This window comes from Antedon mediterranea, chromosome 5, assembly GCF_964355755.1.
Source record: "Antedon mediterranea chromosome 5, ecAntMedi1.1, whole genome shotgun sequence".
In the NCBI taxonomy this organism is placed as follows: Eukaryota; Metazoa; Echinodermata; class Crinoidea; order Comatulida; family Antedonidae; genus Antedon; species Antedon mediterranea.
The window spans coordinates 13011155-13083243 of record NC_092674.1 but is presented as its reverse complement, the minus strand read 5'-3'; the positions used below and the strand labels follow the sequence as shown (position 1 = coordinate 13083243).

At 32.6% G+C, this 72089-nt stretch overlaps 2 protein-coding genes and 2 long non-coding RNA genes across 4 annotated transcripts; 3 read left to right on the top strand and 1 right to left on the bottom strand.

Annotated features, from left to right (window-relative positions):
- The first annotated feature begins 14167 nt into the window (after positions 1–14167).
- Positions 14168–71465, top strand: LOC140049709 (uncharacterized). Its single transcript, XM_072094658.1, has 25 exons — positions 14168–14284; positions 21063–21161; positions 49871–49966; positions 54367–54483; positions 55999–56089; positions 57223–57258; positions 57594–57845; positions 58473–58638; positions 59010–59113; positions 59409–59528; positions 59862–59975; positions 60470–60648; positions 60958–61047; positions 61427–61585; positions 62725–62973; positions 63506–63691; positions 64054–64209; positions 64296–64577; positions 65003–65083; positions 65391–65607; positions 67600–67746; positions 68159–68335; positions 68427–68726; positions 69210–69533; positions 70374–71465. Exons 1-25 carry the CDS (start codon positions 14168–14170, stop codon positions 70643–70645), a joined length of 4131 nt encoding a protein of 1376 aa, XP_071950759.1. The 3' UTR covers positions 70646–71465.
- LOC140049131 (uncharacterized) lies at positions 44982–46247 on the top strand. The gene is made up of 2 exons (XR_011845189.1): positions 44982–45681; positions 45945–46247. It is a non-coding gene; the product is annotated as an uncharacterized lncRNA (long non-coding RNA).
- Positions 46035–47434, bottom strand: LOC140049129 (uncharacterized). The gene is made up of 3 exons (XR_011845187.1): positions 47119–47434; positions 46677–46781; positions 46035–46557 (listed from the first exon to the last, which is right to left on the bottom strand). It is a non-coding gene; the product is annotated as an uncharacterized lncRNA (long non-coding RNA).
- Positions 51726–53748, top strand: LOC140049118 (uncharacterized). The gene is made up of 2 exons (XM_072093947.1): positions 51726–51983; positions 52070–53748. The coding sequence occupies exon 2, from the start codon at positions 52210–52212 to the stop codon at positions 53626–53628; it is 1419 nt and encodes a 472-aa protein (XP_071950048.1). The 5' UTR covers positions 51726–51983; positions 52070–52209; the 3' UTR covers positions 53629–53748.
- Positions 71466–72089: the final 624 nt, after the last annotated feature.

Sequence of the window (72089 nt, the reverse complement as noted above, 5' to 3'; positions counted from 1 at the left end):
AGTCTCGACCTATACTCCGGAAAATACGGTAGTGGTAGTGTGTGTGTGAAGAGTGCGCCAAGGCAATCACGTGAATGCTAGGCCTAGGAAGAATCGTATCGCAGTTGTAATATCACTTGTTGCTATACGCTTGGATGCACACGGAACAACAAATTTAACTGATGAATTATTCATGTGTATTTTGTGACGTTTCATGAGGGGTCCCCAACTTATGTACGAAAAAAAAAATCGCGTCTCGCTAAGCCTGGCTAATGTAGATGGGACAAGACGAACAACCCAGAAAAGTGTCCTCTAATGGAAATTCTCATCGAAAAAAGTTCAACAGATGTTATGGATCCTGGTCGAGAACTGCCAGCAAAGGCTACTGTCATTGCCTATGTTGTTGACTTGATGGCATTAATCAGAACATTTACATCTTACCCTGATACGTACGAGGATCTTGCAGTAAAGGTTTTCAACAGCATCCCTAAAGGATACACGCGTGTTGATATTGTTGCCGATGCATACCGGTACTTGCCAAAAAGCATTAAGTCTGTTGGAGAGAAATAGAGACGGTATTGCACCAAAGGTAATTGTAAGCTCAACAATATCAAAGTTGCCCCGCGAATTCAACAATTTTCTTGCCAACGGCAAAAACAAGACCAGATTGATTGAGCTTATTCGCTGTGTACTAGTGTCAAACAAAAGCGCATAAATCATCCCTTATTGGATTCCATGCTTTCACAGGTAACGATTATAACTCCGCTTTCTTTCGGAAAGGAAAACGCTTCTGGAATCAAAAGCAAAAGTATTGTCAAAGTAGATTTATACGTACAGGACGCGTAATTTTTTTTTCCAGGACAAACGTGTGCAGAAATCATGAATAATTCATGATTAATTACTGTATGACATAATAGGAAACATTATACGTACAGGATGTACTACTCTAAATGAAATATGACAATTGCTGGGTTAATTGCACTTTAATTTACAAATAACAATCTGAAAATGGAATGGCATCCTCGACAATACTAGTCCTACTACTAATAGGAAGTACCATTGTTTCTGTAAAACACTCATAAGATTCATTTTAAACAAATTAATACTGCAATTACAGACAAATGTTAATACAATAAACATGCAATTCAAATTAAATTGCATTCAAGACAAACTATTCATAATAATATTCATTCAAATCAATTTAATTCAACAACATTTATTTCATAAATGGCTCAGTATGACAAACAAATAGTAAAAAGATAAAAATAGAATTGATATAAAGAAACCATAATAGGATCAATACTAGAAGATAAAAAAACTTGTCACGTAAGACCCTTTCAGAGTAATAATAATTACATTGTTGATTTACAGACTAAACAAATCAAACACAAGAATGAAATATATTGAATATACTGTAAGTCGAAAATGCATATTAAAATGACATTTATTTTAATACCTATGAAAGGTGACGTAAAGTATTACGAAAATCTAATAAATGCTTTATTAAAAACTTTTAACACAGATTCAATCACCACCTGACATCGGACAAGAGAAAAGCTTCTCTGTCACTTGCAGATCTAAAGTTGACTCGACTAAACCCTTTTTTCCAATAGGATAATAATTGGCATTACTAATAGTAAAAATGAGGAAAACATCGAATTACAATAATATAAAACAATAATGTACTGAATTCCTGTGAATTGAATATTTGCTTTATGGCGACACGTTGTCATTGTTGTGTAACACTATTTTTGGAAAGTTTTTGAAGTGAAATATTTATTATCCTAACAGCAACAAATATACGAAAAGAGCTACCGTCCTATTTAAGTATACATAAACAGTGCAATTTGTGGGAATATCATTAAATGAAGAATGTTAACTAGAATATTAGCATTTTATCACTAACATGTTTTATCTAACCAAGTAAAAAGAAAAAAAATAGAACAACACATATAAATAAATGAATAATTTAACTATACTGAATAAGCTTTAAATAATGTTTTTAATAACGAAATTTTCATTGCCCGTTTTTGTGAGTTTGAAATAAAAGACAATTTCGAACATAAGCAACAAAATCCAACTACTCCGAACTGTTATTTGAAATAGGCATAATTAGCATCTTAATAGTATATATTACATGCAGAAGCTCACAGTAAGTTTACGTCTTCGTACCATTGTTTATGTAAATATTAACACATTTAAGCTTTCTGATAATCGGAAAGTAATCAGTTTTAATTATTTTGTCAAATCTGAAATGATTATAATGTATATAACTGATGAGCTCCCATTGATTTAAAATCAGTTAAGTTCAATCAGAAAACATAACTGATTACACAATAGATAAACATTAATTATACAAATTATGTACGTAAATAATATCATAGTGACAACAGCAGTTACATAATGAAATAGGTCCATCTTCGTAATAAGCGACTTACATTGTTTATTCCTGACATGACTCTCTGTATGCATACCATTATTTTTGGTCGATTAGGTGACTAGCGGAAGAGCTAGAGATCATGTAGAAAGGACACCAATATTAGTATTCATTTGACATTTGAATTTGAAGGCCTACTGTATAACTTCATTCAAAACGAAGTCAGACAATAAAGGACTTGAAATTTATAGACGTTTATAGACAATAGATGTCACAGTTGTGCTTACCTGGACTCATAACAGTGATATAAACCAAACAATTGAATATTATACTATCAAGAAAAATATCAAATTAAATGAATTGTTTTCTTTACGAAAAAAAAAACACTACTTTATTGGTTATTCGCACTTAGTACTGTATGACACATAGACATAATTCAGCACTATAAAAACACTTTAAAAACATCATGTGTTTAAAAACATCATGATTACAAATTATTTACGTAAATAACATGATAGTGACAACAGCAGTTACATAATGAAATAGGTCCATCTTCGTAATAAGCGACTTACATTGTTTATTCCTGACATGACTCCCTGTATGCATACCATTATTTTTGGTCGATTAGGTGACTAGCGGAAGAGCTTGAGATCATGTAGAAAGGACACCAATATTAGTATTCATTTGACATTTGAATTTGAAGGCCTATAACTTCATTCAAAACGAAGTCAGACAATAAAGGACTTGAAATTTATAGACGTTTATAGACAATAGATGTCACAGTTGTGCTTACCTGGACTCATAACAGTGATATAAACCAAACAATTGAATATTATACTATCAAGAAAAATATCAAATTAAATGAATTGAAAAAAAACACTACTTTATTGGTTATTCGCACTTAGTACTGTATGACACATGAGACATAATTCAGCACTATACATTTTTTCAGGTCATAGAGTATGAGTGTATTTCAAGATGTTTGTTACACTATGTGCGTTAACGTGGATATCCCGATATCATCACGGTGATGGTTGAGTTCAAATTTTAGTTTAATTCAACAATTATTCGGGAAACTAGTAATCATTGTTTGTTGTTATGTTTGCTTTCATACTTATTTTTTTTTTGTTTTAAATTAGAAAGTACATTACACATATCACACAAAACTGTCCAATGATTTAATATTAAAAGTTTATAATTTAAATAATATTGTTTTGGATAAATTAGACACAAAAGTACATACCAGTATCATTTAACAACCTGTTTATGACAATTAATTTTAAGTTACCAAAAAGTAACTTGCATACACTTATATTGATAAGTAGTTATTTGTATTGCAGTAGTTAACTACCAATGTAAACATCAAAGGCGCTTAGTAGCACTGATTACACTTTAAAAACATCATGATTAATGTTTTCTTTAAACAATGACAAATTATTTAATATGGTGATAGAACGTGGATAGGTAATAATTATTATAATGTAATAATACTTGAAGTGGGGTATAGTCTATGTAAACAATTAGGTGTCAACAAGTCTTAAGAGTGATCAGAATGGATTAATACGATATAATTTTAAAGGAAGATCGTTGATAAATAAATTAAACAAAAGCGGGCCCAGGATCGAGCCCTGCGGAACGCCCGATAACACAGGGAGCCAATCAGATGTCTCTCCCCCAATGACAACACGCTGTTGTCTATTAGTTAGTTAGTTAGTTAGTTTAAACTAACTTAAAAGTGAACCGGATAAATCAAATTTTGAAAGTTTAAAAATAAGCAAATCATGGGAAACGGAATCAAAAGCCTTAGAGAAATAAGTGTAAATCACATCGCACTGCTTCTTGCTGTTAATTGCATCGTATGATGTAGCAAGAAGCAGTGCGAGGTTGGTTTGACATGATCTCTCAGAGACAAATCCATGCTACCTAGGACGACTTAAAGCATATAATAAAATAAATATTAAACATTATGAGCCATTTCTTCATTAAGTTATAAACAGTCTGAGTCACAATAATATTAAATAGCCAAACCATAGTATTATACAGTATAATTAATATAAATTAGTTCATTTTGACGTTTAAAGAGAGAAACATGGATTATCTTGACTCAAATGTATATCAAATGTACATGCCACGTTCAAATGTACATGTTCACGCGTTTTGTACAGGTGTTTTATTGTAACTAAAGCGAAGTTGTAGTTGCAACAAGGAAATCGCAAAGTGATAACGAACTCAGAAGTAACTTTACCGCCGAATGTTAAAAGTCTACCGATGACATCAGAAAATAAAAGCCCTTAATACTATCTTTTCTAAGACACATGGCTTGTTTTGCTAACATTTCAGCAAATGTTAACTTTTTCAATTTTCTTCGTTTGTGCCGGTAAAATGTTCGATTGCAAATGTAGAGGCTTCGTGTGTTAAAATCCATAAGTACTGAGTTCATGTTCTATTCAATTGTTCAAATGACATAATATAAAGAAAAGGTTACTTCAAATATTAAAATAGACACATTAGTCATAAATATAATTTCTAAGATCACGATATGTAATTCCCGAATGTTTCTTCTTATGATTTCATATTTTTATTTGTGTATCTAAATTAATACAACAAATAGTTTAATGTACCTTGGCATTTTGTGACTAACATACAAGCTTTTTATCATGTTGTTTCAATTCGGTTTCAATAGTAATAGGACGGGATGCGATTAAATGATACGTGGAAAAGCGCCGCGATACAACCATGAGAACATTCTAGTCATTTACATGACGTAGTATTCCTAAATGGAATATGACAATTGCTGAATTAATTACGCTTTAATTGCACTAATGTCCAAAACAAATTAAAATAGTATTATTGTTCCTATAAAACTAACCCTCATAAGATTTATTTTAAACAAATTAATACGAAAACTAGAGAAAATTGTTAATACAATAAACACACAATTCAAATTCAATTTAACTTTCATTTAAGACAAACTGTTAACATTCATGAAAGAAATAAATACATTGAGTGTTTCATAATACAGTATTTATGTTCTGATTCCCTGTGTTTATTTAAGGATGCTTTAGACTAGGTCCGCCTAATATTATTAGCCAATCAAAATCGTATAACTTTGGAGGGAAAATGTTATCCTCCTCTGAAGCCTAAAATTTGCATGTCCAGTATAAGATTAGAATGTAATAATAGAGATTAAGGAGAGGAGAAAATAAGATCAAAGTAGATAAACGGATAGATGTTAAAGAAAAAAAGGCTTGACTGGTAGAAAGATGTATTAATCGATTGACAAGAAATAAATGTTCTAGTTGAGTAAAATATACTTTTTTTGTATGAGATATCATTCAGTGACAGTGTACGTCGCGTGGAGTTATATACGCCTGAGAAAGCTCGGAACCAACTTAATATTCACTACAATAAGTATTAGGAGAAATCAACAACAAAGATTCAATAACCATCTGACAACGGACAAAAGAAATGCTTCTCTGTTACTTGCAAATCTAAAGTCGATTCGATCAAATCCTTATTTCCAATTGTAGTGAATTTATTTTAGTTGGTTCCGAGCTTTCTCAGGCGTATATATATAACTCCACGCGACGTACACAGTCACTGAATGATAACTCATACAAAAAGTATATTTAACTCAACTAGAACTTTTATTCCTTGTAATTCGATTAATACATCTTTCTACCACTACCAGTCAAGCCTTAATATTTTCTTTATCATCTTTCCGTTTATCTACTCTGATCTTATTCTCTCTTCTCCCCTAATATCTATTACATTCCACTTTTATACTGGATATGCAAATTTTTGGCTTCAGAGGAGGATAACATTTTCCCTCCAAAACTTATGCGATTTTGATTGGCTAATTAAGGCGGACCTGGTCTAAAGCATCCTTCTCTAAACACAGAGAATCACAACATCAATAATATGACATTCCCCTTTTTGGGAAAAAGATTGTGTCAATCTTTCCAAAAATTTAACATTTAAAACCATTTTACTTTAAACTATCTACTAATAACACCTCTATAATATTATTTATGCACGGCTTAGTCCATCTGCATTTCCATTTAATGATCCTTTCTTGTAAATAACTTTAAATTTATATCCTTGTAAAAACAGAGCCCATCTCATAAGTCTAACATTGGCACCCTTCATTGAGTCCATCCATCTCAATGCCTGGTGGTCAGTATGAACTTGAAATTCACAACCATACAGATAATACTTAAGTTTATTGATAGCCCAAACAATAGAGAGGCACTCTTTTTCTGGCACAGAATATCTCTGCTCATGTACGGATAACTTTCTACTTAAGTACACAATGGGATAATCATTACCCTCACCATCTATTTGGCTCAGCACTGCACATATGCCATAATTTGAGGCATCGGTTTGCACTATAAACATCTTATCAAAATTTGGGGCTTTTAATACATTATCATCAGTAAGTCGTTTCTTTAAAGTTACAAAGGCATTTTCACATTGTTCATTCCACTTAATGGTATTACTTTTACTCTTTAAAGTTAAATCAATCAATGGCTTAGCCATATCGGCATAGTTCTGTACAAATTTTCTGTAATAGCCAGTTAATCCGAGAAATGATCGGACTTGTTTCTTAGACAAAGGTCTGGGGAACTTTTCCACAGCCTCAACCTTATCAATCATGGGTCTAATTTCTCCATTACCAATCTTATGCCCCAGAAATTCTACCTGTGCATAGGCAATTTTACATTTCAAAGGCTTTGCTGTCAATCCAGCACTACTTAATCTTTCTAATACATCATTCAAATAAAAAATATGATCTTTCCAAGTTTGACTATAAATACATATGTCATCTATATATGCCTTAGCATATCCCTCAGTACCTTGTAATACCTTATCCATTAATCTTTGGAAAGTACTAGAGCTATTTTGCATACCAAATGGAAGTACATTGTAACAATACTGTCCAAATTGTGTAATAAATGCTGATTTGTCTTTGGTCTTAGGATCCAGAGGCACCTGGTGAAATCCTTTAGTTAGATCTAACGTAGTTATGTATATTGCGGATGATACCTCATCCAACATTTCGTCTATGCGAGGCATAACATAAGGGTCAAATTGTGTAGTCTTATTTAGTGATCTAAAATCTGTCACCATTCTAATTTGATTCTGGCCTTTCTTCAGGGCAATAATAGGTGCAGCATAGGCACTAACTGTAGGTTCTATTATACCCATAGCCAACATACTATCTAATTCCTCTTTCAATTTACCCTTTAATGCTTGGGGCGTTCTATATGCCCTATGCCTTATAGGCATTTCACCATTAGTCTTAATTTCATGTGTCACTAAAAGTGAGTTCTACCTTGTACATCCGAGAATACATTCTGTTGGTACTTTAACAATTCTGTTAATTGTTTAGTTTGTGTATCATTTAAATTACTACTAACGTTAACATCTCTCCATGTTTTTGATTGATGATAAGACAATCCTATGTCTATTTCACTATCTAACTCATTGTCATGGACTGTTTCATTTAAGTCTACTTCTTCTATCGACTGAACATTTGTTACTACATAATAACCATCTTTACTTATTTCTACTTTATCATACCATCTCTTTAACATATTAACATGTAGAATGTGTTTTTCTTTTCTTCTACCTCCTATGTATATTTCATAATTTACATCATTGACCTTTTTTGTAACAGTGAAGGGGGCTTGCCATTTACTGTCTAACTTACTATTTCCTACTGGAAGGAATATCAACACTTTGTCCCCTTCTACAAATTCTCTATCAATAGCATTCTTGTTATAATTGTGGGACATAATTTCTTGTTGTTCAAGTTTGTTTACATTAGCATCTTTCATTAATACCTCCATTTTTTCTCTTATGTCTAACATGTATTTGATAACATCAGTAGATGTTTCTTCATCTTCTACCCAATTACTTTTGAGTAAACTCAAGGGTCCCCTCACCTCTCTACCATAAAGCAATTTAAAAGGTGAATGGCCCGTCGCTTTACTAGGAACTTCTCTGTATGCAAACAGAAAGGGGGGTATGTAGTTATCCCAATTTTTTCTTTGCTTAACTGTAAGTGTCCTTATCATATTTTTCAATGTACCGTGAAATCTTTCAACAAGCCCATTGCTTTGGGGGTGGTACACTGTAGTCTTTAATTGATTAATCCCCAACATACTACATATAGATTGCATAATTGAAGACATGAAATTAGTTCCTTGATCATGTACAATCTCTTCGGGTAATCCTACTCTAGTAAAGACTTCTATTAGAGCCCTGGCTACTGTTTCAGCTCTAACATTGGGTAACGGGATAGCATCCGGATATCTCGTAGCATAGTCAATTATAGTAAGCATATATTTGTTATTACGGCTTGTTCTAGATAAGAGTCCAACAATGTCTATCGCTATACGTTTAAATGGTGTACTTATAATTGGTAATGGTATCAAAGTATGTTTCCTTTTACTTTTACCCTTATCTACATTTTGCCATTCCTTACAGACTTTACAATAGACTACCACATCTTTAAATATACCTGGCCAATAGAATTGGTTCAGGACCCTACTTTTAGTTTTCTCAACACCCATGTGACCTGCAAATGGCACATTATGACCTAAGTGTAATACACCCTGTCTACACTGAGTGGGTAATACAATCTGTTCCACTTGGTTATTCTTATCTTTAATACTACTCCAATTTCTCATCAATATACCTTGTCTCATAAAGAAACATACCCTATGCTGACCTATTTCTTCTATAGGGACTACCCTGTCAAACACTCCTTTGAGTGAGTCATCCTTAGTTTGCAATTTGATCAGTTCTTGTTTAGTTAGGTTCAGCTTGTGCTGTTGTTCATAAGTTTTATGTTTGACTGTTTTATCTTTAGCTTTATCCTCATTTTCGTCAAACAAATTATTCATTTCTGTTCCATTCATATCATCTAAACACTTAGTTTTATTTACTTTGTTGTCATTCATTTCATTTGTTGTTTTCAACAATTGTACATTAGTTTCTTTAGGCGGCTCTTCTATCGGCTTAAAGTTACTATCTTTCCCTAACAATATCATTTCGTCTTGTATTCTAACATCATTTTCTATTCTGGCTTGCTCCCTAGTTAGGACGAACATTTCTTTAGCCATTGTTTCCCCACAATTCTGGTCCAAATCATGACCCAATAACATGTCCCTCTGTAATCCTTCGATTACGGCTACAATCACTTTTCCTGTCACTATCTTACTTTCTATAGCTACCTCAGCTAAGGGGACGGTAATATCGCCTCCGTAACCCATTTTCCTGGCAAGTAACATTTGTTAGGCACTAGACTTTCCTTATAAGCTGACTGGGTACATCCCGAGTCTCTTAGCATAGTTATATCCTGTCCTTCTAATTTTCCTGGTATTGTACATTTCTCCATTTTATTTTCTACACTATCTATAACTACTTGGGGTCTATCTGATTTTAGTCCTTCACATCTTAAGCCATCTTTCACATTCGGGCCCTTCTTAGTGTCACTAGTCTTTCCTTTTGCTACCATCTTAGGACAATCCCCTATTTTATGTCCCTTCTCCTTACAATTAAAGCATAGGCCATTAATCCATTCCATTCATAGTTATGGAATTTGCCTCCCCTTCCGCGATACCTATTGTATCCTTGCTGCCTAGCTCCAGGGTTATTCTGAGTCGTACTATTCTTAGGTTTACTATTTTCTTGGCCCTTATAATACGTAGGCTTATTTTCAGAATTTACGGCATTCCAGTAGCCACGGCCACCTCTATTAGCTATATAATCATCGGCTATCATAGCCATATCATCGCTCTTATTTACTTGTTTATCTCTAAGATAAACCTCAGATCTTCAGGCATTTTATCAAGTGCCTGTTCCATTATAATCATTTCAATAATGCCTGCAGCATCATCTTCTTTTACATTAGCCCATTTCATCCAACATTTTAAATAATGGGAGAGCTCATTCAGCCATTCCCTGATGGACATATCTTTAACTCTGTTTGAATTTCTAAATTTAAATCTGTAGGTCTCTGCGGACACATCATACTTTTCTAAGATTGCCTTCTTTAAGGTATCATAATCTACACATTCTTTTACGGTTAAGGATGCATATGCTGTCCTAGCTTTACCAGACAGTTCAGGTGCTAAACCTAGCGGACCACGTATTCTTATCCCAACCTGTGGCTTCTGCCAAGTGTTCAAATGTTCTAAAATATATATCAATATCATCTGATTCCTTCAAAGTAGGAACCTTTACCTTCATTTCATCTACTATATTCCTAGCATTACTGTAGCTAGACCTATTTTCTAATTCCATCATTTTCACTCTTTCTTGTGATTCTATTTTCTTTTGCTCTATATCTGCTTCTAATCTCAATTGCAATACAATCTAAGACATTAATTTACTTCAAAGTCACAAACAACGTTCCAAGTTCGCTCCGTACAAAAATTTACTTTCGAAATAAAAAATAGTTTACAAAGTCAGCTTTGCAAATCTTCTCCAAATTTACTGGGCTTCCTTCTGTTACTTCAGTCTTCTTCTTTCAGACCTCGGTGAATATATACAGTATCTCCGATGAATATCCAGCAGTCTTGAGCTCAACAGTACTTCTTCTTCGTTGTAATATCCAAACAACGCACGGTATAAAAACTGTCAGGAATCCAGATCTTCGTAACCATTTAACTTTTTGGTTACTGATTTAACAGGCCCGTAGAGTAGGCACTGTCACTTCTTCTTCTTCGTGATACTTAAATCATGTATCTTAAACAAAAATTTTCACCGCTGTCACCATGTAGTGAATTTATTTTAGTTGGTTCCGAGCTTTCTCAGGCGTATATATATAACTCCACGCGACGTACACAGTCACTGAATGATAACTCATACAAAAAGTATATTTAACTCAACTAGAACTTTTATTCCTTGTAATTCGATTAATACATCTTTCTATCACTACCAGTCAAGCCTTAATATTTTCTTTATCATCTTTCCGTTTATCTACTCTGATCTTATTCTCTCTTCTCCCCTATTACATTCCACTTTTATACTGGATATGCAAATTTTTGGCTTCAGAGGAGGATAACATTTTCCCTCCAAAATTTATGCGATTTTGATTGGCTAATTAAGGCGGACCTGGTCTAAAGCATCCTTCTCTAAACACAGAGAATCACAACATCAATAATATGACACCAATATATAATTGGCCTGGCATCATACAGTAGTAGTACAAACAAAGAAAACAAAGATCTACAATAATATAAAACAAAACAAAAATTAAGTAAGAAAAAAAAAATCACCTGAAAATAAGTGTATTTTTTTTTGTTAATCTGAATGACTGTGAATTGACTATTTGCTCGATGGCGGCTAGTTTGATGGATGAGTATGCAGTGACAATTGCTAATTTATTCTTTTTAACTTGTTTTTACATCTGACCGGCATTTTCGAGGTTCAACTCAGTCGCAAGAATCGTTCAAGTGACAAGAACGTAACACACATTTTTTTTTTCATTGTTGTGTACCATTTTTTTGGGAAATGTTTGAAGTGAAATATTTTCTATTCTCAACACAGTACAAAAAGAGAACCTATTTAAGTATATAGTAAATAGTGCAATCTGTGGGTATACTTAACATAAAGAATTTAAACTAGAATGTTTGCCGTTTCTCAGTAACATGATTTATCTAACAACCAAGTAAAAAGAGAAAACAATATATAAATATTAGTAAGTAGATAATTAAAATATTCTGTAGTGTATAAGCTTAAAATAGTACTGTTTTTTTTCAATAACGAGGATTTTATTGCCCGTTTATGTGAGTTTAAAATCGCCCATTATGACACCAACCAAATATATTGGGATATATATATAGATAAAGTAAGTCGCTTAGTATACGAAGATAGACTCATTTCTTCACGTTTTTTGTCAGATGCTATACTATGATATTTACGTACATATACAGCAATACCATCAACGCGATCATGTTGACAATAATGTGTATAATTAATGTTTAGCTATAATTTGCGTCATCAGTGATATTTTCTGATTAAACTTGAACTCATCAGTCATACATTATAGTGATTTCTGATTTGACAAATTTAATTTGTCAAACTGATAACATTCCAATTATCTGGAAACTTAAAAAATGTTTTAATATAATTTACATAAACAGTGATACAAAGACGTGAACTTACTGTGAACTTCTGCATTTAAATTATACTATTACAAATAACAGTTCCAATTAGTTGGATTGTGTTGCTTATGCTCGAATTGTCTTTTTTTGCCCTACTAAAAAGGTACTATCAGCAGGGAGTTGTAAAATAATTTTACAAGTATAATTTTTATTTTACAACTCCCTGCTATAAGCTACTGAACTAATTACGTAATTCGTATAATCAATAACAATAATTGCTTTGGAGGAAGCCTAAATAAAGCGGCGGAAATTGAGGCAGGGAGGGAGGATTTTTGCATGCGGTATAAAAATACGATAAACCTGCTCTATTATTCTGCTTTCAGGACTAATCCCAGCGGTGATCCAAACCAATCCAGTCAATACAATTGATACAAATATTTACATGTTTAGGCCTAATGGCCTTTTTTCATGAAATCATATCATTTTTACAGGAAAATTGAATCTAGTAGCTAGGAAGTTTCTTTTCTATCGAATTTGACCCAGCTCATAAAAATACATCGCAGCGAGAGAAAACCAGGTAGACCTCCTCCATTTAATAAACATTGTACAACCAGACCAAAACACAATGATATTATTACATTTTGTGACTATAAATAAACAAATGAAAAATGTTTTAACCTGAAACAGGTTAACAAGGTGTTTGTAAATTTTACTTAGATAATTTATTCTCGCTTCATCAGTTAGTTGACAAGGTAATACGTTAGAAATTTGATTATTGGCTCCCATTTTTAAGGTTAATGCTGATCATTTTGGTCAAACGATAATAAGTTTAAGCTGGTGCAAGTCAAAGGATATCTGGTTTCTGCTTAATAAACCAGCCTACTCCCAATGAGTATGAATGACATTTATCTAGAATATCTAGAATGCTGTTGAGCTCCATAGAATTCTAATTACATCTTATTTAAAACAAGATGATAAATTATCCAGGGCATCTTTCGTGATGAATATGGGGTTACCCCAGTGTCCTGGTTCAAGTTTAGCCCCTCTTGATTTTACAGCAGTTATTGAAGGATGCCGTTTGTCAGATTCTATTGCACCCAATACCAGTATAGCTTCTTTTAAGTTGCAATAAGGATTGTCATATCAATTAAGAACCACGTTTGATATTGCAGTATGTAAGGATATGTTGGAACTGAAATGTATTGTTAATTATGCTTCACGTATACAGTTGATATTTGATTTAAAAGATGAGAAAGCATATAAACTTTTAAAATTTGTCAAACAATCATAAATAATGCCAAACCACATAAACAATAAAATACAATTATCTGGAACGCCAAAAAAATATTGTGCATAGCCATAATACGTGATTTTGGCCCCCTATCGGCAGAACGTCCTCTCGTCAACACATTTACACTGAGACTAGTTAGCACTACCGGATAAAGTGTTTACATTTCAGGCAAAGAAACACTTGTTTTACATTTATAAAGTACTATAAAAGTTATACAAGCAAGACAGATGTATACGTATACAATACATTATCTTAAAGAAAACATGAGAGGTTAATAATCTTTATTTAATTTAACAATGTAGCATTATTTAAATCCAGAACGTTATTTTTAATTGATCACATTGCATTGATTTCAGGACAATATTATAATACTTTGTTTAGAATGAAAAAAACTATAACATAATGTTTGTAATATTTCAGGATGGTTGGACACCTTTACATTTGGCTGCACAAAACGGCCACACAGATGTTTGCACTGTATTGCTCAAGGCAGGTGCTACATTGGATCTTCAGGCCAAAGTAAGTGTTACACAAATTAATAATTATAATATGTGCTATATAATTCAGTGTGATTTAAAAAGTATTTTACAATTTAAAGGGCGTACCAGTAATAACATATCTAAATGAAGCAACCACATATTTTCAACAACCGTCCGCGGTATAAAAATGATTTTCGGGTTGATATAGTTTTTCCTCTCCTCCAATATTTGCGACACATATATTTTGCTTTTTTTTTCACGGGCCACGCCTGTAGTTTAAACAAAATGACATTGTACTGCAAAAAAAAAATAAATAAATAAAAAATTTAAAAAATCCATTTTATTAAAAAATCATCGAAGTATTGTGCAGGGAAAATTATAAAATTAGCGTATAAAATTATATCAGAAATTGATATAGCCGAATGGTACCCGAGTTGTTGAGTTGCTGTTAGGTTTGAAAAGGTTGCGCGCTATCTGTATGTACTGCATTGCCATTGAGACCCAGGGTGCTTTGACCCATGTTGCAAGCCATTTAAAACGTGTTTTTTATTAATGACCCATTGATGATTGTCATTATTTGATGTTTGATTTAAAGTAAATACCGTAAATCTTCTAATAGTAACCCACCTATAATTCAATCTATAATAAGAACCCACTACTCCAATAATAACCCCCTAGTCACAACAACTATTGACAAAATGACACTAAAATCAAATTTATTTTGGTTTTAACACAATTTATTCCTTAAAAACGCCATTTTTTACAATGTGATTATGTCGATGATCCTTATTTGTATGTACTTCAGCTTAGTCTCAATTATTGTTCCATTTTTAGTTCAAAATAAGGATATTTTAATACATCCCCTTGACAGTTCATCAATCAATATTTGTTTTCGATTTGTTTTCGGCCACAAGTAGCGACATAGGACATAGCGACCAAGAGACCGTGTTCGCTGACTATCTTCCCCATTACTTCTACGTTAATATGACTATCATTCAATTTTAAAAATCCAGCAAGAATTCTTGATAATTCATTTTGGACATGTCCAACCAACAGTGCCTCTTCATGAATTCCTTTGTAGACACCTCTATCATCTTTATGACATTGTATCCATTCCCCTGTGATTGGTTTCCAGACTTGTTTATGCACATGGTGGCCCCTGATGTTACTCAAAAATGTAATTTTATACACAATTACACTACTACTAGCTTTCGCTGTAATTTTTTTTAACGTCGAAAATGTGTTTATGCCTAGGATACGCGTGCATGGAAATTCTAGGCTAGTTTATTCGTACTGTTTTATTATTTTGCTGACAGGAAATGTTGGGGGTGGGTTACTATTTTCAGGTACCTAATTTAAGATTAGTAATCGTGACCCACTACTCTAATAGTAACCCTCCTTCTAATAATAGTAACCCACCCTAAAAAACATTCAAAGAATAATAACCCAGGGTTCCTATTAAAAGATTTACGGTATACCAATTAGGCCTACCGCATTTATTTGAATAAATGCCCTCTCCCCCAATAATAATGGAATATCCAACCTCCACCCTCTAATAAACGCCCCGCCACGTACATTACAAACCTAACACCCACCACCGACATCACAAAAACATCATTGTTTGTATATTTCTCATTACTATGTAAGGATGTGGACGACAACACAAAAGGAAAAACACGCCTTTTCTCACGGTCCGGTGGTGTATTTGGTTTTAATTTGTTTTTAGCATAACAATAGAGATCAGTATGGTCCTGAAAACCACAAAATAAATACAATGAGAAACAAAAGTAAATAATATTCTAAAATACAAGCCAATTCTTAGTAACGACCTCAACTTAACAGGCGACTCTAATAAAAAGGATTCTCTCTGAGAACTGCGACTATTACATCAAACGGCACGTCTACCTAAACAGCTTCTGTATACTTTGTTAGAGTATACAAATACCTAATTAATTACCTACACAATTGCATCATAAGTGCCTGAATATTACTATTATATTACTAGAATAAATGCATGTTGGAATTTACTCACACTATTTGAATACTAAACTTAGTCTATTCATTGAATCAAGGAGTTATAATCTTAGGTTTGTGTAAAATATATAAACAATAACAAATCCATGGGCGCAGCCATTTTGTATGATAAATAGAGGGCGCACTACATGACGATCTATCACGAGCATGGTAGCCTCGTGTGTACAAATTAATCAAGTGTGAACTGTAGGATGAACTATTTTATACAAACTGTTAACTAGAAACTATCTCCTATAAACTAAACATTACTAAATCTATCTAAACATATTTTGTTCATTAGTACGCAAACTTAAAGAAATGAACGTAAACGACACATTGACTTCATGGATATATAATTTCTTAACAAAAAGGTTCCAGTATGTTAAACTAAACGGTATTTTATCTGATAAAAGAACTGTTAGCATTGGCACGCCACAAGGGTCTGTTATCTCCCCAATGTTGTTTTCACTGTTCACCAGCAGTTTCAGAGCCAATTCAAATGAATGTTGTATAGTAAAATATGCAGATGACACAGTCATCACTGGATACATTACTGGCAATGATGAAACAAGCTATAGACAACTAGGATGTGATTTTTATCACTGGTGCTGCAATAACAACCTGAAACTAAACATAAAGAAAACAAAAGAAATGCAAATTGATTTTAGGAAAATTAAAGAACCCTTAGAACCTCTGATTATAAATGAAAATGAGATTGAAGTAGTAAATGAGTACAAATATCTGGGTTGTATAATTGACAATAAGCTAAATTGGATAAATAATGTAAATAAAGCCACATGCAAAGCCAACCAAAGGATGTTTATTTTAAGAAAAATGAAGTACCTACAAATTGACAAAACTATACTTAAATTGTTTTATAACTCTGTAATTCTCAGTGTAATACTTTTTTGTAATGTTTGTTTTTATGGTAATACAATGCAAAAAGATAAAATTAAACTTAATCGAATAGGAAATAGAGCAATTAGACTAGTAGGAGAGCACTTACCTGATGTTGAATCCTTGTATAAAGAAAATGTGTTAAAAAAAGTAAAAAGTATCATTGATGATGAAACACATCCTCTTCACAAACAATTTGCTCTCATGAATTCTGGCATAAGACTACGTGCACTTAATACCAAAACAAAACGGTTTAGGTGCTCGTTTGTACCTAATGCTATACACTTATATAACTCCAGAGTACAAAGGTAAAATGTAACCGATAATTTTTTATCTAATTTTAACAATTTTTAGCCTCTTAACTTTTTGTGTGTGTTTTTGTAAATTGTATTTTATATTTTTGTATTTTGCCAGTTTTCAAATCACATTTCTGTTTTTAAATGGACAATAAAGTATATATGATATGATATGATAAAGAAGGTTTATCACAAAAGTATATATTATAACATTATATGGCATAAAATCCTAGTTCAAAGATTGTAACACAATACTATTCAATAGGCTTCCTAACTGCACATTCCATGAGTCAAGGTTAACCCAAAACAAATGTCTAGGCCTATGAATGCAATCATCTTAAAATACAACATTAATGTTTCTTAAACATAACATAATCTTATAAATGCATAACAAAGTAATATATGTATAAAGTAGAGTAATTACCTTTTAATCAGATCTTTAATTAAGTAAGAGACAAAACTATCTGCTTCCTTGACCGGTTCATGAATACAAAAGAAAGCAAATCATTTGAAAAAGACTGTTACAATTATTGGGGGCAGCAACACCTATAGGGGGCAGTATTTAATTATCACATGATTAGATTAATCCCCACATATACATAGATCTAACGATGAGCGTTCCTTTAATGTTTAATTTTACATGACGTATTATTCCAAATGGAATGTATGGAATGGAATTATTAATTTCGCTTTAACAAATTTAAAAAAAGTACTATTGTTCCTATAAAACTAACCCTCATAAGATTCACTTTAAACAAATTAATACTAAAACTAGAAAGCCACTCCGAGAGTGCATACCTCCGCCTACTGTAACATTCTCCTACATAAGATTTCTCCGGTAAAAAATATATATATATATTTGTGTGTGTCTTAATGCTGTTTGTGATTTAGGCTAATTTCATTACAAGCATGTGTATGCGAGTTTGGTGTAATGGTTATGTAACAAGCCTTTCAATTAACAATAGCTTCAGTTGACTAACAATAGAACAGCAACGCGAAAATCAAACGAGTGAATTTGAAAAGAAATAGTTTTTTTAAACAACTCGCATAAAAAACGTGCACATTAAATTCAATTATGTTTTAAAATTACAAAGCAAGATTGCTAAAAAAGGAAGTTTTTTGGACAAGTAGTTCTCGAGAAAATGCAATTTCAGTTTACTTGTTACTTTAAGACTGCTCGCCGGCTTTTGGAAAATTCTGTCCTATCTTTTAACAAAAAGTATACTAAAAAGTGGTCCAGAATTGGGACTGTGGTCCCAAATGGTCCCAAAATTTAATGGAATGATCCTTGACCACATATCTATCTGTCTATTCATTTTGGTAAAGATCTTGTAATTACTTTTTGAGTAATCCTGCTAACAGGAGGTAAATTGGCGGAGGTAAATTACAGACAATTGTTAATACAATAAACAGACAAACTGTTCATATTCATAAACGAAATTAAATACATTGAGTCGAAAATAGATATCGCAAAAGGACAGTTCTAATACATTGTTAATACCTACTATGCAGGGTGACTTAAAGCGGTTAATTACATAAGTATTAGAGAAATCAATAACACAGATCCAATAACCATCTGACAACGGACAAAAGAAATGCTTCTCTGTTACTTGCAAATCTAAATTTAAATTTGTCAAATCAGAAATCACTATAATTTATATGAATGATGAGCTCAAATTTATTTAAAATCAATTAAGTTCAATCTGAAAACATCATTGATGACGCAAAGTATAGCTAAACATTAATTATACATATTATTGTCAACATAATCGTGATGAAGGTATTGCCGACACACACAGTTACATGATGAAATTAGTTTAATATCTTCGTATACTAAGCGACTTACATTGTCTCCTTACATAATTATTTGAAGTATGTATATCCCAATATCTTTGGTCTGTGTCAAAATTGGAGATTTTAAACCGTGCAAATACCAGGGCACTTTTTCATGACCACCAGCAAGTGAAGTGGTTGACATGGCTACTAGAGTAATGGCTATAGGCCTACTTGACATAATTATTACAGATCTGATTAAACAATGATACTGGATACCGTAACTGTCTATTCCTTGGCTGTTTGGCACATTGGTTATTAGTAATTGTTACTTCATCATCAACATGTTGTTTAAAAGAAGACAAACAAGTACAGGTGAATTATTCAACAATTATACAATTGATATAGCATGTCTTCTCTAAACAGCGCCTATTTAATCAATGTTCCCGGAATTAAACAAAACGATTGCGCAGTTTGTAAAGTGTGTCACGCAATTTAATGTTGATTACTTCAGGTGGAGTACTTAAGGTTAATGCTGATTTTAGTCAATTCCAAGATGATATTGATGACTTTGGTGATTTTAGTCAAGCGATAATAATCTTAAACTGATGCAAATTAGAGGATATCTGGTTTCTGCAAAACTAAAAAATATACCAGCCTATATACCCCAATCAGTATTAATAGCACTGATCTAGTAAGCATGCTGTTGAGGTGCATAATTCCAGGTGACTGAACCAGTGGCTGGGTGGAATACAATTGATAGCAAGGGATGCAGGCTGTTGAGGTCCATATATGATTCCAATTACATCTGAGTTAAACGGATGATAAAGAACCCAGGGCATTTCGTGATGAATATGTGGTTATCCAGTTTTCTGGTTCAAATGTTGATGTTGCAGCAGTTATGGAAGTCTGTTATCAGATTCTACTGTATATAGAAATTGTCACACCAATTTAGGAACCAAGAACCAAACCAATTACCATTCATATGTGATGAAATGTTGCTGATTTCCTAATTCAAGATATTCATTTGAAGTGTGGTCATAGTGATAGAAGTAAGATGACAACAAATTTGAGTTAAATAACTGGATAAACTTAGTAAACGTTTATTTAAGAATAGAGAGGATGGCAGTCGAGTCAAATGATGCCCCATTTGCCGATGTTGGCGTAGGTTGTTGACAACATGAATGTTTTAAAAGTATCACGGTGTTAGAGTACAACATAATTTAGACATAATTTTGAAGTGGAGAGAATGATGTGATGTTGCAGTGTAGTAAACAACCAGCCGAAAACCACGCGTTCGTCAATAAGGTCGAATAGAGCTTGAGGTACTTCAATATTAGTATTCATTGACATTTGAATTTGAAGGCCTATAACTTCATTCAAAACGAACGAACGAAAACATTTCATTAATAATCGTGTTTCATTCGTTTCTGAAACTGGTACATACACATTATGCCTAATGAAAATCTAATTAAAAATAGTATTGTTTTTATATAAATTAGATACATGATATATTACACATATCACACACACTGTCCAATGGTTTAACCTTACAAAGTTTTTTGTTTACAAATTAGATACAAGAAGTATACATACCAGTATAATTTAACAACCTAAAAATTAACTTTGATATGTATGTGTTTGTATTGCAATAATTAACTAACCAATGTAATCATCAAATGCGCTTAGTAGCACTGATTGCACATACTTTAAATATATATATTTAATTATTTAATTGAATTAGTATTACACATGATGACATCTAATTGATTTAGTACAAGTTAGATAGCTTGTTGTAAAGTGACAAAATACTATAACATAATGTTTGTAATATTTCAGGATGGTTGGACACCTTTGCATTCTGCTGCAAATAATGGCAAAACAAATGTTTGCACTATTTTACTCAAGGCAGGTGCTAATTTGGATCTTACAACCAATGTAAGTTTTACAAACATTATTAATACGGGGTGCTATATAGTTCAGTGTGATTAAAATAAATGGTTTAATTTTCAAATTTAAAGGGCGAACCGGTAATAACATACCTAAAGTACTGTACAGTACATTATATATAAATAATACTAAATTAGCAGAACAATTACAACTATGTATTGTTCTGTTAAACTTCAACACAACATGGTACAACATAACAACAATAGTTATTTTCATATCATATTTTTATAATAACAATCATAGCCTGTATAACAACATACTTGATATGTCGTCCTAAACAATGAAAACTGGAAACAACGCTTTTGCAGAATTTATATTATAGAAATCAATCACGCATACGCCTCATTTTTAATTATTCATTATATTCTTCAAACTCATCATAAAAGTCATCAGCAACATTATTTAAAGCATCCGCAGGTTGATTTGAGAGTTTCGATAGAAACAGACAACCTACTGTATACAGCGAAACCATCGTAAAAAAATACAAACCTTTTGTTTGTATTTTTTAAATAGTATCCACGAATAGGCCTATTAATACGATGAAACCAAGTAAAAGAATAAAAAAAAAATTAATAAATATAAATATATGCCTACTGTATAAGCTTACATGTTGTTAATAATGATTTCAGTGCCCATTTATGTGAGATTAGAATTCGCGAAAAGAGATCGTGATTGCAGAGTGAACCTGAGAAACAAAATCCGATATTCTGTTATCTGAAATATGCCTAATTAACCTCATACTATTATAATTTAAGTGCAAAAAACTCACAGTAAGTTTACGTTTTCATACCATTGTAGGTCCTAATAATCGGAATGTAATCAATTTTGATTTGCCAAATATGCTTTTGTCAAATCCGAAAATAATTTGGATTTTTTTTTTTATGTTCATTTCTGTTAATTGTATTCGGATTTGAGAGTAACAAAACACACTGAATAAAACAACGAGCTCAAACATCTATCCAAAATTTGTTTCACACTTTAATTCTGGTTTGGGCGCGTTAGGCCCCGTGTCTAAACTAGCCTAGGCAAGGCCTAATACACAGTAGGTCGTTGTTAGCAGGCCTAATTAAATATTTTAGAATTTAGTGTACCGTATATTTCGGTGTATACATCGCACCTGTGTATAAGACGCACCCTCTAACTGAGAGTAAAACATCGGTATTTTGTATATCGTCGATGTATAAGACGCACTTTATATTTCATCAAAACAATGTTTTTTCTTACCAGGCTCGGCCGCGCCCAGCATCAACAAGAAGGGAAATCCCCCATTCCGTCAGTTCTTTCTAACTTGTTATTCATGAGTTTCGCACCCGCAACATCGAGTGCATGACCGCACGTGTGTGTGTGCTAGCCTCGCTCGATTCTTATCGAGAGGCGCATGTTTTCACGGACAATAGTATTCGATTAGTATCTATGTATCCTAGAAATATGGGTGGTTGCATGCAGAACAACATCATAATTGCGTACAAAGGCGGGAACCCTTCCTTTTGATTTAACTGTTTTAGTCTCACCGGGTTTAAGAAAAATCTTGTGTACTGGACGAAAGCTAAAAATCTTTGGTCTAATGCGAAATGTGTTTTCCTTAAAATTTAAAGTACCGTCGAGTTCAGACAATGTTTCGGTTCCAAATATCAGGTCAATACCTGTCAAATTTTTAACGATTAATGCTGAAATTTTAAATTTGTGTCCTTGGATAAATAATTCGAATTGCACTAAGTTGTTGGCATATAAGAAGTCACCGTTACCTAATCGAAATTTAGTTGTGTTCACTTTAACTGGCTTTAGACGCGATAAATAAAGTGAGGAAATAACGTACGATTGTGAGATTATAGTTCTAGTTGAACCACTGTCAAATAAAGTTAAAACATTTCTACCGTCTGGTAAATTTCCTTTAACGTAATTTCTGTCGTTAAGTAACAAGTCAATCTTATCTGAATTCCCTAAGTATTTTGCCTTAAAATTGTCATATTTTGTATGGGGGGCCAGATTATAGGCGGCATCTAGTCCCCTTTTTAAAAATCCTGCTGGTGGCTAGGGTAGTAATTGTTTGACTGTTGGTATGGGTATGGTGGGGGTAGTTTCCGTAAGAACGGTTTTGTTGTCGGCAGTGCCTTGCTATGTGGCCTGGTTTCCCGCAGTAATAACAGGTTGGGGGAGGTTGTCTATATCTTGGGGTCGGTGGGGTCTGGAATCGGGGTTTGTATGGGCTTGGGCTTCGGTTTCGTCTTGGGATATAATTTCGGGTGGGGGAACGCGAGCGTCGGGTTTCATCATTAAGGGATCGTTTTGTTGTGGCTATATCTAACTTAAGAGAATTTATCTCATGTTGGAGCGATTCGAGACTATTATCTGTTTCCTTGTTGATGTTGAATGAAACTTCCCGTGTGGAATCATCTACGGAAAGGTCAAGGTAATTTTGTGTGCTATTAGTACGATATTGTCAATAGTGGCATCGATTGGGGTGGACATGGCTACAGCTGCTCTACATTTTGGTGGAAGGGTCGAAAAAAATGTATTCTTTATCTGCTGGTCAGCGTATCCAATTCTGTCTGCGGCTGTTTGATTTTGGTTAAGTGTTTTTCGGCGTTGTCTCCAGTGGTATAAGTAATTGAATCGTATTTTCTTATGTGCGCATAGATTGATTTGTTTTTACTCAACCTGTTAATGAATTGGGTTTTCAAGGATTCCAGTGAATCGAACTGCTTTCCCTCAATCCAGAGTCTAGCTTGGCCCTGAAGGCTACGTTTGAAAATACTTATGACATTAATTAATTGGGCATTATTTTCAGGGTTTTCTAAAGTGTGGGCCTCAAGGTAGTCGGTAAACGATAAATAGTGTGCACTACATTGTTCGTGATCGGTGATGGAACCGTCGTATCTTTTGGGAAGGAAATCGGTTTGTCTTAGGTGGGGCACGGGATGAGGATGGACGGGCTCATTTACGATTACTCCGTTATCAACGTCAACCATACTTTATAATTTTATTAATCAAAATATCAAAAACAATTTAGTGTATATATATGTAAACTCTCACTTTTCAATCAAGGTTACAAATCAAAAATCAAAATGGTTTTGACTTACCCCAAATGCTTCGGATCCAATTAAAAACGAATTAAAGGAAATGCAAAAAGTGTTCAACAATGTTCAAGTGTTCAAACAACGAATTCAAAAAATGCGAAAGGTGTTCATCAATTTTCAAAATGGTCAAAAAAGGTAAATATTAAAAAAAACGATCGAAAAAAAAACGGCGTGAAGTTGAAAGTGTCCAAACGAAACAGTTCTTGTCCTCTTGCTTCTGTTTTCCCTTTTGATTCTTCTTGTGTCTTTCTCGATTATCTTCTTTGTCTTCATCCAACGGTTATACGAAATTTAAAAATTCTGCTTGTCTCGATCCAGTTAAAATACAAATTTGAAAAATACAATTCTGCTTGTCTCGATCCGGTTAAATGCTTATTTGAAAAAAAAAAATCTGCTTCTCTCATTCGAATATAATCTCAGCTTGTCTTTTGTGCTAAAGTAAATTTCTGGTTTTCTCCTTTCAAACAAATATGGTTGTCTTCGTCTTCGTCTTCGTGTCTTGTTGTGTTTATTTCTTGTTTTCTTGTTATTCTGTTTTCTCACTCTGTTCCTTATAAAATGTGGGTCTTCCACCATGTAATATAGTGTTATGTTGAGGTACTGACTTCTAATGAAGACTCTTACTCGCTTAACTGTAGTAACACATTGTTTATTCAATAATACGTTATATACTCAATACAATACAATACAATACAATATAGAAACAGGAACAGAGGATACAGTGATGCTGTCGGTGAGGTGTGAGGTGTGTAGGTCTGCTTCTGAAGAAGTGGCTGTGATGTGTGTCTGGGCTCTTCTGAAACTTGGGGGTATATTGGCTTCGGTTCATTTGCATATGTCACTACGTTATCTGTGAGGGTAACGATTGGTCCTAAGTTGGTCCAGGGGTGTTTAAGTAGAAGTGATTAACGGTATAATAAGGTAATTCTATGATGGATAAAACTCATCAGCTTCCTCTTGAGTTGCAGTGATTGTTGGGGCATATACCTACAATAGTGTAATTTTCATGGGTTTGCCATGCAGCCTTACTGACAACACCCTATCACTTATTGGATTATATCCCAGCAAAGATTTAGAGGTCCTTTCTTTAAGGTAAATTCCAACACCTCCATTGCCTGATATCTCCTTTCCTGAATAGATAACCATACCACCTTCTTCTGGTCTAAAATGTCCTTGTCCTGCCCACCTGTGCTCTGCTACACCCAAAACACTTATGTTGTAGTGAGTTGCTTCACTGATGTGCCTAGTTTTCCAGCTGCCATACTTCTCACATTCCATGTTGCTATTCGTATCAAGTTTCTTAGTCGAATTTGTTTGGTTACAACACTACCTCCGTCAAGGCATCGAGTTTCCCGCGGTCTTTGGCTCATGTCCGTCATCTGTAACTCGTCAGCCACCTTGTTTCCGTCGGTTCGGTGTCGGTCGTCGATGATGAGGGATATTCCTGAGTTCTGATTGGTTGACGAACAAGAACCGCGCTTGCGACGCCTCAAAAAGTTGACCAAGGTTCAACATTTGAAAATTTGCGTGTGTTTTCAACGCGTTAAAGTTGAAATTCGACTATCGTACAGTGTTCGCTTGTATGTTCACACTGGAAGCGTCCATCGCCTGCCGCGTGCGTCACCTTTTAACGCGAAATTCGCTGCTTCGCCTTTGGTGTGCACCTGCCTTTATCCTATACAAATGCGACTCTTCGCCAGTAAAATCTCTGAGAGCTTCCGGCCTGGCAGTTCCACCATCCACTCTCATATCGGGTTGGTTTCAAAATTGTTCTGTCATAATGAGTGATTAGCAATACATACACGTGGTAGGTCGCCGTTGCTTTCCACTGTCGCAGTATCCACCTCACTTGTGGATAGTTGCGCCAGCTGTTGTTCAGTTGCCGCTGTACTGGTAACATCAAGATGACAGTTTGTCGGCTGTTGCTGTTACAACTCATCATCCTGCTGCCGATGATGGATCCGTAACCCCCTACCCTGGGAGCCTGCTCGGGTTTGTGGCGCCGACCATACCCGCCAGTCATGGAGTGTGGGTGAAATTTGTTTATTGTGTGCATTTAATAGAGGCTAGCTCCACACACAACCTCAGCCTACTCTACCTGGGTGTAGTTTGTAGTTTAACGTCATAACCATGAGCCTACTAAAGATATTAAGATTTTTTTTCCATTTTATTCTTTAAAAGGTACAGTATCAACAGTAACATTTTTGCTTACTGACAGTGACAAAATCTATTGAAATTGTATGTAATTTTTACTAAATAATGCGTTAAATATATGGATTCCACAGAGTTTTTAGCCCTCTAATTAATTTTGCTCTTTTGGCGTTCCATAAAAACCAAAATATTGAACATTGAGTGTGCGAAATTCGCAAACAGTATGCGAGAAAAAGGTCTCTAAAATCATCAATTTAACGTATTTATTCTACTTTTATGTGATTTTTCTACTAATTCTAAGGTGTGGTATTCAGGATAAAGTTGATTAACAAATGTCGAGTTAAAATACAAGGCAAGTGCAAAAGGGAACTATAGCGGGCTTAGCGGCTACTAGGCCCGTGCTTCTTCAATTTCGGTGATTTCTTGCCTCGCAATTTTGAGAAATGATAAAATGATGCCTCGCATTTTTTTGATGATGGTAAAATGATGCCTCGCATAAATGTCTGACTTGCCACGCTTGCCTTCCCCTCCTCGCGTGCCTCGCTGCCTCGCACTTTGTTACTACCCCTGCTTACAGGAGGTCAACTAATTAGATGAAGAACAAACAGGCTTTTCGAAAGTACGGCCGTTAAGGGAGCCAACTTTCGGGGGGTGAGCGCTCATGGGGGTTCAACTGTAATACTATAATACTAAAACTCTGAATTTTAAATCATCGTATATGGCAAAGGTCCATATTAAGGTGACTAATCAACATAATGTTTCATATATCATAAATGTGAAGTTACACTAACCACTTAGTATGTGGTCAAAATAAAAATTCTCGAAAACATAATTTTAGCTTTTTGCAAATACATATTCATTTAGATGTTTTATTTGCACTCGCGTACAGCTAATCCAAATGTATATTATAATTATGATATATTTCATTAATAAACTAAGTAGGCCTAGTATTTTGAAAGGTCTATGTTTTATAATAAACAACAAATTTTTAATCCGCCTGTAATACTAAAATAGTATCTAAGTTTCTAAACTATGGAGCACACAGCCCATTACAATAAATACAACAATACACCGAAATCCAAGTAACCCGAGAAAAACTCTGTTAGAAGGAACATTTTTAGTGTTTCTCCTGCCATGTCAACATTCAAAATGTACTACATTAGGATATATAATAATGTACGTTTTTTAGGTCAAATGCTTTGTCGTGTCAAATAAAACGGTCTCAAATGTCACATACTATAGTATTATGTGCACAAATACACTAGGTATGGTTAGCAGTACATCATGTGTTTACCAATACACTAATATTATGTTTACATTTTTGTTTCTATCAAAGCAGGTGAAACACTCGACATTTTATAACACAAAATGCAATATGAAAATACCCCCTATGAAATTTATTTATTTATTTATTAAAACATATTTAAGCAGGATAACATAATTCAGAAAAAAAAGATCATAATTTTCTGTTTTCCAATATGGTCTCGCAAACAACTTAAAAACACAAAAATTAAAAAATCCAAGACAAAAAATACAACAATCAGTAATAGAACGTTCAAAAGAAAAAGTATGGAAAAACAATTATTTTTTTGAGAACTAGAATGTACTCGTAATTTATTATGATTATACCAATTTCCAACGTTATTCATAATTGTTTGCAGTTTGATGTTGACATTTTCCATTGCATTTCCAGTAGTGTAGATGACGACATCATCAGCAAAAATACTACATGATCCTGGGTAAACATATTGAGGAAGGTCATTTATAAATAATATGAATAAAATTGGTCCTAAGACACTACCTTGTGGTATGCCAATTTTGACTTTTGTATTTTTAGATAATTTATTATGATATTTAACTATTTGTTTACGCTGGGAAAGATAACTTTTGAACCATTTAAAAATGAGGTACAAAAGCCGGCGAGCCGAAATCCGCGCGCTAAAAATAACTTTGGAAAACACCTACCCATTTTCAAAACACGATCGCACGAGGTCCATAATAGGTGGTGGAGTAATTTTTGTTGCATGTTATCAGGCTTTAAATACTCTTTATTTTGATATGTAAATCGGTTATTATTATTATGTACATCCGCCTCAAATGTCAATTTTAACGATAAAAATTGAATTTTTTAGTCTTTCTCATTATCAAAATCTGGCTAATTTAGTATTGAATTGAAGCTAATTTATATTTCTGTTTGATAAACCACATCGTTTTATTTGACTTTGCGTGGACCTCGTGCGAAGAGGCCAACAAGACCAACCACTGAAAAAAATAATCCCTACCATAAATATCAGTGTTTACCATTTTCCTTACGGGGGGGGATTCAGTTCTCCGCTTATTACTAAATTACCGTCGCCCAGACAATGTGCATGGTATGCATGTATTAGCGCGTTAATTAATGATTGGATAACCCCTGCAGTGGACTGTTCCATTTTCTGAACTAGTCTTCGCCGCACACGAGGCATGTCGAAAAATGTCGCCTCTCATGGAATATTTGCTTCGAAACGTCAATTTTACCGATTTATTAAATTATTTAATAAGTGGAATATTTATAAATCTACTATATAAAGCAAGTACGTTAGGAAGAAATGTACCGAAGAAATTTAAGAAGCTTTGATTTTGCTATGCAGCGGCCGTAAGCCATTCTATGTAGGCGGCCGAAACGCGCTTTGGCCTGTGTTGCCGTTGTATGTCTACGCTGTTTCTAGGCCTAAATTTTATTCCGTATATTTCAATTCAAAGTGCAACTTTCGGTTAGAATAATCGAAAGGGAAATAAAATTAAACATGTTACAATTATACCATTGAGGTAATTACTTTGTTAAATAAAAAATTTCTTCCCGATATTTCTTAGGCAGAATTTAGCGTCAGGCTTTTATTTAGACCTTAGTTAGCAGCTAGGGGCCTATATAACTTAACTTGTAGTAGGCGCGGCCGAGTCTACGTTCGGCCCGGCGCTCCAAATGGAATCGAACACATAATAAGCACGGGCTTAATTCTTATTTTTGGCGGTTCGAAAATCAATTAAAATAATATGATTATAAATATAACTTTAAATACTAGAATTATTAAACAAATGTATACTTACGAAAAATAATATTTGATGAAAAGAAACAATACCCACACAGTGTTTTAACGCAAAATTTTTTTTTTTCACATTTTAACATTTTTTAACAATATTTTATGTTGTATTTCAGAATTACCTACCTGTCAATATAAATAACCTTACTAAAATACATATTACATTTTATGCAATGCAAAAAAAAAAGAAGTTAATTCACACATTGGTTCAAAAGTTATGAATCATTTAAAGACAGGAACTTTTTGGGCATTTTTGAGACATTGGGAAAATCACGCGTAAAAAGCCCTCGGACGAATTTTGTAGGGCGATATCTAAAAAAAAAAATGTCGAGGACACCCAAAAAAAATTTTTTCTTGTACAACTCTGTTGTATCTATGGGTTTGGAAAAAATAAGAACTTTAAAATTATTAGTATAAAAGTTATAACCCTTCAAAAATGGGTTCAAATATAATTAGAAAAAGTGCAATTTTTCAAGCAAAAATCACTGTTTTTTGGGCACTTTAACGGACCATAACTTTTGAATGGATAATCCGATTTCAATCATTTAAATTGCAAAAGTTTATGTTCAGTAAGTTCCTTCTGATTAACTGAAAGAAAAAGTACCATCATTAATTTGAATTTTTACATTGGGATACCTATTGTCACTGATAAATACAATTTAACATAACCTACATATAACTTAAAAAATCCAAATGATAAATTGTACGCGAACGCAGTAAAACCAACCAGTTAAATGTTTGTTAAATAATTATTTTACATCTCTCTGGTAAAATGGTACCCTACGCCCCCATTTTTATGCCTCCATCATTGATAAGCCCCCCTCTGTACACACGCCTGCCGGCTATTTGTTTATCATTTTAATGAATGTAGTACGAGTCTAACTCCAAATAAAGATATAGAACACATTTTAAGAATTCAAAATGTTGATCTTTTTTAAGAATCTGATATATACCATGAATCATCTTTTTACATAATATACAGCATAAGCATGTACAATCTAATTTAATTGTCACACAATTGAATTAACAAAGGACAAGGATTTCAAATAAACTGTTACAAATAAACAATTATTAATGAAATAGTTGGGGTATTGTTGGGTCCATGGGAAATCAACAATGTTTAGTAGACTTATTTAATTTGTTATTTAAAGTTGAGGGTAGTTATTTTTTAAACAATTATTGGAATACCATGAAAATAAAGAAAGATATGTTTTATGATTTCTTAATCACCAAGCAGAAATAATGAAAGCAATTCAATCTGTTCGCTACCGGGAATAAATTGAGATTCGATATAATTGTATTTACTATCACCACTAATTGTGGTTTTTTTTATTCATATATAATTCATAATTCATACAATTTATATATATTCAAAATCCGAATGTATTCATCGTTAAATAATAATTATTATAATGACCTTACTTCTGTTTTGGGTCATGGTTTTCCTCTTCGGCATTGCCGAATTATTGTTACTCCATCTCCATTGCTACAACACACGTCGCGGAATAATATCGCTTAACTTAACGATGTAATTTGACCACCCAAAGCTCGCACGTGGCATGACGAATTGAGAACGACGAACCCGATGATTCACCCGATGATATGCATGATTGGCCACCAGGGAGCCGAGTCGACCACGAGTTGGAACTGTAGGCAACCGAGCGACTGACCTCTGTCATATTTTATAAAGGAAAACTGCAAACAACAACGTCGATTTGTGAAAATGGCCCCTTCCCATAACGAAATAATTAAGTATATTTAGATAGTCTTTAATAGAAATAGCTCTATCCTTAGTAGGCTTAATAGGCCGTTAGTAGTTTTTTTCTCTTGGCTACTAAGGATTTTATCATAATTTCTTTGACTACTTTCTGACTACATAAAATAGATAGGTGACATAATAGGTACTACCTATTAAAAGTACACAGTAAGTAGTTGTATCATAGTTGATGTAGCACTATTTAAAGTAGGTATTTAAGCTACACCATTGTTAATAGTTTTTAATAGATATTTTTCACCTTAAGAGTTTTTATGTAGACAGGGAATAGTCTCCATCTATCTATATATAATAGATATTTAGTAGGTATGGAATATAAGTTAAATGTAGTTTGTTAATAGGTTATAGATAGCTGCTGTCTATCTATTATAAATAGACAGTTGATAGATAATACAAAACTGTGTTACTCATAGATTTCTAGAAGACTTGTAGTAGTCTCCATCTATCTATATATAATAGATATTTAGTAGGTATGGAATATAAGTTAAATGTAGTTTGTTAATAGGTTATAGATAGCTGCTGTCTATCTATTATAAATAGACAGTTGATAGATAATACAAAACTGTGTTACTCATAGATTTCTAATAGACTTGTAGTAGTCTCCATCTATCTATATATAATAGATATTTAGTAGGTATGGAATATAAGTTAAATGTAGTTTGTTAATAGGTTATAGATAGCTGTTGTCTATCTATTATAAGTAGACAGTTGATAGATAATACAAAACTGTGTTACTCATAGATTTCTAATAGACTTGTAGTAGTCTCCATCTATCTATATATAATAGATATTTAGTAGGTATGGAATATAAGTTAAACGTAGTTTGTTAATAGGTTATAGATAGCTGTTGTCTATCTATTATAAGTAGACAGTTGATAGATAATACAAAACTGTGCTACTCATAGATTTCTAATAGACTTGTAGTAGTCTCCATCTATCTATATATAATAGATATTTAGTAGGTATGGAATATAAGTTAAACGTAGTTTGTTAATAGGTTATAGATAGCTGCTGCCTATCTATTATAAGTAGACAGTTGATAGATAATACAAAACTGTGTTACTCATAGATTTCTAATAGACTTTTAGTAGTCTCCATCTATCTATATATAATAGATATTTAGTAGGTATGGAATATAAGTTAAATGTAGTTTGTTAATAGGTTATAGATAGCTGTTGTCTATCTATTATAAGTAGACAGTTGATAGATAATACAAAACTGTATTACTCATAGATTTCTAATAGACTTGTAGTAGTCTCCATCTATCTATATATAATAGATATTTAGTAGGTATGGAATATAAGTTAAACGTAGTTTGTTAATAGGTTATAGATAGCTGTTGTCTATCTATTATAAGTAGACAGTTGATAGATAATACAAAACTGTGTTACTCATAGATTTCTAATAGACTTGTAGTAGTCTCCATCTATCTATATATAATAGATATTTAGTAGGTATGGAATATAAGTTAAATGTAGTTTGTTAATAGGTTATAGATAGCTGTTGTCTATCTATTATAAATAGACAGTTGATAGATAATACAAAACTGTGTTACTCATAGATTTCTAATAGACTTGTAGTAGTCTCCATCTATCTATATATAATAGATATTTAGTAGGTATGGAATATAAGTTAAATGTAGTTTGTTAATAGGTTATAGATAGCTGTTGTCTATCTATTATAAATAGACAGTTGATAGATAATACAAAACTGTGTTACTCATAGATTTCTAATAGACTTGTAGTAGTCTCCAGCTATCTATATATAATAGATATTTAGTAGGTATGGAATATAAGTTAAATGTAGTTTGTTAATAGGTTATAGATAGCTGCTGTCTATCTATTATAAGTAGACAGTTGATAGATAATACAAAACTGTGTTACTCATAGATTTCTAATAGACTTGTAGTAGTCTCCATCTATCTATATATAATAGATATTTAGTAGGTATGGAATATATGTTAAACGTAGTTTGTTAATAGGTTATAGATAGCTGTTGTCTATCTATTATAAGTAGACAGTTGATAGATAATACAAAACTGTGCTACTCATAGATTTCTAATAGACTTGTAGTAGTCTCCATCTATCTATATATAATAGATATAGTAGGTATGGAATATAAGTTAAACGTAGTTTGTTAATAGGTTATAGATAGCTGTTGTCTATCTATTATAAGTAGACAGTTGATAGATAATACAAAACTGTGTTACTCATAGATTTCTAATAGACTTGTAGTAGTCTCCATCTATCTATATATAATAGATATTTAGTAGGTATGGAATATATGTTAAACGTAGTTTGTTAATAGGTTATAGATAGCTGTTGTCTATCTATTATAAGTAGACAGTTGATAGATAATACAAAACTGTGTTACTCATAGATTTCTAATAGATTTGTAGTAGCCTCCATCTATCTATATATAATAGATATTTAGTAGGTATGGAATATAAGTTAAATGTAAAATGTAAAATGTAGTTTGTTAATAGGTTATAGATAGCCGTCTATATATTAGTGCGTGTGTATAACAATTGTTACATCCAAATTCCCGCTTCTGTTTTGCAGCAGCAGCAGGCACGATGCAGATGATCAGAGAAAAAAGGAGCATTCGCTTGTTGTAGGCCTTTTCGATCAGACCATGAATGTTTATTTTTATTCCAACCACAATGTCAGTTTAGTGGTAAGTGAATCAATCCATATCTTTACATTTTATTTGTTAAAGTTAAAGTGTTCCTTTTTGATAGGCTAGAAGCTAGGCTAGTAGGCCTCTAGTAGGCTCTATAAGCTAGCCAGGCCTGTATTAGTTAGTAGGCCTAGGCTAGGCTACTAAGCTAGGTAGGCCCTGGCCTAGGCCTAGTCTTTTTTAAATTGCACTAGGCATTTTTCATTCAATTTATAATTATAATAGCCTAGCCTAGGCCTAATATACTTTATAGCCTAGGCTTATAGGCCTACTACTAGTTAGCCTAGGCCCTACATTGCCTATTTGTTGTTCAAAAAACATTTATTTATTCAACAATAGCATTATACAGTATAATATAATTATAGGTGTGTACATAAATGAAAACATAGTAATAAGCCACAAGTTGTAGGCCTACTTCCCAGGGTTCAATTATAAAATAGATTTTTTAGTTTATAATATTAATACTAAATAGTTATACTGGGCTGCCTAGGCCTATTATCAGTTTGTTAATAGGCCTAAGCCTAGTCTATTAATAGGTTATTATTGGTAGCCCTAGTATAGCTATTGTAAGTATGCAGTTGATAGATATTACAACTGTGATATTTAAATAATAGATTTCTAATGCAGTATCTAGGCCTAGAGGCCTAGGTCATCTAGCTATATCTACTGTATCTTTTTGTAATAATTCTTAGTAGGCCTAAGTATATAAAATAAATAGTTTATTAATAGTTACTGGCTATTATCAGTTTGTTTATAGTCTGTTAATAGGTTACTGGTAGGTAGCCCTTGTATAGCAAAATTCAAATGGCATATTCAACAAAAAAATGTTTAAACAATTATTTTTTCAGAGAGACGATCTTTAACCTATACAAGTACAAATTTGATGGTCAAGTGCAAAGATGATTAATTTATGGTGAAGTGTGCTTTTGCGTAATTAATTTTTCATGTCAATAGTGACAATATTTGGTGCATTTCTTATTGTCTGGTCTAATTCCATTCAGGAATTGTTTTGAATTTTGAAGTTTAAATAAAATGTATACTGTATATTTGGATACTGTGTCTTGTTTCATTTGATAAGTCTAGATTGTTACAAAAGTGATGTTAAAACATGTGCAATGTTATGGTTAAGATATTAAGGTTTACAAATACTGTACTATCTTAATTTTTTGTTAAATAAATTTATAAAATGTATACTGTATATTTGGTTACTAATGTCTTGTTTCACTTAATAAGTCTAAATTGTTACAAAAGTAACTGTTGTTGTTGTTGTTTGGTATTCTTCCTTTTACATGTCCAGCTGAGTTAAAACATGTGCAATGGTTAAGATATTAAGGTTTACAAATAATGTACTATCTTAATTTTTTGTTAAATAAATTTATAAAATGTATACTGTATATTTGGTTTACTAATGTCTTGTTTCACTTAATAAGTCTAAATTGTTACAAAAGTAACTGTTGTTGTTTGGTATTCTTCCTTTTACATGTCCAACTGAGTTAAAATATGTGCTTAAAGTTTTCGGACTCGCATATGTATGGACAAGATTAAGGTTTACAAATACGAGAAAAAAATTGATTTGTTATTATTATTATTGTCATTATACATTTGTTATTTGCCAATAAGATGAATTATTGTTCTGTATCTGTATTTTAGCCAGAAAAGATTAGAATTTTAATTTCTGTAGATTTTAAGTATCTAAATTAACAGTAGTTAATTTATGTAGATTTTTAATAGCCAATTTATATGTAGATTTTTAATAGCCCAATAATATCTATATGTAGATTGTTAATAGCCCAATAATAGTTATATGTAGATTTTTAATAGTCCAATAATATCTATATGTAGATTGTTAATAGCCCAATAATAGCCAAATAATGTAGATTTTTAATAGCCCAATAATAGCCAAATAATGTAGATTTTTAGTAGACAAATAATAGCCATTTTTAAGTAGATTTTTAACAGCCCAATAATAGCCAAATAGTGTAGATTTTTAATAGCCCAATAATAGCCAAATAATGTAGATTTTTAGTAGACAAATAATAGCCATTTTTAAGTAGATTTTTAATAGACCAATAATAGCCAAATAATGTAGATTTTTAGTAGACAAATAATAGCCATTTTTAAGTAGATTTTTAATAGACCAATAGTATCCAAATAATGTAGATTTTTAGTAGACAAATAATAGCCATTTTTATGAAGATTTTTAATAGCCCAATAATAGCCAAATAATGTAGATTTTTAGTAGACAAATAATAGCCATTTTTATGTAGATTTTTAATAGCCCAATAATAGCCAAATAATGTAGATTTTTAGTAGACAAATAATAGCCATTTTTATGTAGATTTTTAATAGCCCAATAATAGCCAAATAATGTAGATTTTTAGTAGACAAATAATAGCCATTTTTAAGTAGATTTTTAATAGCCCAATAATAGCAAAATAATGTAGATTTTTAGTAGACAAATAATAGCCATTTTTATGTAGATTTTTAATAGCCCAATAATAGGCAAATAATGTAGATTTTTAGTAGTTGAATAATAGCCAATTATTTAGTAGATTTTTAATAGTATATTAATAGCCAAATAATGTAGATTTTAAGTAGACAAATTATAGCCATTTTATGTAGATTTTTAATTGCCAAATAATAGCCAATTTATACAGATTTTTAATAGCCCAATAATAGTCATTTAATTAGTAGATTTTTAATAGCCCATAAATAGCAAATTAATGTAGATTTTTAAAAGCCAAATAATAGCCAATTAAGAATCCATTCTAGATAGATTATTGGTAGTCTAATCATAGTTGTATTTAGTAGGTGTCGCCTACTAATATCATCGCGAAATATGCTAATGAGGCAAAAATCTACTAACAACTATAAAAAATCTATCAAATATCTATCTACTAGTAGGTGATACATAGGCGACAGCTCTATATCTACTAAGCCGGATAGACTATAAGGCTAACCGCTATAGAGCTATAACTACTAAGACTTTTTGTTATGGGTTGTTTTTTCTAGGCCTACCTAGTAGTATACCTGTTTAGCGTACTTTATTTACTTGCGAAAAACGTTGTTTGAATTTTATCGGTAGCCTAGGCTATCTAATAAATATAGAAATAAATATGATCTTATGTTCTAGCTCCTACTACTTATTAATAATTAATACTACTAGACTAGGCCTATCTAATGGCTGGTGCTAGCTAGAGGCCTAGCCCTAGGCCAGAGCCTACGTACGTATTTGTTGTAATGACAATTTACAGTACTGACTACAAATCATGTACCATAAACCGCGTTTGTCACGCGTGTAAAATATGTGTAATTACCGCGGACCTGTAATCGGCGTGTGGTCCATGACGTCAGCTACTTCCTGCTACAATGTGGAATTCACGGTCCATGACGATCGTGAAACAGTGCGTGCTTGAATAGTTGTTGTTTATTTAATTTGTGTTAAGGAACGCGACCATGATTATGTAACCAGAACACGCCTGTCACTGTAATGTAACAAAGTTTACTTCTGTCTATTGTTACCCATAAAAAAACCAAAACAAAGGATGAGAATCCGATGATTTTAGAAGGCCAAATAAAATAATAATCCAAACACCGAATGTCGAATTGGTTTAATAATAAATATTCTGTTCTGTTTGATGTATAAATTGCAATGCATATATTTTTCCATTAAAATTAGCCCAATCGAGTATTAGTCCAAGGCCACAAATCATTGCGTGTTTATTCATCAGGTGATAACGGCTCTCGGCGGCCAATTCCACTGGCTCATTGTACTTGTTGAGTAGGGTGTTTGAAAAACGATAGGCCTACAACGCGACATTTCCAGTTACTCTAGTATTTTTAATAATTAACAACGTACAGTATAATATATAATCCGTCATAAACAAAACAGTAACTAATTTTTAGGCCTATTTCACACTATACACTCTACGGCATGCATAGCGTGTTGGTTATGACCTTAGGAAATGGTATGACCCAACCAATCAACGCATTCCACTCCACAGTACTCTACAGTATAAACGGAAAGTTTTCAGATTTAATTTCTAGTCATTTTAGTAATTACAAGGTAAAATTTATATTCATAAAAACCCAACTAAAGTTTTTATGAAAAAATACACCTCAAAATAACAATAACATTATTTGCGAATGCCCAATTAAATTCGTTCGTTTTGGATGACGGAAATGGCTTTGCTTCGAATTCGGCCAAAGTGAAAAAAAACTTAATTGAAAATACTTTAGTTGATGGAAACTTCTATTATATTCTAATATGAAAAATAATATTACTGTATTATATTACAAAGTTTTTGAACCGTGTCTGAATGATTGACGCGATATCCAGAAAAAAACTTTAAAAACCTCTTTATTTTAAACGTTTCCGACGTATATTTATTTATAAATGTATATTTGTAATGCAAAATAGATAATGTAAACAAAACCAAATATATGTACATTTAAACATTCATTTAAAATATGCAAAATTGGTATCTATTTTTTATCACGCATCATCGTGAAGGAGATATCAGCCAATCAGATTGTTTACGTCGTCGATTGGATAATTCTTTTATAAGATTTGGGCGTGGTTCTTGACAGGTATAAAGTTCGTGTTTCTGAATAAAAAATTCACTGTCCAAAAATGAAAGGTCAACTATCATTGTATCTGAGAGAACGGATTGTCCGTTTGAACGAGCTGGGCATGCGCCAAAGAAGAATTGTTGATGTTCTCCGGGAAGAAGAGCAGGTAGAAGTTGAGAGACACACTGTGGGGAGAATAATTAAAACTTACAAGGAAACCGGTTCATGGGCTGCAAGAATTCGATCAGGGCGTAAACCAAAATTCACTATCGAGCACGCTCACTTCATTGACGACCTTTACCGAGATGATGATGAGTTAACTTCCTACCAAATATCGGGTATCTTCCGTGACGTATTTGATCTAAATGTTTCAGCATCCACAATAAGAAGAAGAAGAAACAAGTTAGGATGGAAGAAAAGCGGACCAAAATACTGCCAAATGATTCGCGATGTAAATAAGGTGAAGCGGTTAGAATTTTGTACCCGAATGCTAGATGATGGAGATATGTTTGAAGACGTGATATGGACAGACGAGACTTCCATTCACCTGGAGCAGCATGGAAAGGTGTGCTTCTACAAAAAAGGAGAGGAGCCAAAACTTAAACCAAAGGCTAAACACCCGGTAAAGGTTCACGTTTGGGGGGGAATCAGTTTCAGAGGTGCCACCAATTTCCTAATTTTCGGGGGAAACATGAATGCGGAGTTTTATGTTAACGAAATACTTGAGGCTACGCTGCAACCGTATATTCGTCACATGTTCCCTGATTCACATAGGTTCCAACAAGACAATGATCCTAAACATACAAGTAATTTATCCACACGATATATGGAAGAACATGGGATAAATTGGTGGAAGACTCCACCCGAATCACCAGATCTCAACCCGATTGAAAACGTCTGGCATCAACTGAAGAATAATCTTCGCCGACATGTAAAACCAAAAAATCAACAGGAACTTATCAATGGCATAGAAAATTGGTGGAAGACCACATTGACACCTGAATTATGCGGCAGATACATTCGACATATTCATAAAGTGATACCTGTCGTGATCGAACGAAACGGAAGAGCTTCCGGATACTGAAGTTTAAGACCAACATTTTCAAAACAAACGGCTCTTTTCAGAGCCATAAATTGACAAAAGAGATTTGAAAGTTTTACATTTTGACACACACTTACAAAAACGAGTCATTCATCATATTTACATACAATATAAAAGTATAGTATACATTCCATTCATTAAAATATGGAAATTAGTTTTATTCAAACAACTTAAGAAATGCTAAGCCTTGAAAAGTACATCAAATAATTTATCAATTATTGAGCACTTTTAGTGGATATGTGCGCTATAGAAATTATTTATTATCATGACTGCAGCGTTATGTGTTGCATGTACGGTTGTTCCGTTTTGTTTATGTGACCACTAGACCGTGAACAGCGCGTCTACACAGTATAAAAGACCTGGGATTGAAAACATAAAATGGAATAGAAATGTTGTACGGTCATGCTTAAATTTAATCAAAATAAAACTATGGTAATTCCAATTCTTAATTAATTTGATAATTATCAAGTCAGATACTTGAACATTGCGAAAATGATCGAAACGTCAAATTTACCTGAAATTATTCAATCTGTCAATATTATATTAATTTTCATTTGTTTATGCCTTTTTATGTTGTGTGTTATTTCACACAACATGTTATTTATTATTATAATAATAATTATTATTTAGAGTTTAATGTGGTATGTTTTGAAGGTGACTGGTTTTTATGTGGGGTTTGCCATTTTAAATGCTTTAAATCTCTTTTGTTTTTTTGGTGGCTCTGAAAAGAGCCGTTTGTTTTGAGATATAATTAGAAATCGATGACTGGTTCAGCAGGTTGAATTTGTTGCATCGGTGCTCGTGGTTGGAGTGGTGCTCGAGGTCTTGGATTTCGCAGACGCCGGCATCCCTCGTCAATTGCTAACACACAAAGCTTCCACGTTCGTGTTTGTTCATTCAATGGAATGGAATAGGATTTGATTACTCGATCCTTTACCCATTGTATTCGTACGACATCTAGTTGCTGCTGGCCCTGTTTTCCATTAACGTTACCCATTCGCATCTCATCCTTGGTGAATAGTTTTCTTACAAGTCCGAGTGCAAAATTTCTTTCAGACGTGGCCCACCTTTTTACTTCTGCAACGACATCTCTATGCAGTACGTCGTCACCCACCGAGTTGTCGAGGATCTCTGGTTCTGCTGGGGCGGCGACACGGTTATTTTGAAATTCCTGGACGATCAGTTCAGCGACGATATTTTTTATATTTTGCGTCAGGTCGGCCAACCAAGGAGGGGCTTCATTATGTTTTGTGTCGATGTACTCGCGTAGTCGCCGTTCCATTCCTGCAATACTGTCAAACACATCTACTGCTGGGGGTACTTCAGGTTCTGGTTCTTCTACATCTGACTCTTCAACATTCATACCATCGGCTGTTACGTCCCCGCGAAGAAACACCCTGGGTACCTGTACAATAGATAAAATAAATCGTAAATTTGGTTTAAAGTCTTAGAGTAAAAAAATGGGCATTGAAATGTGTGTTGGTGTGTGTGTTAACAACCCCAGAGTTAAATTATTGAATAAAATTTTTTTTAATCAACTTACGTCTTTGCCCTTCGTCTTTTTTGCAGCCTGTTTTGGTTTCGGTGTCGACGTTTTTGTTAGCATTGCCGCACGCTTTGACGTTGTTGGTTGCTCGTCGTCATCTGTATCAATATCAGAGTCTTCTTCGCTATCCACGTCAGTGTCTTGGGCTTGCCCTCTCTTCAACAATTTTCTTTCCAATTCACGCAATTCATGGGGATTATTGGACAGTTTGCGGATGACTGCAGGGAGCAAATTCCCCTCCCATAGCACCTCGACTGCTGCTCCAGACGAAACATCACCGACGATCAATTTTGTTTTAACGATACTTAAACTTTCTTCTTCGGGAAAGTAAACTAACGCCTCGCGTGGAATACTTGAACGTTGACGAGCTGACATAGATGTAAACATTTTGTTGATTCAGAAAACTGAACTGGTACATGAACATTGAAATGCTCATACTTTATAGATTGTGAGCCCTGCTCTGATTGGCTGGAGAACATAAAACTTTTTACATGCACAAACATATTGTACACAATTGGCCAGCTAGCTTTTCTCATTAACGTAGCGCCCACCCACACATAGCGCAACTTGGATTTTCATTTAATTACAATTTAACTAGACGAAGACAATGTTTCACACAAATGTATTTCACCCATACAAGCTTATGCAGGTGCTGTTATTTTGTTATAAACACGCTGTATATTGAGAAAAATAACAATAGATTCCTTTGACTACACACAAAACAATACATTGAACATTGTTCTGTGACGTCTATTTGGAAACGCCCGTCAGGAAATTCCGTTCCCACGAAAATAAAAATCAGAGCAATATTTCAATATAAAATAATTAAAAAATGCAGTTTAGAAAATACCTCTCTATGAATATTTTGTTTATCAATATTAATAACGGAATCCAATTCACAAAATAAAACAAAATACAATACTACAAAATTGCCACACGTTTATGATTTATTTTTTAACAATGGGACGGTTTTCTTTTTCACTTTTGAAGGATACATTAAAATTTAAACTGCTGTTGTCGGCACAGTATACACACAGACGGTTTTCCACACGAAGCCCTGTGACGTGGATGAATGCAATTAAGTTGTTGTAACAAGGTAGTACGCGCAAAATCCAGGGTTGTTTAAAGTAGGTCATTGACAGTAACCATAGAGATCGCTATGCAGCGAAACACACTATGTACTTCTTCTCGACGTCGAATTATTAGGAAATATTTCCACGATCTAATTTTAACATCATGTTAACATTTTTCTGTGTTATAAAATTCGAATTATATAGCACTTTAACTACAGTAGAAAGAAAGTATTAGCTATAATCACTGTACGTATTATTTCCTATTCTATTGTTTGTGAGACGTAGGAAATGATCTTTTGTTTTGACGCGACACATCCGTCGTCTCTCGGTTTGATAAACATACGAATAAAAACGATAGCAGTTCGCTGAAGCTGAATTACTCAGTGCCGTCATGCATGAGTGAATGTAGTTTGTCCTTTCAGTACATAATTACACGCGAGTCACGCGTTTTTCACACCCGTGTAAAATGTGTGGACTTGGTATATGACATGTAGTCAGTACTGTAAATGTTTTATTTAGCTCTATTCTACTCATTACTGCTATTATAATTTATAAAATGGCCTAGTTTGTTCGTATATGATTCGTATACGTCCCGTATACGATATTCTTATCATGAATAAACAACGTATACGTTACGTATGCTAAACGTATACGACGCCAACTCTTTGTGGAGCAACAGAGTGGAAATAATGTAAACAGTGAAATCGTATACGATCCGTATACGTCGTATACGTTTTCAGCGTATACGGATCGTATACGGCTTTTTTGCAAAGGGTTTACCCGCCACTTGGATGAGGTGACTCATCTATTTATAGCATGGTCACTTATCATTCCAGCTTTTACTTTAATAGGTCCCACAAGGTTTCTCAGATTCAAGTCAAATTCAGCAGATAAATCATTCAATTATTGGGTATAAGCATACCTGTTACATTGGTAAAACATTTATTTTAAACCTTATCCACTCCCAGTAACGGCAAATGAAACCAATGAAATTGGAATTTACCAGTCAAAATGTGTTACCACCTGAACACATTTTGGATACGTTGTCAGTCGTAACTGCTTGTTCAAACGCAAACACCAATGTATTATAATTTACATTGGTGCATTCAGCATCGTGTATAAGAGAATGTTGCATAAAGTATAACAGCACATGAAAGAGTACTACAAGAGCATGATGTCAATACAGATATGAGATTAGTGGCTTTCTGTAGTTTGCAACGCCCTTTCATCTATATATAAATTTACGTAAGGGCAAAATTCGGTAAATCGCGCCTTACTTCTAGATGTTTTTACTCGATGGTATATAAAGTTGGTTCGTACTTTCGGTACTGATTTTAACCACCTGATGTAACCCTGTTTACTAATTAAATTAAGTTAGATAATTAGTTATTGACGATTAAAACGAATTTAGGTTCAACGATTTGCCCCCAAATAGGGGTGTTTTCCGATCGTGGTATACACTGTCTAATGGATGTCCATCTTGAAAAATACCCGCCACAAAAATGCGAGGAGGCTTCGCATTTTCCTATCTCCTCCTACGATAATTGTTTTTAATAGCTGAAAACTGGTTGAACAGCTAGAGTACAGCATCATAATGTAAAAAAAATACTATTTTGATAATTTAATATACGATTATACAAATGTATTGATTTGCGATGAATGGAACATCCCAATCTCTCAGTCTGCCAGAGTTTGGTTTAACACAAGTAGTTAGATTTATGAGCCCTTGGTTTAACACATACGGTAGGTAAATATATGGGCCCTATGAGAATAAACTTGAGCAATACTGTAAATACCTATTAACTATTTTTGGTCCTCATTTGATTCGAACATTTCTTACTGTGAATATTCGTACTGTTGGGTGTAATATAAAAATATATACAAATAAACGTTATTACTGACATTGTGGATAGGCTCTACTGTTAGATATATAAACACATTATTATATACACATAAACTTTATACTGACAGTTCCTTCTCAACGTTTGTATTAATTAATAATTACCAACAATATAAACGTCGTAGTGGTGTATCGTGACATGTACTTTAATATTTCAATCGATTATGACAGTGACAGTTTTAACAAAGTATTAAATCGCAAATGTTTTACTGTATTTAGAGGTATATTATTTATAGGCATATAAAACATGAAAAAAATATTTCGTTACTGAGTGGATAAAGAATATATTTAAAAATTGTTCCTCTTTGTACCTATCCGCTTTCCCATCCCTCAACCCTAATGTTACATACAAAACACAAATTGGGTTTCTTTAAATGAGTCCAAATCAAAAATTTGGACTCATTTTGTGATAAGTTTCTCCTTCGGAAGTAATTCCCAGGGTGCTAATTTTAGTTGACAACATAAATCATCGTGTCTATTTATTCGTTTCTGTATACGACAATTATAGTATTATAGTCCTGCGGAACGTACATTTGAAATCGCCAGTTTTGTTACGCTGAAATTACTGTGTATTCGAGAACCATCTGTGGGCACTAGATGGTACGCGAGCGTACCATCTAGTTACCGTAATTGGGTATGTGTGTTAATAGAACATTGTCACAAAAAACATTGCATACAAAAATAAGTCATGATATTTTTTTGGTCACAAAAGTTAATTCAGAACATCAATAAATATATTTCTGAATAAAACTGAAAACATGAATTATTTGTTTAAATATATTGCTTAACATTTTTTATAAATACTGGGATTTACTATTACATGTATACCCATCTGAATATACATACACCTTAAAATGGATATGAAAGGATTTTAAAATTTCACAAAAAGGACTTTGTATGAATCCTTTTAATGTTAATAAACAGCACACAAAAAATTAGATTCAAATACCTAGTAGAAATTGAGAAATAAACAAATTAAATTTTGGTATAAAACGTCCGCAAAATGGCCGACCAACTGGCACGCCATCTTAATTTTTATGAACGTTCTATACGCACGTACGAGATCGTCAAATTTAGAGTTTGAAACACCCGGGGTTGTAGCCACGGCAGCAGTCGTTTTGTGATTGGTTAATGAATTTTAATACAGTCCAATCACCGCCTTGTCTCGTTCGCGGACTGTGTGGTGTAAACAAAATAAACAAACCCATGCTACACGAGACTCGCGTGTTGCAAGCTCCCTGTTGCTGCAGTCGTAGAAAATATCGATATTTCACAAATCAATAAAAAGTTATGTCTGCAAAGATTGTACGTGAAAAGAAGAAAGTGTGTATTTGTACTTCTCACACTAAACCACTCACGCAGACTACAAATTAGGCTAGGTCTAGTAGACTATAGTTTCTTCTAAATTCGCTAGTAGTAGGCTAGGCCTACACATGGAGTTACTCCATGGCCTACAGTACAAGAGAGTAGCAGTCGCCGGTCCACCGACGAACCTCCAGGAAGTGGACAAGGCGCGGGCGTAGACGTATGTAAAAGGCGACGTAAATAAAAAAGGTAAGCTTGTGTTGAACTTGTTTTTGGCTCTGACTTTTGTTATTGACTAATATAGTAATATAATAATACTAATAATTAAAGTAGAGCAGAGGAGGTGAGGCCGAGAGGATTATTATAGTTTAGTTAGTAACTGTAGTGTAATTAAATAATAACCTCTTTCTGTTTGTTACCAAGTCATAAAATATAATACTATAGGGCCTAGAGGTAGGATTGAATAAAAATAATAGTACATTTCCATCCATTTATTGGTCTTATCTTTGCAGATTTATGGAATCAACAGTACATGAGATGGCTTTGAAGAACTGTAATAGTACTAGTAATAAAATTGTAAACATCAAATTATATGGCAGAAATAGTGTGTGGAATGAATTTTATTGAACAAATGTATCATAATGAGTTTGGAACAAGCAGGATTTTTCAAACAGGACATAAATTACTTTTGAGACCTGAGTGATACATTTTAATTCTATCAACACCAGCCAGCTCCATCATATTCAAGAGATGGATTCTTTCATAAATGTCCATTGTACATAGTATTTGGCTAAATAAATAAAAAAAGAAGTACAGTAGTGGTTTATTTGTTTATATACCCAGACCCATTTAGATGGTTAAAAACAAACACTATATGATGCACTGCTACTAGTGTACTGTCTGGTAGTACATTACCATAGTTACAGTATGACTGTAACCCTAGCGCTCGCGTCTAAAGAATTCTATTATGCATATTTTACTATTCTTCATAAATATTTAGTTCTGTAATTTTAATTGTCTGCGCTCATTCTATACTTGGTGTCTTAGTATACTGCATAAATGTATCGTGCAAGCATGATCCAAGTAGCATCTATTATAAAGTACTCTGGGTATCTTTCTATTCACCTGAAAAAATTAAAATGAATAAGCACATGTTTATCTGCCCTCAAAACAAAATAATTTAGTATAATGTATTATGTAGGTTTGATCAACAGTTTAAAATAGCAATGCTCAGTATCTGTTACCTTAATATTATAATTTTACTCTAACATTTGCGCTTCCATTCCAATCAATAAATACATTTGCTTATCCCGTCCATCAATTATCATAATTGCACTCCAATTATAGACCTGTAGGTAGGTAAAAATACAAATGAATTGTTTATTTACTGTATACTGTACTGTATATTGTACTGTATATGATACAAGCTGAAATACCCCTAACTAGGCCTGGCCTGTTATAACCTTTATTACTACATTAGAGAAAATCCAACTCTATTCATTTTATTGGGAATCATAATATTTAGTATTCAGTGTTGCCTAGCCTACTAGCTAGTAGGGCGGCATGTAATAACAAAAAAATATTTTAATAATACGTTAGTCAGGACACTACAGCACACAACAATATTAATAAACGTACTTATAAATAATGTGTATATACATAATACAGTAACACAATTGTGCCTACCATTAACACCCTCAACGATACATCAAGGAGCATACGCTCTCAGCTCACCTCTGGCCGGGCGACTAAACACCGTATCCAGCAGTCATCACTACTAAAAAGGCCTAGGCTAGGCCTAGCTAGCTCCAGGCCATGGCATTGTCAAACACCATTTACTCGTCCAACCGTTTCTTCAAAACGATGTTAACACCCGTGTTAACAAGACGATGTGGACGAATTTCCATCAATTTCAGTTAATTACAACGAAATAATAATAAAATGAATGTTTCAATAATACGTGTATAATAAATAGCGAAATAAACATCGCTCGCGAGGAGGGTCGAGAGCAAAGATACTATAGCGCCACGAAGTGGCGCTAGCGCCACTACGTGGCGCTATACGATCTTTGGTCGAGAGAGAGGCCAAGGTGGTCGACTCTGTGATTCTCACGCATGCGCAAAATAACTCCGTGTACCCAGCAAGATAGGCATTTGGCTATGAATTTCGTAAAAGATGGCCTTGAAAAACGAAATTAAAATCCGTTTTAAAAAAAACTTGGTTGATAATATGAATTAATTTTATTCGATTAGGCTAACATACTTATCCAAGAATAAAAATATCAAAGCAATAAGTAATTACTACCATGCTTTTGCATCAATCAATGATTTACTGCTAAATTCCTATCTCTGTAATACAAAAATAACTTTTAGTGACGTCACAAAAAGTTTTTCACAGGTTTCTCAGGGGCGTTTTGAGGGCGTTGTCGTCCTCCAAAACATTAAGTATGACTATGGCAAGCTTAAAACTGATTGATCTACACGTTGAGCCAATAAAATGATATTGCTAGGAACCCTTTCATATCCATTTTAATCAGTCTGAAAACATTATCCAAATGAATACAGTATTTAAACAGCGACTACTAATATGCCTTTGTAGATTCATTCCATAACATAGTTTCATTCCATCAAAACTACAATAGTAACATTATCATTCTCTTCTGATGATGAGAATAGTTTCTCCAAACATGCCACATTTTAAGGCAGTTTTCCTATTCATTAAATGCCTCACTATAGTTTTTTTAACATTAACATATAACCATACCTACAACTTTATAATAAACCGAATGCTATCATCTCTTTTTGAAACTATTTTTAAATAGTGTGTTTGGTGTATTAAAATACACCGAACACAATAACATCTACCCGTCTTTGATAGTGCAGCCTACCATTCACAGCTAATGACACACTTGTACACTTATTTGTGTCTTATTATCCAATGCCTTCCAACACAATCTGCACAGACACTGAATACTGAATACTGAAAAGCTTTATTTGTCAATCATCATCATAAAATAACAACAGAAATTCTTCTTGAAGATTGACAATTATTAGTAAAATAATAAATAGATATACAATAAAATATATAATGTACACACACATAATTGCACAAAAAAATATAAGTTATGAAACACGGTGTAAAAATGACAAGGTATAAAAATTGAATAGGATTTAGGAGATTAAAATAGTTTAAAACAGCTTTAAAGGGATTAAAAACAGCTTTAAAAGGATTAAAACCATTAGAATGTTCCTAAAACCTTACAATTTATAAATTGCTAAAATTCAAATAGGCTAAAAATGTTAAAAACGTTTAAAAAAATATTAAAAATATAAAATCATTTTATAAAGTTTCATTGTTTACATAGTCTTGTATTACATAACATGTTATCGATGGTGACGTGAATTAATTATATGAATAGCATTTGCACCTTATTGCTCTACTTAAGTTCGCTAGATCATATAAAAGTGCATTATAATAGGATCAGATCCTTTTCCTATTGTCCTTTATTAATAATTATAATATTGTCAACCATTCTGATGTTTCTTCATGGTTGTGCAGAGCGATGATAATACAATTGTCACAGCTGGAATAAGGTGACCAGGAAGAAAATTAATTACTTCTGCAATGTTATGAAAACCTTTTTCAATATTATTTCTCTGCTGGATTGTAATGAGTTTTTTATATTAAATATTGTTATAATGTGTCCTATTAATTTATTGTTTGTTTAAGGTCTTACCACACTCTAACTTTTAATGTGAAATCGAGTTAAATGTATTCAGAGTGAGATTTGACAATGTAAATTATCTTATTTAAAATAATTTACATTGAAAACCTTCAATTGTATTTATATTATATTTTATTAATGTTAATTGCTGTTCAAATACAAATACACAGATACAAACACAAATAAATACAAACACAGTCTACCAAATCATGGAGATATAAAGCTCAGTGAGACTAAAAACTGTTAACTTATGATGTACACAGCCTTTTTAATACTTTGTTGAAATGCCATTATTTTATCATTTCAATCATTGATTTATTTACAGAAATTTATAAAACTTCATCAGAAGTTTTAGAATGGTCATATTAGTTGTATTTTGATTATAACAATATATATTAAATTTTTTTAGTAATACAGTACCAACATGTATAGATAGTATTGTAGCAGTATAAAACCATGTTTGCACAGGAAAAAACAATAAAAATATGGATGTTTGTTTTTGAAAGAATATGGAATGGATCAGTGTATTATATCTTCACTGTGTAAACTTTTATTTATGAAAAGTTAAAATCATGACTGAATTAAATGACTTAAAAAGATATATGAATAGTTAGTATTAATGTGTTTAAACAAATTAAACACATTAATAACCATGCCTCCTCGTTGCTAAGAAGTTTGTAATATTGTATGAAATATTATATTCTATTTTTTTAGGATGGAAATACACCACTCTTGTTAGCTGCTAGCGTAGGTCAAACTGCAAGCTGCATAGCATTAGCCCAGCATGCTGATTTAAATCGCAAAAACCAAGTAAGTTGTGAATAATCTACGGGGGCTGTATAGCCACCTCGTCGGGGAGCCTAGCGGGGAACGCGAGTACTTTCGTCGGGGAATATTATACAGTAAAAATTATTCGTGTTCACTTCGCAGCTTCAGCGCCTAGAAAACCGCGACGTTCCATTTTTGTTAGTACGTCGGAGGGCTATTACACTTTATATGCATGCATTATTGCCAGCGATCTAATAAACAATTTGTACGCACTGCATTGGGCCCGGCCCATTGCGGTTTACACGTGATATCATGTTCCATCCAGGGACCAGAATATTATGTACTGTAGTTTCCAGGCGAACATTTCCGAAGCGTTACGTCGTGTGATGTATATCGACGAACGCTATACAAATACTTAAATTATTAAATCATAATGTAGTGATTAAAGTCAAAGGTAAAAAACATGGGTGTTTTGGAATATTTTGACAACAAATTCGCTTATGTATTCCTATCGATCACCAAGATTTCTATATAATTATGATATAAAATATTGTATTGGCCAGAAAAATAGTTCAAATGGCAAAATAGGTGGTTTCTAAAGGCTTTTAGTATTTTTCTTTACAGTGAATAGAGAGTTGGGTACACTGCTTAATTTAGGACAATTTGGAAGTCTCTACGGCCAGCAGTTGATGCGGTATTGAGAATTTAGGGTCAAAGTTATAAATTTTGAAATCAATTTTGTATCCTATCGATCACCAAGATGTCTATAAAAATAACTATGCCTACCTCAATAGTTCAAAGGTCAAAATAGAAGGTTTCTAAAGGAATTTGTTTTTTTTTTCATTAAAGTGAATAGAAAGTTGGGCATTCCAAATAATTTGGGACAACTTTGTAGTCTCTACGGCCAGTCGTTGATGAGATATTGAGATAATCCAAATTTAGGGTCAAAGGTCAAAACAGGCATTTCTGACCATCTTGTTAAACTTATTCATTACAGTGAATATAAATATGGGTCTTCTGAGTATTTGTCAGCATAATGGTAAATAAATTTAAGATGGCCGCCATTTTGAAAAATGGCCCAATCGGGTTGAAGCACAACGGGGAAACCCGGGGACTTTTAGTAAGTTGTTTCAGACAACATTAGGGACCTATCCTGAAAAATTCAGCTTTAGCATATTTATTTCTACCTCAAAGTCTAATACTTCTGTACTATTAACCTATTGTTTTAAAAATCCAGCTCGATTTATGCCTGTAAGTACATTTTTCAAATTTGTAAAGATTTTCGTTTTGTTTATTTATACTGATCGTTTTTCCTGAAATATTTAGTAGTCTTATATAACACATATATTAGGGTAAAATATTATATGATAAGCTTCTTGGTTGAGCCATGGAGGTATAAACCTCCATGGTTGAGCCACGTTTTTTTTTTCTATGACACGAATTAATGCTGTCTGTGCCTATGGGGTTGGTTGAATCAGGTGATGCAACCTACCCCATCACGTGATGCAACCAACCCCAAGATAATAATGTGCATTGTTTATGTTAATTTATGTAGTTTTAAACCTTTTCAACTCAATAATATTAACTATAGAAATGTTCTTATACAGAATAGAAATTTAAAGATGTAAATTGTAAGAAATTAAACTACATTGCTACACTAGGCCTAGCCTAAAATTACAGTATTATTATTAAGTATTAAGTAAGTATTAAATATAAATAAACATCTTTCAAATAATTTACTGTATTACTATTATACTATAGGCATAGTTATTAAAATTAAATTATGGAGGCTACTATAGCCTATAAGGCCTAGTATACGACTGCCAGCGCTACCTATTTTTTGTTAATTCTAATGATCTTTGGTTTGCATTTTTCAGTTATCAACATACAGTCATGCCTAGAACTCATAAGAGAAAAACCGAACGGGGGAAAAACCCAGAAATTTTAAAACGAGCAGCACGAATTGTGATATTGGAGAACCTGTCTGTAAGATCAGTGGCAAAAGACTTTGATGTCAATTACAGTACTCTCCAAAAACTTGTCAACAAACTAAAGAAAGGTATGGATACTGAAATGTATAAAAATAATAATAAGGTATTAAAATATTACTATTAGCTAACTGTATACATTAAACTATATTTTCAGATGCCGATGGTGCTTTGAATACCCCTCTTGAAGTGACAAGAGCATTAACTGACACACACGTTGGATATGTCCGAAATTGACAGGTGTTTAGTGACAACCAAGAGGAAACGCTGGTTTAATATATATTGAGAGCTGCTGCTATGTATTTTGGTTTGACGCCAGATGATGTAAGGAAGTTTGCATATGAGCTAGCCATAGCATATGAAGTAGATTTGCCACAAAGTTGGACTGAAAACCAGAAAGCAGGGAAGGATTGGTTTTGTTCTTTTTTGAAGCGTCACCCAAATATTAGTATAAGAGCTGCAGAAGCGACAAGTTTAGCGAGAGCTATGAATTTTAACCGGAACAATGTTTCAAACAGGCACAAATTTGCTCCAAATGATATATGGAATTTGGACGAGACCGGGGCAACAACAGTGCAAAAGCCATCAAAGGTTGTCGCTAAAAAGGGAGAAAAGCAAGTCGGAGCTATTGTAAGTGCTGAGCGAGGTGTTCTAGTTACTGTGTGCCAAGCAATAAACGCAGTAGGTAATGCAACAACACCTATGTTCATATTTCCTCGGGTTAAGTATCAGGGCTATTTCATCCGCGATGGACCACCAGGAAGCATTGGTAGAGCGAATGGATCTGGATGGATGCAAGAAGATGACTTCCTTGCTTTCATCAAACATTTCGCCAATTTTTCAAAGCCATCTAAAGAGAAGCCATTGTTATTATTATTGGACAATGCAGGACCACACTTGTCAATAGAAACCCTTGACTTTGCTAAGGAAAATGGTATTGTCATACTTTCCTTTCCACCCCACACGAGTCACAAACTCCAGCCACTGGATAGAAGCGTATATGGTCCATTTAAGACATACTTGCGGTCTGCACAGGATTCATGGATGAAGACTCATCCCGGTGAAAGAATGACCATCTATGACATCCCAGGTGTGGTAAAAGAGGCACTTTCTAAGGCAAATACGCCTATAAATATAACAAATGGGTTTCGCAAGTGTGGAATATTTCCATTTAACCGAGACATCTTTGAGGATTTCGACTTTGCACCTGCTGATACGACTGATCAACCAGAAGCAGAAGATGAGCCAATTGCAGAAGATGAGTCAATTGCAGACAATGAGCCAGTGGCAGAAAACGAGCCAGTAGCAGAAAATGAGCCATTGACAGAAAACGAGCCAGTAGCAGAAAATGATGATTTTGAAATTCCACCACCTGTCGTCAATGCAAGTCAACTGTCAACACCCAATGAAATTTTAGAGGATGAACCATCCACATCTGCTGCATGCCGAAGATTGCCATTTAGCCCGGAAACTATTCGCCCATTTCCAGTTGCTCCACCAAGAAAAAACAAAGGCCATGGCAGAAAAACTTTAAAATCTGCAATTCTGACTGACACCCCAGAAAAAGAGGCAATAATGAAAAGGAAATCTGCAAGTGAAAGTAAAGGTAAATCAAAATCAAAGTCGAAAACGCCAAACAACACTCAAAAAGAAAAACCAAGTAAGGGAACTGACTGGTATTGTGAAATTTGTGGAGTGTTTAGCGGAGGGTTGTGAAGAAAGGTCACATGTGGAGTGCACCGAAAATGGACGCACATTCATTTGCTCGGTTTGCGAGTAACCAGTTTTTCATGTAAACGTAAACATTTACTGTATACATTTAATTACATTTCTTGTTGTGCCAAGTTTGTTCCTGTAATTCGAATATATTATTTTAAACAACTCAAGTAAACAATTTAGTTAAAAAGCCTAACTCTTTAAACAATTCATATTTATGTTATGGTGCTTTTTACGTGTAATAATAACTAACATTTTAAAAACATAATAGTGCAGCAGCTTTATATATCATGAAATAGTTTTTTTAATAGTAGTTTATTAATTAATATATATTTGTTATAATGTGGTTTTCATCTTAATAAATATATATTAAAGATATCATTGTATTTATTACATATTATTTCATGATTCAACTAACCCCACTATGTGATTCAACCTACCCTGATGAAGGGGTTGGTTGAATCGGTCGACTCATCTTGGTAATTTCTTAATATGTATTTTCTAAATATGTTTTCTGATGTCCATATAATTCACTGTGTTGCCTGAAGGAATGTTAGTGAACATACACTGTTAATTACAGCTTAACCAAAGCAACCAAAAAAAAAATAATTATGGTCAAAATTAGAAAATTTGATTCAACCAACCCCACTCTCCCCTGGCCTCTCTGGCCTTTTTGTTAAACTTATTTAAAATATATGCAGTACAGCTGGTGCACTTTATTTTTTCACTTTTTACTAGAATGGAGACAATGCTATGCAAGTATGTGCTCGAGCAAATATTCAATATGAAGAACACAGGAATATTTTTGTGTTCTTCATACAGGAAGGAAGTATGGACATTTACAATACAAACAAGGTAAGTTTGTTATTAAGTACTGTAATGAAATTATGTTAATAATATAGATGTTCTATTCTTTTTTTTTACATTATATAATGAAAAAGGTTTATTATTATCATTGACAATTTCAGGCTAGTTTCTTCTTGTCTGATCATCGAGCAATCTATTGACCATCCACCATGTACCTGTATATTTGTTTGAAAGAATGATTAATTACAGATATATTAAAATGAAAATGATACTCCCAAACAAATTTTATAGTGATTAATATTTCTTTTTTATCATTACAGTATTGACATTGTATTGTTAAATTGTAAATCTAAATTGAATTGTTTATAATCACAAATAAACAGAACCATGCTTCCTTTATTGCTATTTTTCTCATATTTTACAAAACTATAAACTGAAGTATTATACATAATTAAATACATATAATAAATAATGAAAGTACATTAAGTATTTGTTCTATATTTCTTTAAATTTTAGTTGTTGACATATCATTTGATATTAAATGTATCCTCTCAGTTGCTCATTATACATATTAACAAAATCCTAATTTATTTCAGCTGGATGTACACTGTCCAAAAAGGTTCCTTTTGAATATTTGTAAGCTTTGGATTTAAAGCAAAATGAATTTTGTGGTCAAATTGTTTAGTAATCAACACATTTGTTAGACAATTTGAGAATGCTTAGAATGAACACTTTTATTCCCTCTGTCTAGGAGGTTATGTTTTCGCCCCTGTATGTTTGTTGTTTGTTTGCTTGTTGGTTTTGTTTGTTTGTTAATTCAACTGTCGTCTGAGGATTTGTTTAATGCTTTTCTACTGTAACTAATATTGAGATAATAACAATGTAATAAATATTGAGAGATAGTTAATCATAATTTAGTGTTAAAGGCCTGTTAACATCTAATTCTAATTTTCTTTTTTTTGTAATTAAAAAATAGTGTAAAAATTAAGTCAGATTTGGTCAAAGCTCAATAGCTCAGTAATCAAATTTCAAGAATGTCATTAATTGTTTTACTTCATTATAGTTACTTTTTTTTTAATGTATAGAAAACTTTTTTACCGCCCAGTTTTTTGTAGCAAACTTTGCAACACTAATGATCTTAACCCGGAATGTTGACAGAGTTCTAGTTTAAAAGGAAGACGGTCATAACCAGCACAAACAAAAATTATTCTTTAAAAAAGTGGTCCTCAGTGGGATTCGAATTAGGCATTCAACCATGGAAAGTTAGATGTATACTTATTTATTACATCAAATGCACATTCAATTACTATGCAGTGCAATTAAGCTATGACACAAAATGTAATGTAGGTAGAGGTAGGTACAGTAAGCCCTCACTAGGTTTGCCATGGTTTTAATAGCAAGATAAAAATTACATTTATATGCTGGATAAAAAGGAAAAGGGGGTTATGGTCTTGCAAATTATGTGACATTTTAAGCACACTTTTGTAATATGTTTAGGACTGCTTAGTATAATATATTTTGTAATCACATAATAACATGACATTTATAACCTTTGATTGTTAGGAGGGAAAGTCTGCCTTGGATTGCTATAATGAAAACAGTTGTGATAAATATGATAAAGATCAGAAAAAAGAAATCATTAACATTCTGAAAGGTAAGTACTATGAAAACTTAAAACAAAGCTTGGAAAGGTAATAATGAACATAATAAATAATAATTGGGATTGCTTGTTAAAAAAATAGAATTAAATCTTAATGATCATGGATTATTTTATTAAGTAGTAATTGTCAGTCCTATTATAAGATACAATTCAACAGTCTTGTAATTTTGATTTTGTTTTTTACTATACCCCTAAATCAAATATTTACATCTTAGATGAATTTAATTAGACAAGCCTATTCAACTAGACCCTCCCCTTGAAATATCAAGTTTTTAAACTCAACATTGTTATAGATTTATTTGCAGATTACCTAGATTGCTTAAATCATAGTATATCCTTCTATTCATGTATAATTATCTTGCTTTTTGTCTGAATTTTTTTAATAGTTTAAGTTATTAAGTTATTTTGTATTTTATCATGTTTATCTTCCATTTTGCGATGGAATTATACGCTATGTCTAAATTTTGGTAATATTATAAAGTAAAGTAAAATTAAACGAAGTAAAATAAAACAGACTATTGATTATTAATGATAAAAGGCATTGCCTTTTTGCAATTTAAAAAAAATCATATTTTTAATTTTATAAAATTAAAACCTTCAAACCCTTTGTTACAATCGCTAATGTAGAAAACCCCAGCTAATGAGTTGTAGTCGCTTGTGGTCGATTATGTGAAGCGATCCCTTATGAGATGAGGTGATCCCTTACGTGAGTTGGTCGATTATGAAAAGCGGTCCTTTAACAGAGATGGCTGCTTACCATGTGTGATCGTTTAGAAAGTTGGTTGCTTACGAGAGGTTGAAAGACTGTAGATAAGTAAAGATCGATGCATTTGCACATGATGACATTTTTGTAAAATATACAACAATTTCTACATTAGCTGGCGATAGTAACTACATAAGCTGGGAGGCAATTGTCGGTACTACATAAGCTGTTGACCGTTTCTACATTAGCTGGTGTTGATTTTTATTTATACATAAGGTGTTGTTGTTTCTACATTAGCTGGTGGTTTTACTACATTAGCGGTGGATTGTTCTACATTAACGGTTGTTTCGACATTAGCTGTTGTTAGCGGTTGTAACACCCTTCAAAATTAACTGTTTTTTACTCATGTATTTTCATTTTTTAGGCGGACCTTTACCATTCATAGATATCACATCATCAGGTATGAATATTCTTCAAAAACCTTTATACTATACTAGAGGTACAGTTTACAATGATTTGCTGTGCTTTTTCATATTGGAAGTTTGGCTGAAATGTGAGGGGGTTTGTGTGTGTGTTTTTTAAAAAATGAAAGCGTTTGCCATTTGTCAGTAGCAAAGTTGTTGATAACATTTCCTGAAAATATTTCAGCAAAGAATCAATTAAACCATATGCACAGTGATTTGGAGACAAACATCTTACTAGGCATGCTGGAGCTGTGAACACTGTGTTATAGCCTATGTATCCCCTTTCGCATTGAATGTTTTACAAATTATGAGAATATCTTATTTTATTTAGATATAACAACCAAAGAATTAATCAACATAGCCACAACAGCTATTGATTGGAAACAACTAGCAGTAAATCTTGAGTTTACCATGGCAGAAATCGATCATTTTAAACAAGATAATCCAGATGATGAATATAAAATGACTTATAACATGCTGGATGCTTGGGCCATGAAATTATCAACTTCTGAGTCCAAGCGTTCGCAACTTGTTAAAGCGCTCATGAAATCTGATGAAAAAGAGTTGGCAAATAACATTGAAAGTAAGTGAAAACAGCTGGATGTATGCTAACTTCCAGACTGACTCAGACCTCTCAACTTTCCCAATAATTGTAGGAGTGTTATCTCCCAATATTCTTGTGATCTCCTGCACTCCTGTTAATATGCTATTTCTCACAATTTTTTTGGATAAATAAAGAAAATAAAATTGTGATAAAGATTATAATAAATATTATAATAAATGTATGCACTGTTTAATTGGTGTCTAGAAAACTCGGATCTCAGATATTTCTGAATTTTCTAGTTCTAGAAAATAACTAGAAAATTCAGATTGTATTCTGCTATTCAGGTTACCACGCTGTTAAATATTGAGCTAATATAGTAAATTTAATAATTAAATCAAAACATAAATACAATTATGCAAACCCTAATCTATAACACTGCAATGAAATATTTATATAAAGGTATACACTATTTTTTAAATCCCTCTGATTAATAATGGATATATCTGAGTTTTCTAGATCTTAGTTTTCTTGTTTAATTCGCCTAGTGAGTTGGCACTGTATTTTCTGCCAATGACAGGCATATATTTCAGATACCAATATCTTCAGAATTTCCATGAAAAAATGAAAGTAGGAAATTATACTGTAATTGATTTTGTTTATTTTAAGATATGCATGTTCCAGAGGAGATATTGGCAAGAGGACCTGATGCGGTGAAAGCATTTCAAAATGCACTTGAAGAAGGACAAACAGAGTTTAATCAAGGAAGAACTATTTTTGTAGGACTTGAGAATGTTGGAAAAACTTCTACTATCAATTCTCTTTTAAGAAAAGAGTAAGCACATTATATTATTTTTTGTTGATTGATTGTTTGCTACTTGCAGTTGGGAACAGTGTCCTATATATTTTATTGCGTAGATGTATTATTGTTTGATTGGTATATAACTGTACACATATAGTTCCTGTAAACACACATTGTTGAGGGTCTATACTGTCTGTAAGGATAAGTGGAAAGTTACTGATAGAAACGTTAACAGATGCTTTCAATTTGTTTTCAACAGGATATTGTGAACCTCAAAATAGGGTTTAAAATAAGATTATAATTCAACGTAAAAACAATGTATTTGCAGTATACCATCAAATTATGTTTCTCTAGATTATTAATGCAAACATTCTTTTATAATTATATAATGTAATTTGTCATAGGTTTAATCCATTGCATATAATAACAGATGCAATGGTTAAAACAACGGTGTGTACACCAGATGCCAGTAACAAGCAAATGTTGAAAGAAACAACGCAGGATATTTGTAAGTATTCACTTTATTCACATACATGTTGCTGTTAAAAAACAACCAAAATAAATGTTTTAAAATTCACCCTGTGACATGCTTTTTCATGCCACAATGTGTTTTTGTATTATTTTTTTTACCAAATAAGTAATATGCCATTTTAATATCATATAATAATTATCCACTTTGACCAAGGAGGATCAATTATTGCAACAACAACATTAAAATGGTTTCAATGCTTTTAAAAACCAATATGTAACAGGGTAAAAAATAATATAATGTGAATTTATTAACACTTTTTTTTATTAAAAAGCTTCAGACATGTATCAGGATGCTGTCACTGATGTCACAGTTAAACAAATGTTGAAAAGTCCACGCTATACAGAAGGATACACACCAAGAGCAGGACCATCAAAGGAGAAAACCAAATCTGGTAAAAGATGTTAATTACAGTTAATTCAAATTTAGTTAAAATGTCTTTATTGTTATTGTAATCTGCTGTAAAACATGTTTAACTGTATAAAAAAAGTAGTCTATATAAATTGAACAATACAAAACCACAAATTGGTACAAAAATGATTTTAGAAAATACATATACAATTTAATATAAAAAGACATGTTTATAAAAAAAAAAAGATTCATTACTGTAAACTTTAATTCTTGTCAAGTTAATTTGATTATAAAGCCTAATGTTATTGAATGTTAATGTATTATGCTCCTTATTACAAGATAGCATCATATTTAATTATATCAACACATTTTTCAGAAAGTAGACATGAGAAAGAGAAAAATCCCACAGGAGTATCAACATCAAAACAGGAAGCCAAATTTGCTGAAACCTCAAAAAGTTCAAATTCCATGCCAAGCCCACAAAAGGAGGGTAAATATTTATTTTGAAATGTGGTTGATTGTGCTGTTCATACATAGTAATGATATCAGAAATATTGAAATGATTTAAGGAGCGGAAATTTAATCATAATCATCAGTGTATGCTAATAAACATATTATCTTGAAAGTAACTTTGACAGTCAATACTAGTATTTGTATATTGTATGACACTGCTGTGTAATCTATTCAACTTGCAGTACAATATGGTTAAATAAACTCATCACTAAACCATTGATTGGAAAGGATAAGGTTTAGAATGCTTAAATATTGCATTGGAAATACCTTTTCTTTTAACAAAACAGTTATAGTGTCATCCTGCTCTATATTCTTAGCCTGCCTCCATCTGTCTTGTCTGTTTTTACAATCATCAAGATTTAAGTAAAAAGGAATAGCTTTATTATGATGGATTTCTATTTTATTTTTAAATGTTGAAATGATATTGAATTAAACTGTTGTATTAAATGTATTATTATTTTATCACAACAGAACCACTGTATGAAGAAAAACTAAAAGATAGACCAAAAATTCCTAAAGTGGTCGTGAACAAAGTTGAAAGCCAACTTCGCTCTGTAAGAATAGGTGGTGACTCTAAAGTGGACAGCAACAAGTTTGTTATGAACCTCTGGGACTTTGGAGGGCAGCCTATATATCATGTGATACAACGGGTAAATTGTATTGATTTACCTAATTTCTTAGTTTTGCCTTTAATTTAGTATGCCTCCTGTTACAATACTACAGTAGTAGTAATATATTATCATGCCAGAATAGCCAATCACTGATCACCGGAGGGAGAGAGAATGCAATAATAAAACATTCATTATTTATTAAACCAATGTTTAAGATTGTAAATGTTTCCAAGATGAACATGCAGTTTGTGAGGAAAAAAATAAGTATCAAATATTTAGTTGTGCCAGTATACTGGCACATGTGTATAAACGGTTTTTAATACTGACAATTATGATTATGTTTAATAGATATTCATGGTGTCTTATGCTGTTGTATGTGTGGTATTTAACCTGAATCAAGATCTTGATGCCCCAGCTAAAGTTCGTGATCCAACAACTGTAAGTAGATTTTACAAATTTCAAATGTTCTATGTACTTGAATATACATAAAATGTTTATTTCTTATTTTATTTTATTTTTATTCAAACTCATTCAACAGCGGGAAACCCGCCCCTTACAGAATGGAATAAACTATACCATATAAAAATATATATAAATCTTAAAATCTAAATCTTCATTTACCTTAACAAAAACTGTGCAAATAGCAGAGGCCTGATACATGATTGTTGTTATTTCCATTTCCATGATAGTGTTATTTTTCTATATAAATGTGTGCTGCTATTATTACCACAATTATAAGATAATTTTCCACAATGTTTTCAAACTACCTGTTTAAGAATTTAAAATGAAAATTTTGTTCATTTTCTTTGTGATTTAGGGAAAAATGTATGAACATCGAATGACAAATCTTGAGTTCATTCTGTTTTGGATTCGTTCAGTTTTTGTAAACGTAAGAACAGGACAGAAAAACAAGATAATGCTGATTGGTACACATTATGAGAGCCTTGGTAAAACTGAACAAGAAAGACAACAAATGGTACATATGTTATCATATTTTGTTTCATTAAACATTACAAAATTGTATATTGTAATTGATTCATTGGAAACAATATGTAGTTTCATCCCTAACATTGGCAACCATATATTGTGTAATCAGGTGGGCGATTGTTTTATACATCATGTCATGCTCATACTATTAGGTGCTCATGAAGAACGATTAGAAATACAACTAGTATATATAACCTTAAATATACAGTTCAAAACACTTAAAGTGTAATTTTCACTTCTAATTTAATTGTTTAACGAAATAACATTGTTTTTTGATTAAAATTGCTGCTGTGTAATACATTTTGCACGGCGTTTGTTTGCAAGGTCCCTAGCTAGAAAGCATATGTCGTACCACCAAGCCAAAGAGATTCAATAGGGCCCCCGTGAGACAGGGGAGGGAGACTAGAGATAATGCTGTTCTAGCTTTTAGGCCATAAACCCAAATCAATACACCCATATCTAGTAAGTAGCCTAGGTAGGTCCCCTAGCTAGAGTAGCCCTATTATAGTCTAGTAGGCTAGTAGACATGGTTGTCTCTCTCTCTCTCTGACCGATCGTTGTCGTCTTCACGTGGTGGGTAACTAATAAAATGGCTATGTCTTGTTTATAATTTTGCGCTCCAGCGAACACAGAAAACTAACCACCCTGTTTCGTAAAGTCCCGATTATGTAATCAGGTGGACAGTTGTTTCATTGTCATGACATGCACATACTACTGTACTGTGCTGGCTTATGATTAAATGATTATCTTACCTTAATTTCAATTAAAAATATATGTAGGCTAAAGATTAAAAGTATTTCAAATGATATTTTTTTGTAAAAATCTAAGATTATTTCATAAATGAAATACTACAGTATGTGCACTTTCATTGTGATAATAATGTTCCATCTGTTAGGTCTATAATAAAACAAATAAAAGGGTATACAAATATGTATGATTTATCACACATTTTCTTATATTGGTATAATTATACTAGTGTACACTGGGTACATAAATGCGTGACATAAATTAAATAAAAGACTTCTTGCAGTTTACAAATGGGGTGGGGGTGGGGTCTTGGCTGGTACGGCACCCTTTAAATTTTCCCATGACATACGTTTAATTCCAATGTGATGTTATTTATTTTAGGTAAAGGCAATAGAGAAAAAACTTTGGAAAGCCCTGGAAGGAAAACCATTTGAGGATATGGTGTATCAAGAAGAGCTCTTTACCATTGAAAACAGTGTATCATTTGAAAAGAGCGGTGCTTCTAAAATCATTCTCCAAATACAAAAATTAGTCCAGATGATGATTCTTACTTTGCCAATCAAATGGCTACAAGTACTGCAGGAAATACAAAAGTTACGAAAAGACAAACTGTATCTACCAATATCTCAGGTTAGAATAGATACATTTATATAAAAAAAAATTGATTGAATAATGTGTTTTAATAATAAGTGTTTAACATCCATTACATTTGTTTATTCTTAAATCACATTAAAGCATTAAACCCTTTTTATTGCTGCATCGAATGGTGTTAAAGTGAAAAAAAAACTTGTTATTGATAGTAACATTAACAGTATCCCTGCTTTGCTGTCTGTGTTAATTGACTGTTTATGGTGAATCTTCAACAAATATGTATCAAACAGGAATGGTGCAATTGTTTTAGTACCAATTTTGCCAAAAACAAAATGAACATTTTGTTTGGCAATAACAATTATTGAAGTAAGTGGTAAACCTTGAGTTTACTGTTGGTTAGGAAACTTTCAGATTTCAAATCTACCCTTGCATGATAAAGTATTATGTCCTATATAAACAACCTTTGAACATTAACGAAATGATTGATAACATCAGCAGAAAACCAGTTTGTAATTACTCAATATTTTTGTTTTCGTTACATTTTTCATTATAATATTTATTTGCCTTTTAGATCAATGATTTACTTGCTAGTTGTAAGATAACTGACAGAAAACAGTTTCTTGAGTATTTGCACGACATCGGTGAGATTCTGTTCTACCCAGATGACAAGATCCTCAAAGAAAAAATTGTTATAGATTTGATGGGAGTAGTTGACAAGTTTAAAACAATCATCACAGTTATAGATCCCAGCCTTCAGGTTTGCAAACTTCACTTCTTTGAGTGGTGTCAGTCATTGGTGAATATCATATGTAAACATTTAGGATTTAGCTGTAAACATGTAATATCTGCCACACAGAGAACGAAATTATACCTCATTAATTCTATTATATTCTAATACTAAAATATATGCTTGTAAACGTATTAGTGTAGCACTCCCATTAAGGGAAGACCCAACAAAGTGTCCCCTTAATAGATGTTATCTGTGATATTAACCTCATTCATTGCACAAGTAATTAAGTTTCAATAAGGTTTTCCCAAAGGTGAGGTTTTACTGAACAGAAGAACAGTAATTACTTTGTTGCATTGACAAATTACACTTGTGCTTTTATATTTTTTTAGCCATCTATGAAACAGCTTTGGAGAAATTTAAATGGGGGTAAACTAGATGAAAGACTGCTGCGGCATATATGGAAGGATGATTCAGCTGAGATGATTATCTTCTTTGTGTCTCTGATGCAAACCTTTGGGTTAATGTGTGAAAAAAGGAGTAAAGAGGTATTTACATTTCATTTCAAATATTTAGTTCAATTATTTTTTAATATATTCCATCTACTACTCATGTTCCATTTTTGTTTCTATAGAATGTTGAACGAACGTTCTATGTTCTTTCACGCCTAAAGCCCCAACGTGATGATACAAAGGCTGTTGAATATGAAGAGAAGCGTGCTATTTCTCTATTTCATGACTTTGATGGCTACCTACCAGATGATCTCTTCCAACGTGTCACAACAAAATTTATTGAGGAATTTCAAATGGAAGATGTTGAGCCTACATTGTCTTATGAGCATGTAGAACTGCATATTGATGGCCATCATTTTGTGGTTCTAAATGTAGCTACCATCAACAATTGCCGTTTGTTTCAGGTAGACTTAATAAAATTGATGTTATAAGACTAAAAACTAAATCTGAGAAAGTATCATCTTAGGAACATAACTATAAATGTTTAATTACCTCTGAGAAAATATCAGCCTCAGATAGAATTATAATAGAAACATTATCAGTTTTTAGATTTTCAGTTATATCCTCCAGATATAACATAATAGAATAACAGTAAAATTGAAATAGACTAAAATAAAAAGCAAATGCTTGTTCAATCGGTGAAAATATGGCAATTATCTACATTAAAAGGTGTTTTTTTCATTTATCTTTATAGTTTATAATATTATATATATATAGATCATAATAGATTATATATAGATTATAGATTAAGTGGCAATTGCTTTAATGAAAATTAAAGAGAAACAATTGTCAAAAGAATAAAAATAAAAATTGATTTTTGATATTGCAGACAACAATAGTTAGAACAGACATGATGAATGCTGCTGGCCTTCCTGAAGATGATGATCCAAAACCTAGCATCTGTAAGAACGTAAGTTAATGTAAAATAATGTTTATGAGTTGCATATGTAGAGTATAAACAATATTGATGATTAAAGAAAATTAAACAATAAACAATAATTAATAATTACTTTATTTAAACTGTAATGTACACTTAATAGTAAAATAATAATGTATTTTGTATTTGAATATGTTTTGGTGATCCTATTCGGAAACATGCTTACATGTTATCATTCTTTGCTCCATTTACTAATTTTTAGTTTGTATAATTATTTAAATACTACTTTTTGTTGTGGGTAGCAAAATAATCAACTAAATCAAATTATTCTATTTTATAGGTACTAACATTTCTTGAAAAAGAATTGCACTTTTTGAGTGAGAAGAATGCACGTGGTGTTAAAGTAAAGATGTACATCCCTTGTGTGTGTGGCTCAAAAGGTGAACACACTCATATGCATGTTGTACGCAAATTTGACAAAGATGTGTTGCCATGTGGAAGCAGAGGAATGGAAGTGAAACGTTATCGTAATCTGTTTGGAGACATTGTACTAAAAGGTAGAGGATTTGTTTTGTGTATTATCCATCAGTGAAACTTTTAATTTAGGATGAAGTAAAATAAAAAAAAAAATTCTTAAACCAAACAAAATAAATGAGGATTCAAGTTAAGAATTTCGAAAATAAAAAATATATATATTCTTTATTTATTTAAGTATACTTAATGGATATAAGACATTTTATTTGCATCATTCATGTAAAAATGAATAATAATTGTATGTTACTTCATTATAAGAAGTTACAATCTTTCAACTATTATATAAATGCCATAAAATGTAGAAAAGTAGAAAAAAAAAACTTTTTTTTAGATTTTTATAATAATTCTGTGTCATCATCATCTATATATAAATTTACGTAAGGGCAAAATTCGGTAAATCGCGCCTTACTTCTAGAATTTTTACTCGATGGTATATAAAGTTGGTTCGTACTTTCGGTACTGATTTTAACCACCTGATGTAACCCTGTTTACTAATTAAATTAAGTTAGATAATTAGTTATTGACGATTAAAACGAATTTAGGTTCAACGATTTGTCCCAAATAGGGGTGTTTTCCGATCGTGGTATACACTGTCTAATGGATGTTCATCTTGAAAAATACCCGCCACAAAAATGCGAGGAGGCTTCGCATTTTCCTATCTCCTCCTACGATAATTGTTTTTAATAGCTGAAAACCGGTTGAACAGTTCGAGTACAGCATCATAATGTTGAAGACAGGCCGATTTTCTTTAAAAAATACTATTTTGATACATTTAATATACGTTTTTACAAATGTATTGATTTGTGATGAATGGAACATTCCAAATTATTTGGTTTAACCATAGAGGTTTAGATTTATGGACCCCCTTGGAGAATAAACATAAATAGTATTGCAATGCTGTACAATACTGTTAAGGTATTAACCACTTTTGATCGCAATTTGAATCGCAAATTTCTTACTGTGAGTGTTGGTACTGTTAGATGTAATATAAAAATATATACAAATAAACTTTATTACTGTGAGTGTGGGTAGGCCCTACTGTTAGATTATAAACATATAATATACAAATAAACATTCCAAATTATTTGGTTTAACCATAGAGGTATAGATTTAGATTTATGGGCCCCCTTGGAGAATAAACATAAATAGTATTGCAATGCTGTACAATACTGTTAAGGTATTAACCACTTTTGATCGCAATTTGAATCGCAAATTTCTTACTGTGAGTGTTGGTACTGTTAGATGTAATATAAAAATATATACAAATAAACTTTATTACTGTGAGTGTGGGTAGGCCCTACTGTTAGATTATAAACATATAATATACAAATAAATTAACGTTATTACTGACAGTTGCTTCTCAACGTTTGTATTAATTAATAATTTAAAAATATATAAACGTCGTAGTGGTGTATCGTTACATGTACTTTACTATTTCAATCGACTATGACAGTGAGAGTTTTAACAAAGTACCGTATTAAATCGTAAATGTTTTACTGTATTTAGTGGTATATTATTTATAGGCCTATAACACATTTAAAACAATATTTCGTTACTGAGTGGATAAGAATATATTTTAAAATGTTTCCTCTTTGTACCTATCTTCTTCCCCCATCCCTCAACTCTTAATGTTACATACAAAACACAAATTGGGTTTGTTTAAATGAGTCCAAATAACAAAATTTGACTCATTTTGTTTCTCTCTCGGAAGTAATTCCCAGGGTGCTAATTTTGGTTGACTACATAAATAATTGTGTATATTTATTCGTTTCTGTAAACGACAATGTATTATAGTCCTGCGGTACGTACATTTGAAATCTCCATTTTTTTTCTCGCTGGAAATACTGTGTATTCGAGAACCATCTGTGGGCACGACCTAGATGGTACGCGAGCGAAGCGAGCGTGCCATCTAGTTTATGATAATCCACAGAATTAAAAAAAAACAGTATTATTGAAGATGTACATCTAAGTTATACAGTTTGTAAAATGTTGCTTTTCGATTTATTTTTGTTTAGCATCTGAATCGAAAGATAGTACAAAACAAAGCATAGCTCTAGATTCTGACAGTGATGGTCACAGCAATGCACAAGCTTCTACTTCAAGACTTCAAAGAATCACTCGTAAAGTGAAGAGATTCTTTTCCTCCAAGAAGGATAACAAAGGTGCGGTTGATGGTAAAAGATGTATTATGAATGATTATCATCATCATCGTACACTACAATTCTAGGTTTTTAATGTTTAAACCATGCGATAGTTGAATGCAACTGACTTTCACAGATATAAATTAATATCAACAATATACAGCGCAATATACTGTATGTCAACAAGTTGCTGGTAAAGTATTGAAAATAAAAAACTGTTCAGCTAATACAGAAATTATCATTAGTGTATATTTTTGAAGATCATCATTTTTAAATTTAATTCCAGAATTGCCAAACTAATACATTCATAAATAACCAATATGATTATTATTATACTAAAAGAGTAATACTACATAAAATAACAATACAAAACAAGCAATTTTACATCTTGGTTTAACTTTATCACTATTTTGTTTTTTTATTGTCATTGTAGCTTCTACCTCAAAAGAAGCTGGTAGACAGAAGAACATAGATCCAGAATCTGATACTGATGATGATGATACTGTTGCTAAGGCTCATAAAATGACGAAGGGGAAAACATCTTTAAAAAAATCACGAGTTAAGGGATCTAGTAAACGAAGGAGGATGTCAGATGTCAAGGATAACAAAGGTATATATTATGATAAAATAATTATTATGTTTAGTTACTATTGTGAAGGATTAAAAACACAATAGAAATAAAATTTTGTTTTTCGATATAGACTATGTGGATGACCTAACTATTGACAAAGTGTCCAGAGAGATGGATCTTTCCTGCAGACGATTTGGTGTTCGTTTGGGGCTTACATGGTCTAAAGTGAATACTATTTTAGATAATGAAAAGCAAACAGATAAAGCTACAGCAAAGATGCTGAAACATTGGAGGAGAAACATTGGTAGTGACCTTAATCAGCAACAAGTATTGTGTACTGCACTAAGACAACATGGTCGTAATGATCTTGCTGATCTGCTGTTTCACAAATATGTTGACAATGAAATACACAAGTTTATCAAACATTCAGGTATAATGCATTTTATATTGTAATGATTCGTGCCATTAAATAGTATACAAGTAATGAATGTTTATGAGTATACACCTACTTTTGATAAAAAGAGAGGCAACAATAGCCTCGCCTCTTGTAACATGTGGTTGCTCACTCACCGTGTAACAAAAATGAACATGCAAAATGCAGGTACTTGTGTGCACATATAACAACATTGCACTCTCAATGGCATCATTAAGAGAGCAATAGCACATTTAAATAAAATATGACTCGCAATTCTCAAATTAAATTAAGAATCTTAGGTGTGTTATAAAATCTTGCTCATGAATGCTTTAAAAAAAAATATTCTGATAATCATATTTTTATTTAAATGTGTTAATTGATACAAAATTATGTTTATTTTCTATGGACGAGAGATTCCGAAATAAATATTGCATGGAATAGGGAGTTGAATTTAATTGAAACAGAACGCATTACCTTATTGCTTTTATTATTTCACAGCTTTTTTTGATGATCAAGATCTCTTATTCATCTGTGACAATTTAAATCAAAGTTGGAGAAGACTAGCAGTGCGACTTGGAATCAAATGGGACAACGTTAATAAAATTGCAGACAAAAACAAACATGTAGAAGATGCCATAATGGAGGTATTGGTCCAATGGAGAAATAGCTGTCAACATGCAGAAGCACATCAGCTACCTACAATGATCAAGGCTTTTAAACAACAGGGACGTGTTGATTTAGCTGATAGCCTGTGTACAAGATATGAATACAAAGATGATGTCAGTTTAGAAGTTGCAGTGTTTACAGACCAATCAGGACAAGGTGGGTAATGATTGTTATTAAAAACAAATGTTATATGTATACCTGATACTACTGTAGATATAATTAGTGATTTGACTCTTTATTGTCATCAGCAATCATTTGATAAACAAGAAATGTTTTAAACGTGATTAAGCTAATTTGGCTACCAATTCATGGCTCCTGGGTTCAATTCCTGTCATATGTCAGGATGTTTTATAATGACAAATACAACTCCACCCCCAAAGACTTGTAATAAGACTTCGTTTATGTAGAGCATCTTGTGTATATGTTTGTCTTGTGAATGGGATTGCCACCTTAAGAAGGATAGTGATTGAATTCGCTTATGGTTATCCTTGGAAATTTGCCTAGATATATAAAAACAAACAAACAAAACTGTGTCTAAAATGAACACCCATCTGAAAAAACATAAAAGAGAATGATCCATGCCTTCCCATTCATCACCAATAAAACAAGTGTATTTTTACTGGCCATACAGATGCCTCCAATCAGTAAACTACATCCAATATTGACCCATTTTTCAGGGGTACGATCAAATATTTATGTAACTTATGTTGTTGTGATGAAATTGTGCAATATGTATTTTACGTAAGGACACATTTTGTATATTTTCGAGGGTTAAGTTCTCTTGTATTCAGGAAATAGGTTAGCTATCTTGTAATTCTAAGAATAAAATAATAAGTAAATAATTAGTAATTAGGCTCATGCTTTATTCATGATTTCTTCCAATACAAATAGAATGTTACATTCCAGAAATGTTGCTTAATTTCAGCACCTGAATGTTTGAAGAAAAACAACCAAATGTATTTTATTTAATGAAGTCAATTAAATGTGTTTTTACAGGATGCTTAACAGACTTGGACTTCCTGATAATATCTGAGAAGATGACAGATTGGAAGAATTTCTGTAGGCATCTTGGTATTGCTGATGTTGAGCTATCACAAACTGAGAGAAGGTTTTCAGCGCTGACTGTAGAAGCAACAATGGAATCACTTGTACAATGGCGATGTAAGCAAGGAAGGGATGTGAAACAACAAGAGGAAGTAGTAAAAGCCTTGAGAGCAGTTGAGAGAATGGATATTGTAGAATTACTAGAAACCAAGAAAGAGATGTGAACCAACGAGAGGAAGTAGTAAAAGCCTTGATGCAAGTTGAGAATGGATATTGTAGAATTTCTAGAAACAGTCTAAAGTGTCTATTGAAAACCTACAGTAGACCGTATGAACTGCAGCTATATGGTAACTCAGTTCAACAAATAAACAATTTGTATGAACAATAGGAGATACATAGTTAATAAAGGACAATAAAGAAGACCTATTGAAATAATGTTATTAAAAGTGCAAGATACAACTATGTTTTAATAGACCAAAGTAATACAAGTACTTTAACATAGGTCACCTACCTGACATCATGAGATGTCAGGTATGTGAATGACAAAATATTGTTATATTTGTATGTATTTTGTATCTGGTTAAATCATAACAAAATATAATGTTGCCATTCAAAAAGGCAGTATTCCAATTTTGGACATGGAGTTGAACAAATAGACTGCAGGCCTCTACAGGTTACTTAATCAATCAACAGCCTGGACTCTTCTCAAGCGTGTGGTTGCTCAATCTCTCTAACAAAAATAAATTCATAAAACTGAATTTCAGTACCATACTGTAGTACATTTAGTTAATGTCATATGACCCACAATCGTCCAATCAAATTGTCAATAAAACAAATGTATTATATTTGTGCAATGGGAACAAAGGAACACATTTTCATCTCATGAAATTATTTGTTGTTGAATTCAATTAGAGGGACTGAATTATCCTAAATTATTTGTTGTTGAATTCAATTAGAGGGACTGAATTATCCTAAATGATGTGTTGTTGAATTTAATTAGAGGGACTGAATTATCCTAAATTATTTGTTGTTGAATTCAATTAGAGGGACTGAATTATCCTCAATTATTTGTTGTTGAATTCAATTAGAGGGACTGAATTATCCTAAACTATTTGTTGTTGAATTCAATTAGAGGGACTGAATTATCCTAAATTATTTGTTGTTGAATTCAATTAGAGGGACTGAATTATCCTAAATTATTTGTTGTTGAATTCAATTAGAGGGACTGAATTATCCTAAACTATTTGTTGTTGAATTCAATTAGAGGGACTGAATTATCCTAAATTATTTGTTGTTGAATTCAATTAGAGGGACTGAATTTTCCTAAATTATTTGTTGTTGAATTCAATTAGAGGGACTGAATTATCCTAAATTATTTGTTGTTGAATTCAATTAGAGGGACTGAATTATCCTAAACTATTTGTTGTTGAATTCAATTAGAGGGACTGAATTATCCTAAATTATTTGTTGTTGAATTCAATTAGAGGAACTGAATTATCCTAAATTATTTGTTGTTGAATTCAATTAGAGGAGGGACTGAATTATCCTAAATTATTTGTTGTTGAATTCAATTAGAGGGACTGTATTATCCTAAATTATTTGTTGTTGAATTCAATTAGAGGGACTGAATTATCCTAAATTAATTGTTGTTGAATTCAATTAGAGGGA

Excerpts from the sequence above, each read along its gene's own strand:
- LOC140049709 (XM_072094658.1), top strand. The coding sequence starts at position 14,168 with ATGTTTGTAATATTTCAGGATGGTTGGACACCTTTACATTTGGCTGCA. Across the intron at positions 57,259-57,593 it reads CATAGATATCACATCATCAG|ATATAACAACCAAAGAATTA; the intron begins GTATGAATATTC and ends TATTTTATTTAG. Across the intron at positions 62,974-63,505 it reads TGTATCTACCAATATCTCAG|ATCAATGATTTACTTGCTAG; the intron begins GTTAGAATAGAT and ends TTTGCCTTTTAG.
- LOC140049118 (XM_072093947.1), top strand. The coding sequence starts at position 52,210 with ATGTATTTTGGTTTGACGCCAGATGATGTAAGGAAGTTTGCATATGAG.